General features: G+C 53.1%; 2 protein-coding genes across 9 annotated transcripts; one reads left to right on the top strand and one right to left on the bottom strand.

Annotated features, from left to right (window-relative positions):
- The first annotated feature begins 15,624 nt into the window (after nucleotides 1-15,624).
- On the top strand, nucleotides 15,625-30,686 carry RTN4RL2 (reticulon 4 receptor like 2). Of its 2 annotated transcripts, none has more exons than XM_036325842.1 (3): nucleotides 15,625-16,004; nucleotides 20,821-21,302; nucleotides 29,323-30,686. In XM_036325842.1, exons 1-3 carry the CDS (start codon nucleotides 15,974-15,976, stop codon nucleotides 30,070-30,072), a joined length of 1,263 nt encoding a protein of 420 aa, XP_036181735.1. In that variant the 5' UTR covers nucleotides 15,625-15,973; the 3' UTR covers nucleotides 30,073-30,686. The 2 variants fall into 2 exon arrangements, with proteins under 2 accessions (XP_036181735.1, XP_036181734.1); XM_036325841.1 differs by having other exon boundaries at nucleotides 29,293-30,686.
- A 6,491-nt stretch (nucleotides 30,687-37,177) lies between these two features.
- On the bottom strand, nucleotides 37,178-61,178 carry SLC43A1 (solute carrier family 43 member 1). 7 transcript variants are annotated; one of them, XM_036325836.1, is made up of 16 exons: nucleotides 61,016-61,151; nucleotides 60,714-60,790; nucleotides 59,554-59,720; nucleotides 50,645-50,822; nucleotides 50,481-50,536; nucleotides 50,280-50,356; nucleotides 47,620-47,712; nucleotides 45,853-45,986; nucleotides 44,786-44,952; nucleotides 43,571-43,717; nucleotides 43,443-43,478; nucleotides 43,086-43,224; nucleotides 40,840-40,981; nucleotides 40,492-40,565; nucleotides 38,808-38,931; nucleotides 37,178-37,851 (listed from the first exon to the last, which is right to left on the bottom strand). In XM_036325836.1, exons 3-16 carry the CDS (start codon nucleotides 59,705-59,707, stop codon nucleotides 37,705-37,707), a joined length of 1,668 nt encoding a protein of 555 aa, XP_036181729.1. In that variant the 5' UTR covers nucleotides 59,708-59,720; nucleotides 60,714-60,790; nucleotides 61,016-61,151; the 3' UTR covers nucleotides 37,178-37,704. The 7 variants fall into 7 exon arrangements, with proteins under 7 accessions (XP_036181729.1, XP_036181733.1, XP_036181727.1 ...); XM_036325840.1 differs by lacking the exon at nucleotides 60,714-60,790 and having other exon boundaries at nucleotides 61,016-61,178; XM_036325834.1 differs by lacking the exons at nucleotides 60,714-60,790; nucleotides 61,016-61,151 and having other exon boundaries at nucleotides 59,554-59,922.
- Nucleotides 61,179-69,622: the final 8,444 nt, after the last annotated feature.

Below are 69,622 nucleotides of genomic sequence, written 5' to 3'. Positions count from 1 at the left end.
GGAAGGATACTTTTGGGAAAGGAAATCAATACCAGAAGGTTCTTTGTTCAGTACAAAGTCAGAGTGAAGGGAGTTGATGGATTGACACTTAGATGAAGTCTGACACATCTGTCTAAAGCCTCCTACCTACCAATGGGCCAAAATACCCAAGGCAGGGAGCCATAGAGGTGTCTTCTTCTCTGGTTAATGCTGGATTTTTCTGGATCCTACAAAGATCCTATCTTTCAGGCTTCATCTATCATGATCGTGGCTGGCTTTTTTGTTTGCTTGTTTGTTTAGATTAATTTCTGCATATTTCATAAGACGGAAAGGCAATTTCCCAATGAGGCCCGTGGAAGAAGAATCACTATGTACTAGCTGTCCTGCCTGCCTGTGCAAAGCTTTCACTCCCATGCTCTCCTTTAATCCTCTAACTGCCTCGCGATGGCAATGGAGGAGTGGCAGGTGGAGAAAGCCAGGGAAGCCAGATGGCCTGGGTGTGAATCCCAGTAAGTCTGCGTCCCCTTCTCTAAACTGGAGATAACAATAGCACCCACCTCATCATTTGTCGAGAGAATTCAATGAGTTAATACACATACAGTGCTTAGAACAGTGGCTGGCATCTGGTAAGCACTCAATACTTGTTAGGGATCATTAATAATTCATTGTATAGATGAAAAAACTGAAGCCCACGAAAATGAAAAGGCAACTGGGATCATACAGCCAGGAAGTGGTGAAGATAGAATTCCAAGTCCAGCTGGCTTCCTTCAAGTGCCAAGGTCTTTCCCCGAACCAGTCCCTTATCCTGGATCGTTCATAAAAATCTGAAGGAGAGCTTGTTTAAAAATACAGCTGCCCAGCCCTGGCTGGTTTGGCTCAATGGATAGAGCGTTGGCCTGCAGACTGAAGGGTCCTGGGTTCCATTCCAGTCAAGGGCACATGCCTGGGTTGCGGGCTCAGTCCCCAGTAGGAGGTGTGCAGGAGGCAGCCAATCAATGAATCTTTCTCTTCATTGATGCTTCAATCTCTCTCTCCCTCTCCCTTCCTGTCTGAAATCAATAAAACTGTATTTTTAAAAAAATACAGCTACCCACTCCACCTCCCGGATGGGTAAAATTTTAAAGGATGAAAATAAGGCTGATTCAAGAGTTTTAGGGTTGCAAACCAGAAATGCAACTTATGCAATGCCCAGAGTGTTCTGAAGAAGAGAGAAACGCTGAGGGTTCTTATAGTAAAAAGTATATTCTTGAGAAGAATTGGTCTTGCATTCTTAGCCTCTGGGTTGGTCCAAGGTATTTACTCTAGATCAGGGTGGGGAACCATTTTTCTGCCAAAGGCCATTTGGATATTTATAACATCATTCAAGGTCCATACAAAATTATCAACTTAAAAATTAGCCTGCTATATTTAATTAACTCACTCCTAATGCCTTGGCAGGTCCAGACCAAATGATTTCATGGGCCTCACATGGCCTGAGGGCCGGACATTCCTCACCTCTGCTCTAGATGACCAGTGATCTGGATAATGGATGGCAGGCTGTCTGGGACATTGACTCAGGACTGGAGAGTTCAAAACTTTATGTTTCCAGGCTAATTAGAACAAGAATAGAACAAATTTTAAAAAATAATAATAGAATTGTTTCCTTGTGCCTCAACCTGCTTGATTTTTAGTAATTTAGCAGCTTGACTAGAATGACTCCATTTTATTTCTTCACTCTATTTCTCACAACACACTAAAGAGTATCTATATATATAAAAGGCTAAACAACTGTCCAACCGGTGGACTAGCTGGTAGGTATGATGCGCACTGACCACCAGGGGGCAGACACTCAACACAGGAGCTGCTGAGTGACAGCAACTTTGCAGAATGCCCTCTCGCACTCCAGGACACCTCAGGGGATGTCAAACTGCTGGTTTCGGCCTGATCCCCTCTGGCCAGGCTGAGAGACCCCACCAGCAGGAGGGACACCGCTCACTCCACAGACGCCCTTTGAGCCGCGGTGCTGCCCCAGGTGGGCCCCCCATGGAGGGACTGCCGGAGGTTGGCTCCAGGGCATGTCTGGCCCATCTCTCACCCAGTCCTGCCCCACAGGCCACCTTCTAATTAATTCCCTTTCAATGTGCACGAATCCGTGCACCAGGCCACTAGTGTGTGTGTGTGTGTGTGTGTGTGTGTGTGTGTGTAGTATAATTCTATTTGTGTGAAGTTTAAGAACAAAAAAGTGAGCCAATAGTGATAAAAATCAGATCAGTGGTTGATGACTGCCAGAAGGGGAGAAGTTGGTTAATTACCTCTAATGAGAAGAGGTAGGGTGGAGCCTTCAGGGAACTTGGAAGTGTTCTATGTCTTGATCTGAGTGGTAATTATACAGCTCTATTCACATGTGAAAACTCATTGGACTGTTCACACTTCAGGTTTGTGCTCTTTACTGCATGTATGATGTACCATCGTTTAAAATGGAATCAGCTTCCTGGGCCCCACCCCCAGACATATGTGATGACTCTGATGCAGTTCAAGGACCACTCTGGGGAGAACTCTGCCCTGCACCCCATTTCTCTGTATCTGTGTAGTCAGATCTTTCTGAATTCCTCCTAAAACTAACATTTTCAAAGAGAAAGAACACCCAACTTTAATCCTACTTCTCTGGGATTTGAAAAAGCAAATTCCTGGTCACACTGTCATCTTGGGCATGGGACTTTGACAAAGTTCCTTCCTAGGAATGGTGTCAGAGGTGTGTGAACCACCTCCGACGTGGAATCGCTCTTGGTTTCAGATGCCAAGTAGCTTTGTGGTTTTCTGCTTTCGTGGGCCGTTCCTTTGGGAACTGCTAGGAATTGGCGCTTCTTTGTTTTCATACTTTCCCACATTCCAAACACCACCCAGCTGCCCTCCCCTGTGTGAACAGGGCCAGTGCAGTTGCCCCATCGTGAGCGGCTGAGTCTTTTAAACTCTGTAGTCTCTCGCTCCCCAAGCGGAGGGGCATCTTCCCTGCGGAAAGTTCTTGAAGGTCATGAGGCTCCTGGACGCAAATGGCCTGAGTCTGCACAGCTCAACATGAGCACGGCTTTCTTTCCTCCCGTCTAGGACACAGACATACCTGTGGATGGGACGACGGCACCAATGTCCACTCGGAGACCCTGTTGCTCCATCTCCCCTCCCCAGCCAGTTTCCATCTTTCCTAGTGGAGCCTGGGCCATGGGCTGCCGCTTCCTGGTGAAGGAAAGGGAAGAGACCGGATAATCAGGCCCTGGTGTGTACACTGTTCTCTACAATTTGCCAAACAAAGCATGTCCCCAGGCCCTCCCTGACCGCCTGCGCCACCGGCCAGCAGGACTACAGGTGGAGTCCTTGGGGAAGCGCTAGGTTTCAGAGTCCTCGGGGAGAAGAAGCAGATACCTCCCCGGGGTAACAGCACAGATGCTATCAGCTGTTCATCAGCCCACATCTGATGCGTATCTGGGCTCAGATTCAGTGATTGGGCTCAGGCCCAACACCTGAGTAGGTGAGAGGCAGGGGTGGGGCGGTGATGCTCAGACTCCATTTTGCAGCTGGTGGCTTGAGTCTTCTGGAAGAGCTGACCAGGCTAAGTGTACTTTATCTGTAATCTCCCCCTGCCTCCCCGGTACAGTCGCACAAGTCAGCCACAGAACCTCTCTTCCGTCTACCCACGCCAGTCAGCCAGGCAGCCAGAGAGCCTGGCCTGAGGCAGGAAGGAGGCCTCACTCACCAGTCTTCCTCCAGCTCCCACTGCCCTCCGCCCACTGGGGCTGCTAGTTGTAGCTGCCCTGCCTCATCTTATAATGTGTGCACCTCAAAGTCAGGGATCATCAGAGTCCCCCCACATAGGGTCCATCTTTCTTTTTTTAATATAGATAGATAGATAGATAGATAGATGATTGATAGATAGATAGATAGATAGATAGATAGATAGATAGATAGATAGATTTCAGAGAGGAAGGGAGAGGGAGAGATAGAAACATCAATAATGAGAGTCATTGATTGGCTGCTCCCTGCACACTCCATACTGGGGATGGAGCCCGAAACCCAGGCATGTGCCTGCCGGAAGCCGGTCCACCCTTGCTGCTTGACGCAGTCGCTGCAGGGAAGAAACATCTGCACAGCTCATGTTTCAAGGGACCTGGCGTATATGACATATGTTAGCTCCCCCTCTTAGCACTATGTGTTTTAACCAGGACCACCTCCCCGAGAAAGGTTGTTTCCCCAGGTTAGGGGTTACCAGGACTAAGGAAGAGAATAAATCAGTAAATGCCCCTAGTGTTACAGAAATACCATGTACTACTTATGAAGAACTTGGACTAAGACTGTTGGCAATAAATTTGGGACTTGTTGGGCCCACATCCCCAGGGGTCTGCCCACCAGGGAAAGCACCAAAGCCTATACCCCTGGAGACCCTCTGATACAAGGCAGTGCCAGGGAAGGCAAGCAGCGAGGCTGGGAGGACATAACCTTTACTGGGTAGGATAATCTCCTTCAGTCACTTCCTTGTAGCTTATTAGTAGAGCAGTGACCTTGGAATAGCCCTTATAATGGAACACAGAGATTGTTTATAGGTCAACGCCCAATCACTGAGCCAAGCTGGCCGGGCTAGGGTCGGTCTTTAAACTTTATGAAGGTGCAAAGGAGAGACCTGTAATCAAACCTGGAAACAGAGAGCCACAAAGCAAGTGATGGGATTAGAGCAGTGGTTCTCAACCTTCTGGCCCTTTAAATACAGTTCCTCATGTTGTGACCCAACCATAAAATTATTTCCATTGCTACTTCATAACTGTAATGTTGCTACTGTTATAAATCGTAATGTAAATATCTGATATGCAGGATGGTCTTAGGCGACCCCTGTGAAAGGGTCGTTTGACCGCCAAAGGGGTCTCGGCCCACAGGTTGAGAACCGCTGGATTAGAGGCACGCTGACAAACGGGGTCCGAGAAGCAGGGCTGGCAGATCCAGGAAGGGCAACTGGAGGGAACTGGTCCCCACTGAGCTCTGTGCATGGTCTGGCCTAGACCTGGTCATGCTGACAAGTTGGGTCCACGCAGGGTATGGGATGTCTGCGGGGTTCCCTGTGAATGGGGACTGGGAGGGCCCAGAGCTATGAAGAATCCAGGTTGGTGTACAAGATTCTGGAGTTAAAATATCCTAAAGAAGATGGGAAATGCCTTAGCTGGTTTGGCTCAATGGATAGAGCGTCGGCCTGCGGACTGAAGGATCCCAGGTTCGATTCTAGTCAGGGGCACATGCCCAGGTTGCAGGCTTGATTCCCAGTGGGGGGCGTGCAGGGGGCAGCCGATCAATGATTATCTCTCGGCTCAGGGAAGCTCCTGAACTACATCTCAACCCCAAACTTGCTCTGAAGCCATCAGCAGCCACTGCTGGGAGAAAGGAGAGGTTAAAACCTTCCACTGAAAAGAGATTGGAAGAGGGTCCCGGGCCCTGCACGTGTGGTGGGAGAGGCCTCCGGGCCCTGGCAGCTCAACTCCTCCGTCTGGGCCCACCTGCAGCCTGAAGAGTCTGCATTCCTTAGGTGGGTCTTGCCTCAAGCAGGACATTCCTCTCTTTTTTAATTTTAAACTTTAAATTATTAAAGAGATAATACATGCACAGGTGCTTCGTTTCGTTTTAATTTTAAAAAAGTACAAAAGGTTACAGAGTAAAAAATAAGTTTCCCACGATCTGGGGCAGAACCTGAGGGGGCTGTTGTGGGCATGGAGGTGGGAGAATCTCTATTAGTCACTTTCCCAAGCCCCTCAAATTACCCTGAGACTCGAGTACAGTCTGCTGGCTGGACAAGCACTGGGGCAAGACCAGTCCTTGCCCTGTCATCTCAACCAGAGTCCTTCCAACGCACAATCTGGCAGCTCCTCTTACCTGTTCTGTTGATGCCTTTTCAGAGAGCCTCTATGCATGTTATCTGTATGGGTGTGTATGGTGATGTATATTTCATCCCACAGGGTTTTGACACAAATGGTTACATACTATCACATTATTCTGCCTTTTGCTTAGTTACTAGTAACTTAGTATCGTTGAGATTATTCCATATAAGAACATGCAGGACCTTCTTCATTCTTTCTGATGGCTGTGTATGGATGGGCTGAAATTTAAGTAACCAATCCCTTACTGACGATATTTAGGTTGTGTGTGCTACATCATACGCTACTACAAACAAGGCCGCATTGACCATCAATCTACACATGTCTTTGTGCACAGAGTAATTGCAGGATAATTCCCTAAAAAGTGAAGTGCGGGGTCAGTGAGCATGTGCATTTTAAAGTTAATAGCTGTTGTCAAATTGTCTTTAAAGGGGTCATACCACCCACCTGGCGTGGCTCAGTGGTTGAGCATCAAGCTATGAACCAAGTGGTTATAGTTTGATTCCTAGTCAGGACATATGCCTGGGCTATGGACTCGATTCCCGGGGCGGGGGGGGCAGGAGGCAGCAATCAATTATTCTCTTTCATCATTGATGTTTCTCTCACTCTCTCCTTTCCTCTCTGAAATCATAAAAATATATGTAAAAATAATAAAATAAAAGAATCTTACCGGTTAAGACCTCCACCCATAATAAATGAGTGCCTCTTCCCCCCACACCCTGGAGAAGCAAGAAATTCATAGGCCCACTTTGGGAGGAGGGTATGTCGGCCTGTTTTAGACCCCTCGTCTTTAACAAGACCAAGGGAGGACTACCGTGGTAAGAGAAGAACAGTGGGGTCAATCAGCTCTGTGACTTACCCACTGTGTGACTCCCGCAAATGGGCCTTGGTTTCCCAACATGTAAAGTAGAAATTAAAAATCATATCCATTTCATAGGGTCATTATAAGGAGTCAATAATAAAGCTTCAGTTATGCCTATAGATAAGAGTACTGGGTGTGTACTCAAAAATCTGTTAAAAGGTAAATGTCAGGTAAAGTGTCCTTACAACAGTAAAATAAAAAGAATTGTTTAATGTATATTCTTTGGCCCAGAGATGGGCCAATGGATGGGGAAAAAAGCCAATAAAGGTAATGTATATGTAAAGCTTCTAAGATAGTGCCTGGCACACAGTAGGAACTTAATAAATAGGAAATAATTATTATGGTGGGCAACCTTATGAACATGAGTGTCCTCTTTGTCTACTAATGGCTTTGATCTGGATTTGGCTCAGAAGTCTTGGGGAGGCACTGCGCCTGGGGACAGGAAGGACACAGGACTGAATGCACCCAGCTGGGAGGGGCTGGGAGAGCCCAGAGAGGGCTTCTAGCTGGGATGGGTTCAGGCCTCAGGAATGACTGTACCTGAATGCGCAGGGGGTGTAAGACTGGAACCAAAGGTTGGGGCATAAATGGTTCAAATTTTCCAAAAAGGAGTGTACAAGATGATCTTAGGTGATTTTTTATACTATTAATGTTTTTGTATTTTATCGTACTTTGGTAAATATTACACATTTAAGAGATAATTCCAAGGCAATTCTTGCTCAAGATGATGCTAGAGAAGGTATTCAAATGTTTAAAGAGTGCATTGATTTCAAGTTGAAGATTAAGTAAATCATAGCACATGGTGTGTGAGCCAAAGTTATCCCCGCAAATTGTGATGGTGACACATTAATAGCTGAAGTTCATTAAACAATGACACACAAAGCCATGGAAGTCAGCACAAGTTCTGGAGTCAGACAGCCTGCGGTTGAAGCCCGGCTCGGCCACTTACCGTGAACCGCTAGGCAGGTGGGCTAACCCAGAGGGATCTCAGATCCCTGATCTGTAAAATGAGTGTAATACTAGTTTTTACTCTCAGGGTTGTCATGAAGAGCCAATGAAATCACATACGTGACTCGCCTCACTGCCTGGAAGGTAATGAACACTTAACAAATGTAATCATGGTAATTATTACAGTGAACGTAGGCTAAAGAGTTTTGACTGTGTTCTACAAGCAGTGAAAGAGGTTTTGTTTTTATAGAACTCATTCGGTCATGAAAATAACACTTCAACAACATGAACAAGGAAGATCCTTAAACAACAAGGAGAATCAGCCGTTATTCTCCCAACTTTAAATAATTTTCATGTTTTGCATTTTCTCCCCCAGGCTTTGTCAACACGAGTACTTGCTGTTCATGGTTGTAACCACAGTGTGCGTGCAAATTTTGAGTTCCGCTTTTTCTCAACAAATGTGCTGTTACACACAGTTTCCATGCTTCGGCATATTCCTCATAATGTCATTTTTGTGGCTGCATTTTTGCTTTGGTTAGATTAGCCATCGTTTTCTTAACCATCTCGCTGCCTGGAGAAGGGCAGCAGGGTCACCCCCGTGGCCCACCTGGCGCTTTTTCATGTTGAATTTCCTTAAGATCAGTTCCTAAAAGTTAAATTAATAGGACAAAAGGTAAAATTTTCAAGGCTCTTATTACACTTCCCTAGATTCGTTTTTTGTTGTTGTTGTTAAATCCTCACTGGAGGATAGAGGGAAGGACAGAGCGAAATACCGATGTGCGAGAAACACGTCAATTGGTTGCAGCTGATGCTCTATCCACTGAGCCAAACCGGGTAGGGCCACTTTCCTAGATTCTTTTCCAGAGTTTAATGCATTGCTTCACTTTCTCATTTACATAGTGAATGGACAGGAGAAAACAATCCCTTTTCCCCAAAATTCTGTGGGCTGAAGCCACTGACTTTGCAAGGGAGAGCGAGTACCTGTGTGAGGGGCATGGTAAGAAGCAAGGTGAGGAGTCACAGCTCTAGTTCAGGGGCTATCCACCCTCCTGCCCACCCCACCGCCACTGTGCAATTCAGACCCCACTGGGGGACCAATCACAGAAGCCTGCTGACAGATTTCTCTGTCTCTCCGCCCATTTTCCTCAATTAATCTCAGAATTAATCTTCCCAAGGTGTAGCTTTGATCATGTGCCTTACAAGCCCCCAATGGCCAAATCTGGTTGACAAATGATTAGTACAGTGGGGCCTTGACTTACCAGTGTCCCGACTAACGAGTTTTTTGAGATACCAGCTGTCTCTCGGCCGATTTTTTGCATTGAGTTGATACAGTAATTTGAGTTAACGAGATCCTTAACGAGCTCGGTCTCAGAACAAATTAAACTTATAAGTCAAGGCCCCACTGTATCTATCAAACTAAAGGCTCACGCAAACCCATAAGGAAAGCCTTAAGACTTCAACAGGTAAACTGGTGAAAATTGTGGACAAGTACTTCCCCCAGCAGGGTGAGCAGAGAGTGAGCACATATGTAGAAAATGGTTCAACAGAAAACCAGGTGAAAGATGTGGACAATCACTTTGCCCAGGAGGCTAAGCAGAGAATCAATAAATACTTGGAAAATAGTTCTACCCATTAATGATAAAGGAGATGGAAATGAAAGCATGGGGGGGGGGCGTTTCATACTTACTGAATTAGCCAAATTTGCAAGCACCATCAGCCAGCGCTGACAAGGCTGGAGGGAGTCCCTTTACTGCTGCACTAGTTCTCCGCCCCTCCCACCTCCTTGGAGACATCCTCTTCTTGTAGTTAAGAAGAGCAGCACAAGTTTCTCTTGTGCCTACAGGATGTTGGTTGCCTTTAGCTCAAAATACTCTGCATTACACAGAGACACATCTTGGGGTGACTCATTCTGAATCCTTAAACCTCCTAAAATGGATCCCTAGACTAAAAGAGTCAAAGGCAATTCATTTAATAGGCGGCCCTAGGCAATGCTTCCCAATACTTCCCCACACCCACCCTCCAGACTTTCCCCATCTGCTGGACATCAACATGACCATAGCACCTTGCGCCGTGATTAGCATCTTCCTCTCTAGACCGGGAGTCCAGGAAGTCAGCAACTCTGGGCCAAGGCTGGGCAGGGTGCATGAAAAAACAAAGAGACTGTGGACCCTGTACTCAGTGAAGTCACAATCTAGGGAGAAAGGGAGGCTCTCTTCTTTTGGAAGGGAACTCAAGCAGATACAATGGGACCCAACTTTCTAACCCAGTGGTCGGCAAACTCATTAGTCAACAGAGCCAAATATCAACAGTACAACGATTGAAATTTCTTTTGAGAGCCAAATTTTTTAAACTTAAACTATATAGGTAGGTACATTGTTATTAACTTAATTAGGGTACTCCTAAGCTGGCCTTTGCTAAAAACGTCCTCAATCGGATTGAGGTACGTTCGCTGAGGTCGACCCCTTCCAACTCTCCCATCCACACTCGTCTTGTATACTTGTTTCGTCTATCTCCTTTCTGAAAACCAACTTCTGCGCATGGGCCACGAAGTTTCAATCGCACTGTACGTGCGCGCCCGCACGTGGTATTTTGTGGAAGAGCCACACTCAAGGGGCCAACGAGCTGCATGTGGCTCGAGAGCTGCGGTTTGCCGACCACTGTTCTAACCAATAGACAGACCTCCAGGGAGTCAACATTCTGACTTATGGCCAAGACTGTCATGGACTTTCATGAAAGAAGGAAATATGTACATAGACCTGGATTCAGAGCCTGGCTCTTCAGTCATGTCCCCTTTGATTAAGTCATCTGACGGGGGGTATTAATAGACCTTCCTCCACAGAGCTACTCTGGAGTGCAAATGGAGGTACTGGTACCAAGGGCTGAAAGGTATCTCCCCATCCCACCAGTCCACAAGGTACCCCTCACCTCCTACTACACCAGCATTGCTCCTTCGTATTCTTCAAAGACACCTGACCTTGAAAAGCTAGGTTCAGTTTTAGAGATCTGACTCCTTGGAGTTCTATACAGAAATACAGCCACCTCCTCTTATCTTAACAAGCACATCTCCATTCCAAACAACAAGGGGTCTCATGGACGTGCATGGGAGTATCCCACCCACATGTCCAAAGCTTCAGCCACACCCTTTGGCCAGGGTGCACACACTGGCAGAAAGGTAGATGGGAGAAGATGTCCACGCAGGTCCTGGAAGTAGACTTGGGCCATTTGAACAAGAGGTTCCCAGGTCCTGGCTGCCCAAAGTGTGGTCTAGAAGGGAATACAGGCTTCCAGAGGGCACACCCCTCGGTCTCAGGGACTTTTCACTCCATGGAGGGAACGTTGGCTGGAGGGGAACCAGAGCAAAACCCTCTAAAGCATGGGACCCAGGCCAAGACCCTGCTTATCCAAATCTAAGCACAGTATTACCTTCCTGAGTTTGTTTCTCCATCTGTAAAAGGGGGTTATTAATAGACCTTCCTCCACAGAGCTACTCTATTAAATGAGTCAGTACACATAAGCTCATGACATAAAGTAAGTGGTTAATAGAAGCCAGTTATATTATAAAGAATATAAATGGACAGAGGCTCTAGAAACCAAGCAGGAAGAAGAAAACATCTCTGACACCCTTGACCTTTAAACTAATCTAGTTTAGGCTTTCTTCCCTGTTTTAAAAAGAACCTGGAAAGGAGCCATGTCCCCATCTGGCTGGGCAAAGTAGGCTGAGGAACTCACTGTGGGAAGGGTGACAAGTGCAGGCCCAGCCCCCTCCCGCCAGAGTATGTGGCCACCGACAAGCTCAGGGGCAGGCCTGCTGGCCACTGGGAGGGCTGCGGAACCCAGAGAGGGGTCTAGGAGATCTCTAGAAATTCTGACCTTCCCCTGAAACTCTCATCACACCCTCAGAGCTGGGAATGAGATCCAGCAGAGACGCTCCACTTTCGGTAGTTTCCAGTTCCAGAGCTACAGAGAAACAAGGATGTCGCAAGGTCATGGCTCTGTGAGACTTTCCAGAGCATTCAGTTTAATGTTCCTTTCAATGATGGGGAGCCTAAAGCCCAGAGAGGAGAGAGGTCTGTCCCAGGTTACCGGGCCATTCAGAGCCAGAGTCCAGGCTAGAACTCAAGACTTCTACTTCAGGTGGAGATTGCTTTCATCACACTGAGCAGCCTGGTCTGAGCCAGGGGAAGGTGGAGAAGTGGAGGTTAACATGGGGTCAGACACACGGAGGGTAGGAGATTTTAACTAGGAACAGACTCCCTAACCCAGCTCTGCCACTCGCGACTATGAGTCCTCAGGTTATGACTGTGCTTTCTGCCCCTAGACTGCAACATCTATTTCTTGGGTGCTGTTAGACTGAAGGAAAAAATTAATGCTATTATTATTAGTGCTTATTGACACAGGGTCAGGTACTCTGTTAGGTTCTCTCCTGGTTTATCTCATTGAATCCTTAAGCAATCCTATGAGATAGTATTGCCTGCCTCCCATTTTCTGGATGAGAAAATTGGGCCTCAGAAGAGTTAAACACCTTGCCCAAGGTCATCTAGCTAGTGAGGGGCACAGCCAAACAGGAATCCATCGAAACCTGTGCTCTTGACTATTGAGCCACCTCCCTCCCCTCGTGCAGTAACTGCCAAGAGACCTACACAGGGAGGTTGCCAAATAGGTGGAGAAAAGGACCAGGGGAGTTCTGGGACTCACTCGGTGGGTTCCCCCAGATGGAAGAGAGGCCTAGGGTGTCACACAGAGTAGGGGGTGCTGTTAATAAGGGGAAACTCAGAGGGAGTGGACACTCCTCTAGTTTGTGCCAATATCCTGCTTCTTCTACATGACTTCCCTTTCCACTGTTCTCCACACAGCAGGTCATCCCCCTTCTCAGGGAAAATCTATCCATCAGCCATTTCTGAAGATCCTTGGCCTCCTGTGGGGCTGCAGATCCATCGATAGCCACCAGAGGGCGGGCCAGCTCTATGGCCAAGTCTAAGGACCTAGTACTCCCCAGGGTCCAGCCAAGTGTCCAGCCAGGGCTGCGCCTAGTTGCGCTTTGGCACAGCCCTCCATTACACTTTGCCATCGGCTTTCTCCCTCAGTTCTCAAAACATCTAGTTGCAGAAGTTCAACTCACCTGGAAACAAGGTGTCTGGTTCCACAGGAATAAAGATCTTATGAGTCACCACCCAAAAGGCAATGGCCACAGGCACCACCACAGTCTCTGGTCAGAACTCCGTTTTACTAAGCACTTTCTCACACCTGAGTGACTGGAGATTTATCAAAGCCTCATGAGTGAGTAGCATGTTCACACCGAACAGATGAGGAAACGGAGGCACCAGGAAGGGGAGTGACTGGCTTAGGGTCACCTGGAGACCTCCGGTCTTCGCACTCCAGGGAAAGCTGGTTCCAATTCCCTGCCTGTCTGGAGGTGGGGAGGGGGGGCTGCAAAAGTGGGTAGGGAGAGGAACAAGGGGTCCAATGTTCTACCAGGACGACCAAATGCATTCGGTATTTCCTGTGGACAGACCAGCCAGCGACCCACCCACCACCACCATCCCTCCCCGCCTGTACACTGAGCACCTGCGGAGGACCCCAAGGTGGATGACAGCAGTCTCCTGCCCTCAAAAAGCTGGCGGTCTCGTGCGAGGAAAGTGGTGAGTCAGCAGATAGTTACAGGAAACCGACGCCTGTATGAAGGGATATGAGCAGAGGGGTTCATACACGTCAGGAGCATACCCAAGATGGGGGTGTTCCCTGGGGCTCCAAGGCCTGAAGAAGAGACCTAGAGCCAAGGACTCCAGGCAGGTGCACCCCTTTCCCTGAAGCTCACCCCGGAATGGGGGCTCCCCTCCCAGCTTCGGATGCCTGCTTGTGTTGGGAACCCGGGGTCCCCCCCACACACCCCTCCCAGAAGAGCGCGGGCCCCGGGAGCCGATGACAGCACACCTGAGTCAGCCCGCCGCCCACCCACCCCTGAGCGTCTGTCTACGCATCTTGTGATATTTCGCTCCCCGGGAGCCAGCCCCACTGAGCTCCGGAGGCAGCTCGGCAAACAAACCCAACGACAGATTGTGCCGCGGCTCATTCCGGGGAAGGACGCCAAATCCCACCCTGCTACCCCCAACACTCCCTCCCTGCCTCCCCCTCCAGGGCCTCCTCCCCGGGGCGCGGGCCCTCCCCCGCTGGGTGGGTCCGGGGAAATGCGGGCCCCGTTTCATCTAGAGATGGGAGGGGGAGCGGAGCCCCACAGACGCCCCTTTCCGCTCCTACAGACCCGATGGAGACAAGTGGGAGAGGCAATCAGGTGCCCAGAGGGCCTGGTAGCCCAGGAAGAGCAGAGGATGGGACCAGCAGGGGGCGCCCGAGCTCAAGGTGCAAGTGGGCCGGGAGCCCGCTAATGAAATGAGGTGGGAAAGGTGATCGAGGCAGCGAATGAGGCACACCAGGCCCAGAGATGGAGACACGGGAGCCACAAGGACCAGAGGGAAGCGACAGAGACACGGAGAGACACGAGAGAGACAGAAGATAGCGAGTGCATAAAGGGAGGAAATGGCAGGGAGGGCGGGCAGAACGGAGAGACGGAGACCATAAACTATGAATAAGGGGGCGGGGGGGGGGAGAAAAATCGAATGAGAACGAGGGAAGAATGAGACTGTGGATGGAACAGAGAATGAATGGAAAACTAGACCAGCATTTATACAGCGCCGACTGTTTGCCAAGCGCTGCGTAGAACTGAGACAGGAGAGGAGGAGCCAGAGAGAGGCGGCGGGGCGAGGGGTTCCTTTTATTTGCTCCCGGGAGGGGCCGTCGGGGTTCCCGCGCTTCCGTGGGCGCGGCGGGGCTGCACGCAGATAGCTCTGGCGCTGGCCTTCCTAGCCACTCCAGGTGCCCCCAACTCAGGGCCGCGCCTGTTGGCCACGGTCCCCGAAGCGACTCTCTCAAAGCCCCCGCGCCTGTCCGCACCGGGATGGCCTCCAAGGGCCGGATGCCGGGCCCGCTGGGCCGGGTCAGGGCCAGGATGTTTGGCATCGCCGCCTTTGTCAGGAAACGGCCGGCTGGCATCTCCCCGAACGCTGCCACGAGGGGCGCGAGGGGCCCGCATGAGATCAGAACGCACCTCTCCTTAAAGGAAAGAAGCAACCCGCGTGGAGCCGTCGCTCCACTCCCCACCCTTGAGCCCTCCCCTGACCGCGCGCGGGAGATGGGATATCCCGTTTAGGACACAGCAAACATACACATACAAATGCGCCTCCATGCGCACCCAAATTTGCACCCGCTCGCAAATGCATCAGACACGCGGACACATGTACCCTGGCCACCCATCTCCAAGCTCGCTCGGCCAAACTCACACAGCCTCACGTGTCCCACCAGCACGGACACGCGTGGGCACCAATGGCTCGCCCGCTGGCACACTCCCGTGCTCCGCTCTTCCCTGGGCCCACAGGAAAGGCAGCGTGTGCGCACTCAGAGTCACACCTGCACAGGCGTCCTTGAGCGCGCGTGCACGCGCCTATGCACAAACTTGCCTGCACTATTGTTACATAGTCTCACGCTCGGGGCTGGGAGTCCAGGAAAGGAAGGGGAAAGCGGAGCTTGGAGCGCTCCCAGGGGAGAGAAATGTTAAGGTCTGAGCCGTGGCACCAGGGACGCCACGAGGAGGCGGGGAGGGTGACCCAGGAGCCCACCTCCTCCGGAAAACTTGGGAGGGGGGGAACTGAACAAGTCCATGAGGTTCCACACACTAATGCGCCCCCACCCTCACCCCCCGGGATTTTTCTGGAAGCGAGGCGCCGCGAAGGCTATGGAACATAGTCCTGCGTGTCCCTCAAGGAGGGGCGGGGTCCGGGATGGAGGGGACTAGAGAGCCGCTCCCGCCTCCTAGTGGCCAGGAAAGGGTTACGTCGGCGAGCTAGGAAGCGAGGGAGGAGCCAGCGAGTGCGGGAAGGAGTGGGGGTGGTTGGGAAAAGCATCCTCGCTATCCCCACTCTCCCTCGGCTCGCAGCCGGGGCGCACGGACTGACCGACTCGCGCGCCGCCTGCGCCGCTGGGGAGCACCCTCACCGGGCTTCGACGGCTAGCTCCAGCCCTCCCCGCCCCGTCGCGCCCGCCCCGTCCCGTCGGGGCCGATGGCTCCTCCCGAGGCCCGCAGCCCGGGGGGCGCAGGGTAGAGCGCCGCGGCCCGGCCTCACTGCCCGGGGACTCCCGGGCCCCCGGAGCCCCGCGGAGTCCCCGCTGTCCGTCTGGCGGGCTCAGGGAGCGAGTGGGAGAGCCCCCCACCACCACCGCCGCCCCCTCTCCGCAGCGTCGAGACAAGATGCTGCCCGGGCTCGGGCGCCTGCTGCAAGGTAGGGATCCCTGCCCGCCGGAGGGCGGAGGAGGTACAGGGGAGGGGAGCCGGGCGCCCCTGCCCACAGGGCTGAGGTGGGGCAGTGGCCGGGTGTGGGGGTAGCCTGGCGAGGGGACAGCCTTAGCCCGGCCCCGCCCCCAGGGCTGCCGGCCGGAGAAGCGCACTCGATCGGAGCCTGCGGGGACGTGTGGGGAGCCGGTGACCGTGGAGGGACGCAGGGGCCAGGCGGGCCGGCCCGGAGGGGGGAGGGAGGCTCAGGTTCCGCTGTCCCGGCTCCACCTGCTCCCGGGGACGCGGAGGACTCGGGCCGGCTGGGGAAGCGCCGACTCAGCGACTCCTGTGCCCGGTGCCTCAGCACTTTCCAGTCACCTGAGAGGACAAGGGCTGTGGGCAGGGGGCTGCCTGTGAGCACAGGGGCGCAGGGGGAAATCCGAATGCGCCCCCGGTAGGACAGATGGTGGGCGCTGGGAATATATAGTTCCACGAATTGATTGACAGCCCAGGGTGTGGGCCAGAGACTGGGGGTGGGGTGGGGAAGGGGTGGGTGGGGAGGCGGATGGAAGGGGGTCGTCACGACGGGAGAAAGTGGTTAGGGAAGGAGGGAGGCTGGGAGGAGGAGGAGGAGGAGGAGGAGGAGGAGGAGGAGGAGGAGGAGGAGGAGGAGGAATAGAGGTTAGAAGGGACAAGCGTGGAGGGAAGCGGGACCCAGGTTAGGACCGAGGAAGAAGGAAGGAGAAGGTAGACCAGGTTAGGGAAGGGGGTGAACAGAAAACTAGGGACAAGCACCCAGAATCTGGGGACAGGGTCATGGGAAAGAGTCGGGGACCCTGGACACTGCAAGGAGAGGGGAGTGGGAAGACCAGAAACCAGAGGAGGACGGGGATGGTGGATAGAGACGAGTCCCAGGCACCGGGGAAGAGGACCGAGGATGAGCGCTGGGGTTGGGGATGGGTAACCATGGATGAGAGAGGGCTGGGAGTGGATGCCAGGGTGGGGATGGGGGCCGGAAAGGAAGGAAGGGGAGGAGGAAGAGAAAGGGGTGGAAGGGAGGGACGGGGTGGGGGTGGGGGGTGTTGCCAGGGATGAGACAAAGAGGCTTCTGGTAACCACTTCCACGTGGGAAGCCCTCCATTCCCAGAGCGCCTGCCCCTCACATCCCTTCTTTCAGGGAGTGGTCGGGGGCTCGGAGCTCAGGGCTTTGAGGGGTGGCCGTGGGGGAAGGGGGGGGACATTTGCATGGAGTGGCAGCCTCAGAGGGTGGGCACCCTGGCTGGCTCCACGCTGCCGTTTATATCTCGGGACCTCACGTCGGATCCTGCCGCCGCCGCGGTGACTGCTTATTTTGGGGTGTCACATTCTGGCAGAGTGAGAAGCGGTTTGCAGCAGCCTAAAACTCCCAGGCAGCGTCAGTGCCTCCCCAGGCCCCTGCGTCACCGGCACTGCCGCCACCTCCATCCCGCTCCTGGCTCCCACCTCCCGGTCCCTGTCCCCAGGCCCCAGCCTCTTCCCAGCCTTTTCTGCGTGGAGCTGTTGCTTCTCATCTGGGACCCTGGGTACCTCCTTCAGAGTCAGAGGCCTTGACTTCCCAGGCCACTCATTCTGCACCGGCCTCTCTGCCCTGTGGGTTGGTGCCCTGGCTCCTGCCTCTACCCGGGGTCCATCTGTTTCCTTTCACTGGAGCCTCTGAACCCAAGGGAGGCTCCAGGGGTGAGCACTGTGTTTCTGAGCCTTGGTTCTCCGGGTGATGGCCCAGATTCCTTGACAGTGGTCCCTCAATGAATGGATACTTCTTGGCTCTGGGCACCTCAGCCTTCTGGAATCGATACCATGTTCTGGCCTCTCTCCATCCCTCCTCTGGTCAGTTCTGGCCCTATCTCCTGGGCACTGGTCATCTCTCCTTGACTCCCAACAGCCTCGCCGCTAGAGCTGCCCTGACCTGGAGCCCAGGAGAGGAAGGTTGCAGAGAGAGCCTGATTCCCTCTTTGCCTCGACCCTGAACAGCCCAACAGACCCAGCGTCAGGGCTGGCCCAGCCCTGTGCACCTGGGCGCAACTTTAGTCCTCCCTTTCTCTCAAGGGCCACGTCTCTCGCACTCAGAGCAGTTTCCTTGGGTGATGTGAGGTCTCCCTTTGGACGTGCGCTTGTCCATCCCGGGTCCCGCCTATACCAGCTGCGTGGCCTGAGGCAACTCATTCCATGTTTCTGAGCCTCCCCCCTATCTTCTGCAGACTGGGGCCATTGTATGGATCTCGCAGGACTTATGTTGTATTCTATGTGCATAAAGACATGTACAAATAGTGTCTGGCACACAGTAGGTGCTTAGTAACAGATGGTTTCTGCCTGTCCCTGCTCTACACTCCCCTGCAACATTAGCCATTACCTGCAGACTTTAGAATAAAGGAGAAAAGAGAGGAAGGGGTGAGCAGAGAGGGTGGGGACACCTAGAAGGGGCTTTCCTCAGCCCATAGAGGAGGGGGGAGATGACATGAGGCTCCGAGAAAGGAATTGGAGGCGGACACCAGAGATTCGGTCAGAAACTGAGCCTTCCCCTCTCTAGCCTTCAATGGTGTTGCCTGGGCAGTAAGAGCTTTGCTCTGATGGCCGCTGAGGTGCCCCCTTCCAGCTCTGATGCCCTGTGCATCTTGCCCCAGTCTTTGCCAGGGATTCGCAAACTGAGGGCTGGGAGTGGGACTGTGGTCCTGGAGAGAGAGGAGGCCACAGGCCTGGAGAGAAGGACTGAGGGGGAAGAGCCCTGAGAAGCAGGGTTGGGGAGGGGACCATGGTGAGAAGGAAAAGGGCAGGGACAGGAGAGCAGAGGAGGAAGAGAAAGGCACAGCTCCCCAGCTCCCTGCCCACCCCCCTCAGTCCAGGAGCACTCCAGCCAGGCCTGGGGGCAGAGAAACCAGTGCCTCCCACCTCCCCCTCCTCCTGGCCTCCAGTGAGAGCTGCAGCCTGAATTATGGATGAGGCTCCTTGGGTTACAGCTGCTTTGCATGGCGGCAATGGCCAGAAATGGCAACAGAGTCACTGTTACGCAGCTGCTGTCATGGAGGGGCCCTGCTCAGGCTTGGGGAGGTGGGCCTTAATGGGAGAGACATGGGGACCCAGGGGAGGGGTGGGGAGAGAAGGGAGGAGCCCCTTATGTGGGCAAGGGGTGGCCAGGGAGCTGTGGGGAGAGGGATGCTGGCTCCCCCAAGCTGCTGAGCTCAGCCTCCAGCTGGGAGAGCCCCTGGTGCCACACCGTGGCCCCTGACTCTGCAGCGCTCCAGATTGCACATCCTTCCCTCGGTCTCTCCTGGGCCCTAGAGGCCGGGGGAGAGCAGTCCTCCCTAGGGCTGGCGGCCTTCAGGGCCCACACTCTTGGGAGCTTGTGGATAAGGGGTAGGGTTAAAGGGTCAGAGCAGGATTTGGCTTTCTCTGGTGTCAAGTCCTTGGGGAAGCGAGCTCAGAGGGTGACTCTGCCAGGAAGGGAAGTGCCCTGGCCAAGCATGAGGAGATTCCTTTCTGGTCCTTGCCCTGCCAACCACTTTGCTGTGTGACCTTGGGCAAGTCGCTTGCCCTCTCTGAACCCCAGTTGTGACTAAAGTAGAACAAGAGCTTGAACCAGATGGACTGGAGAACCTTCCCAGCTCTGGCATCTCCCGTGCTAGCCCCAAATCTCAGCCCTGCTGAAACCCACTGAGGTTCCCTACCCGCTCCCACATCCCACCCCTGCCAGGTTCTGATGAGGGGTGAGAGACATGCTCCTCCACCCCACGTGGCTCTGAAACACTCGGGAGAAAGTGATCGTGAACTGCCGCACGGGGGAGGGGTGCGAAGGGCCGAGAAACGCGGAGGTGGTGTGAACGAATAGCGCAGCAGCGCTGTGTCACTGAATATTACATCACACCCAGCCTACACACGCATGGGGCCGGCACTCGGCACTCACACACGCGTGGGGACAGCCAGCACATGCAGGGAGGATCGGGGATGCTCATGGTGAGGCCCCAAATTGAGGAGCTGGAGCGCCACATCGGCATGGGGTTCCCCACCCCTGCCTGTGTGTCCCCCATGGGAGGAAGTTCACGGGACATCCATAATGTCTACGCCACTCAAGCACGCTGGCTGTGCAGCTCTGCGTGTAGTGTGCACTGGGCTCAGACATAGACATTCACGCACAGCGCCAGGCATCACGTACAGTCATGCACCCCTCGGTCTTCCCCAGGGTCTCTGAACCCCAGGAAATAGGTCCTGGGTCCAAGGCCCACTCTTCCTCCCCTCGGCCTTTGATTCGCAAGAGATCTCAATTTAGCCCCAACCGGTCTCAAATGGGGGCGATTTTGCTCCCCAGGAGACATTTGGTAATGTCTGGAGACATTTTGGTTGTCATAATCAGGGGGAAGGTGTTACTGGCATCAAGTGGGTAGAGGACAGGGATGCTGCTAAACACCCTAAATAGGACACCGTATAGGACTGTCCCCCACAACAAAGAGCGATCGGCTCAACTTTCCATACGAAGGTTCTGAGGCCTGACAGTCAAACCCACCGTAGTGACAACAAGAACGGAAAAGACCACCACTCTGAAACAGCCTGCAGCATAGCAGTGCTTTCCACGGTGTCCTCCAGGCATTTCTTTCTTTATTTTTATTTTTTTAATATACCAGGGGTCTCAAAAAGTGGAAGTGGCCGGGGCCTCTTGCAATTAGGTTGTTTGTGCCCAGAACCCTCCCACCCAGGAGCCAGGCTCCTGGCCATTAGGGGTGGGTGGGCAGGCCCCTGGCGGGCACTCCTGCCCTTGCAGCCTGCCCAGAAAGGCCTGCCCCCTGTCCCCACAGGTCCCGCCTCAGCCTGCCTCCTGCTGCTGCTCCTGGCCCTGCCCCCAGCGGCCCCCAGCTGCCCCATGCTCTGTACCTGCTACTCGTCCCCGCCCACCGTGAGCTGCCAGGCCAACAACTTCTCCTCCGTGCCGCTGTCCCTGCCGCCCAGCACCCAGCGCCTCTTCCTCCAGAACAACCTCATCCGCACGCTGCGGCCGGGCACCTTCGGGCCCAACCTGCTCACGCTGTGGCTCTTCTCCAACAACCTCTCCACCATCTACCCGGGCACCTTCCGTCACCTGCAGGCCCTGGAGGAGCTGGACCTCGGTGACAACCGGCACCTGCGCTCCCTGGAGCCCGACACCTTCCAGGGCCTGGAGCGGCTGCAGTCGCTGCACCTGTACCGCTGCCAGCTCAGCAGCCTGCCCGCCAACATCTTCCGCGGCCTGGTCAGCCTGCAGTACCTCTACCTCCAGGAGAACAGCCTGCTCCACCTCCAGGTGAGCCACCCACCCGTGCGCAGGCCCCTGCACACACTCCCCTGCTTTCCCCTCACCCCTCTGCCCCTGTGTGTGTCCCTCCGCTCTCCCCGGCCCGCCCTTCCTGCCTCAGCATCTCAGCACCCTCTCCATGTCTGCCCCTTTTCTAAGTGTGTCCCTCGCACTTTCTCCAGGGGCTTTTCTCCCTTTGGTCTGTCTGTCCGTCTGTCCGTCTATGCCTGTTTGGTTCCCTTGCTGCCCCTCTCTCTCACTCCCTTATCCTCCACCCCCCCCCCCCCACTGTGTGTCCCCTTCTGCCTCTGCCTATCTTGCCTGTCTACCCCTCTCTGCCTCTCTCACTGACTTGCCTTCCCCATCTGTCCTCTGGTCTTCTGTCTGTCTCCATTCACACGCCCACTCCACACGCACCCCACGTCTGGTTGGTGTGCGTGTCTCTCTGTGATCTCTCCTTTTCCCCTCGTTTGCCTTCGGGGGCTCTGTCTCTCCCCAGGCGCCAGGCCTGAAGGCCTCTGTGGCTGCTTTCTCCCCACCCCACCTCCTCCCACTGCCGCTGGTGTCCCAGAGAAGGCCCCCCTCTCTCCAGCACACTGGCTAATGGGACAAGGGGAAACCCTACCCTTTCTAGATCCCCATCCCCAACCTGCTGTCTCACTGAAAGGGAAGAAGGAAAAAAAAAAAGGGTAAAGAGCTGTTAAGTAGCTGGAAGATGGATGCTCTGAAAACGGAAGGAATAACAGTAATTGCTATTTATTGTTATTATTATTGATCTAAATATTGTTTATTGTTGTTATTAAGCTGACTGTCTGACAGTCAAACCCTCCCATTCTATTTCCCCAGGAAGCAATAACACACCCTCCAAACCACCCTCCCTGGGCTCCACAGCCTCAGGCTGGAAGGGGGCTGGAATATCCAAACCCTCCCTCCCCCCACATAGATGGAAGGCATGCCTCCTCCCAGCGGGCTGGTGCCGATTTGAAAATCAGGTCAGGGTTTATGCTGATAAAGATAGTAACAATGGCAATAATAACTTAACAAACATGCACTGTGCACCCACTATGTGTAAGGTGCTGAGAATACAGCAGTTAACAAAACAAACAAAACCCCCTGCCTTCGCTGAGATAGCACTCTAGGTGGTGGAGAGAGACAGAAGTGAAATACGGTAGCCCCCCTCTTACCTATGGGAGATCCGGTCCAAGACCCCAGGGATGCCTGAAATCTCTGACAGTACGGAACCTTGTATGTACTATGTACATACACACCTATGATACAATTAGTTTATAAAATAGGCACAAAAAGATATAAACAATAATAACTAGCCCTGGCCGGTTTGGCTCAGTGGATAGAGCATCGGCCTAGGAACTGAAGGGTCCCGAGTTCGATTCTGGTCAAGGGCACATGCCCAGGTATCAGGCTCCATCCCCGGTAGGGGGCTTACAGGAGGCAGCCAATCCATGATTCTCTCTCATCATGGATGTTTCTATCTCTCTCTCTCCCTCTTCCTTCCTCTCTGAGATCAATAAAAATATATTTTTAAAAAATAATACTAATAATAAAATAGAACAAGTATAACAACATACTGTAATAAAAGTTACGTGGATGGCTTTGAGGCCATAATTAAGTGAAACAGGGGGACTTAAACACAGGCACTGTGGGATCACGACACTTGATCTGACAACCGAGGCGGCTACTCCTAGTAAGTGTCTAACAGGCAGGTAGCATATGCAGCATGGAGACGCTGGGCAAAGGGATAACACATCTGGGTGGGATGGCTTCGAGATTTCTCCACGCTAAATAGACCAGCACGCAATTTAAAACTTATCAATTGTTTATTTCTGGAATTTCCTATTTAATATTTTTGGACCATGGTTAACTGCAGGTAACTGAAACCATGGAAAGCAAAACCGTGAAGGGGAGTGGGGGACTGCTGTCCATAGTACGCTGGAAAAAGATGTCGTGTTATTATGATTGCACCAATAATGATGGTAGTACCCACTACCACTTAGTGGACACACTATGCGAAGGCCTTTATGGGAATTGGGCGCTATGCTAAGGCCTTTATAGGTATCAACTCTGCCACTTACAAGTGTGTGACATTTTTCAATCCCCCTGAGCCTCAGTTTTTCCATTTGTAAATTAGGGGTAGCACCAGCCCATCTCCTAGGGATTTCATAAGTGTAAGTGCATGAATAATTTGTAGAGCGCTTGGAATAGTGCTTGGCATGCGATACGCACTATATAAATGCTTGTTAAAATACTATTTTAAAAGAGGCAAGCCTCATTTAACATTGATCTCAGTGAAATAGCCCATCTTGGACTTCATCTTGAAGATTTGGGTCAACGTCAAGGGTGATGCCCAGGCCATGGGTGGATCCTAGAAAACTCCCTCTTTTCTTTCCTTCCCAAATTTGCCTTGCACCTCACAGTGTCCAAAGCACGCTCAGCCACCTCACCTCATTTCCACAGCCCTGTCAGGAGATGCTTACACCTCCCCACAGATGAGGAAACTGAAGCCCAGGGTCCCAAGAGTTTGTAGATATAAGGCCTCTTCACATGAAGTCTCTTAAACCATTGCCGATATGACTGGGGGCTCCCATGTTCTCAGCAGCACGTTTAACCTCACAAAAGCCTGGCAGTAGAGACAGTTAGGGACAGTAGGGACACGAAATGAAGTTCCTGAGGCCACCGAACCAGGCAGAGCTGGTGGTACTAGAACCTGCGTGGGCTGATGACATTTCAGGCCATTTTCATCACTCAGAACTCTCCACTAGGGTCTGTCTGAGTGGAGGGGGGTGGTACCCTGAAGTACAGCAGCATGAGCTCATTTTTGAAGGCTCTCGCCTTGGAGTCTACCAGATGTAGGTTCAGATCCTGGCTCCTATATGACTTTGGACAAATTATTAAGGATCTTCCCATCTCCATGTCCTCATCTGTAACATGGCCACCTTAATAGGGTTAGCACAGGGCCACACTCAGGTACTGCCACTGACACCTGACCTCCTCAGCATTTATCAGTGGCTCACAGTGAGACAGCTAGGGTCAGAGGGCCTGAGTTGGAATCCCTGCTCTGTTGTTTCCTGACTTTTTTAACTTAAGGCATGATGCCTCTCCTCTCTGAACCTCAGTGTCCTCATCTTTAAAGTGGAAATAATAAAAGTCATCCTTTCCACAAAGAACGGCTGTGCAGAGTAAATGAGTTGTGTAGATACAGCACACAGTTCAGTGCTGAATAAACCCTGTCATTAGAACCTGATCCGCCACTGACTCCGAAATGGGAAGTTGGTTCTATACACCCCTGGCATGAATGGCATGGCATCTTCACACCAGGCCCTTTATAGAGAAAGGAAGGGAGGGAGGAAGGGAGGGAGGGAGAGAGGAAGGAAGGAAGGAAGGAAGGAAGGAAGGAAGGAAGGAAGGAAGGAAGGAAGGAAGGAGGAGGGAGGGAGGGAGGGAGGGAGGGAGGGAGGGAGGGAGGGAGGGTCAGCCTCTGCCTGTGAACTGCCTGGAGGAACTAGGCTGGGAGATACCACCGGTGGGGGAGGAAACATGGGCTGGGGTGATGTCCACAGAATGCAGGTGTGCCCCAAGATAGGGCTGGGCCTCCCCAAGAGGGAAGCTTTGGAGGAGGCAAGAGGACCACAGCTTTTAATGATGAGGAAGGTGGAAATGGAAATGGGGTGGGCTGGAGGTTCTCACAGACTGTCTTCTGTGTGCCAGGTACTGTGCCAGGTGAGTTCATTCATCAACAGATGTGTATTGAGTACCTACTGCATGCCAGGCAGTGTTCTGGGTGCCAGGGACTCAGGGGGGAACAAAAACAATCTCTCTGCTCTCCTGGAGTGTATTTCCTACTCGAAAGGAACCAGAACCTTTCACTCATTACAGCAGCCTGCATGGTGCATAAGAGCAGCCATTGTACTCAGGCACATCTGAGCCTGAATGGCAGCCCCACCTCCAGTTTGCTCTGTGGCTTTGGGCAAGTTACTTCACCACTCTAAGCCTGAATGGCCCCCTCTGTAACACGGGGGAAATGCCCTGTGCCTCCGGGGTTTATTGGGAGGGCTCGAGGAGATGCTACTTGAAGAGGGCTCAGCAGTGTCTCATTCAGAGTAAGTGTAACGGACAACTAGTGGGTCCAGGCCACCTGTCACTACGTGAGCCAATTAAGCAGACAGGGTTGAATCGTTTAGGAGCATTTATTCCAATAATGCTGGCAGTATGGGAGAGCAGCAGGTCATCCACAAAAATCTGCGCTCCCCTCCCCACAAGCCATCTGCTTATATTGGGTAGAAGGGCAAAGATTATGTGGGAAGGTAGGAATTACAGGCATGGGAAAGTAGGCACGGGATAATGGTTACAGGTTACAGGCCATGTGGGCTTGGACAGGGGGCTAAGGGGATTGTAAAGGGCAGGCACCTCCAGGACTAGATTGTTCCAGCCATGAGGTTGTAGGCAGCTCTTGGGAGAGGAGGATGGACTTCATCCCAATGTTAATTCCCATGTCCCAGGGTGTACAACTGTCAGCCAGGTGAGAATGTGCTTTCTCTAATCAGAACAGAACAATCACGGTTAACAGAGCATGATTAATATTTCTCATAATTATAGCTAGTCCCCAATATTCTATTTCTGCCCCTAACATAAGCATCATTTCCCCCCATTTAACAGCTGAGGACACTGAGGCTCAATGAAATAAGGCATCAGCCCAATTCAGCCTAGAATTGGCCCAGGTCTGTCTGACTCAAGTGTAGCCGTTCAGAACCCTGTCTCCAGAGTTCGTGTCCACATTCTACTACATGTTAGCTGTTGAAACCTAGGCTTGCCCTCTCCCAGCTTCCCTTTCCTAATCTCTGAAAGGGGAGATAATAACATCTGCTTCATAGGGTTGTGATGATCAGGTTGCTACAGGAGACGTGTGTAGCGCAGAGCTTGGCCCATAGTGAAAGCTCAGTAAGTCATCTGCTTGCCTATGCTGACGCAGACCATGACAATGACACCAGGCATAGGTTCATGATCTCTGTGAGGGGGGGAGGGGGGGCTGGCACAGAGGAGGCACTCAATACAGCTTTGTTGAATGAATGAGGTACATTCCAGGATTCACTCACTCATAAATATCAGATGAGGATGGATCTTAATGATCAACTATCTCAAGTCCCTTGTTTCGCAGATAAAAAAAAAAAAAAAAAAAACTGAGACTCAGAGAGGTTCCTGGAGCTGCCCAAGGTCACACAGCTCAGCCACTGGTGCCAAAGACTGGAGCTTGGGAGGGGTGGAAGGAGGCAAGGTTAAGAACAGGATGCTGTCCAGAGAAGAGGGCAGGGATGCTGCGTTGAGATTCCATATGGATGTGAAGAGCTGTAAACTGGCTGGGGGAGGTGAGGGAAATGTGGTTTTGGAAATGGAAGAAGATGACTTTAGCAGCCACTCTCAGCCCAGAGGGAGGGAGCGATAGGGAGGGTAGTGGGGGAGGGCGAGGGCTGTGAAAGTCAAGAGCTTATTAATGCACAGAGAAGGTTTTAACAGTGGAGAGAGGACTGGATTTGAGAGCTGCAGCTCAGGAAGTGGCAGCGGGATTTGGCAACAGCTTGGATGGGGGGAGGGGAAATGGACCCCCAAGCTGAGGTTCAGGGAGGAAAGGGGCAGAACTTTTGCAGAGGGAAAAGGGGGAAGGAGAGGAGGGTAGAATCAAGGAATTTTGTAGCCCAAAAATCGGGGCTGTGGGCCAAAGGCGCCTGAATTCCCTAGGGGCTCTGAACCTTTGATCTTCTCTTCCTGACCCTCCCAAGCCAAACTCCATTACCTGTGCTTCCTCAACCCCACCCCCCCACTAATCCTCTCACAGGTATCTCTGAGCGTGTCCCACTCTTAATGACACCCATAAAAAAGAGAGACCCTGGCTAGGTGTTTGAATAGAAGGGACTCAGAGCCCACTCTCAGAGTGGACCAGAAAGAGGACAAGGGTACCAAGCTAAATTGGGCCACAGAGGTCCAGGGAGCCCGCTAGAGACCTGAGCTGAGCATGGGGGAGGCACAGGGAGTGGAGAATGCTGGTGTCAGAGGCAGCCGAGAAGGTTGAGGGGGACGGATCTCAATGTGGCCAAGAGGAGGGTTCTTGGCAGGCTCAGTTCCTGTAGCGGAGAGGGCGGAAGCCAGATGGGAGGGGGCGAGAACACGCAGGAGCACAGGAAGGTGGAGGCTGTGGGTGTGGGCGGGGAGTCAATGCCCTGCCCCCACCTGAGAGCCTTTGACCAGACTCCTGGGTGGGGTAGGGGGGTCATCCCCCCAGACAGGGAAGGGTGGGAGAGCCACAGTCGGGAAACAGGTCCCCCAGGGTGCGCTGGCTTGAGCATAGAGGATGCCTGTGTCCCTAAGAACCAGACCTCCTGGGCCCGCTGACCACAGGGATGTCCTGCATCACTGAGGCAGGGCCTCAGTCCTGGGGCTCTGGTCCCCTCTGGCAAACTCTCCATCTCTCTGGGCCTCAGTGCTCTTCTCTGTAAAAAGTGGGCTGGGCTGGTGGACCCTGGAGCTGATCATCACCTTAGTGAGCTGGTTAAAATGCAGAATCCAGTCCCTGGGCCCTCCCACCCATGGAGCATAGCCACTCCCCCACGCCCACACCCCCCTTCATTCTGAACCACAGTCCAAGATGATCATGGCCTGATTTGGGCACTGCCCAGCCCCAGACAAGTGGGACAGCCCTTCTAAGGGGGCAGTGACGTAGGACATCAGGCAGCAGCCTTCTTTCCCCTCCCTGGCTGCCTTTGGGGGTGGGGGAGAGCTGACACCTTGGTCCCCTTAATATCTTAGCCTAATAGCAGGACTCTTGGACCCCGGAGAGCTCCTCAGTTATCTGAGCCTCTATTGTAATAGCCATCATTTGTCGAGGGTGGTGGAGGTCCCTACCAGGTCCTTACAGCATGATCTCATCTACCCTTCCCCCAGCCTCTGAGTACTCTCCAAGTTATACAGACTGAGGAAACAAGAGGCTGTAAGAGGCTAAATAACTTGCCCAAAGTAACGCAGCTGGGAAGAGGGCAAGATGAATGGGCACCAGGGGCTGTGACTCCTGAGCCTGTGGGCTTCATCATTGGACTGGATACCAGTGTGCCAGGCACTGTGCCCAGCACTTCGCCATCTGATCTTTATGGATCATCTTCTTTAATCCTCAGAACAAGCCCATGAGGAGGCACACTCATCGCCATTTCATCGATGAGGCAACAGGCTTAGAGAGATTACTGGCTTGGCCAAGTTAAAGATAATGGCCAACTCCTCGAATGCCTCCCACATGGAAACCTTGTTCTAAGCACCTTAACACGTGCTGCTTCATTTAATCTCCACATCTTACAGATAAAGAAACAGAGGCATAGGGATACTGTGACTTGCCCAAGGTGGCACAGCCAGCTATGATAGATCCAGGGTTTGACGTCAGGAGGTCAGGCTCCTCTGTCTGCACAGTGAACAAGTGTCTTCTTCTCCGAGTGTGGTCCCCGGACCAGCAGAGGCAGCACCTCCTGGGAACTTGTAGACAGGCAGATTCTCGGGCCCCACCTGCTACATCACAAACTCTGAGGACAGCGCTTCGGGATCCCCGGGGATTCTGATGGTCCCTAAAGTTTAAGGACCACTGGCCTCAATTACATCACCTTTTCCACAGTAACTTCTAACTATGTTAGAGGAGGCAGGATTCAAACCCAGGACTCCAAAAGGAAAAGCCAAGTTGGCCCTAGCTGGTTTGGCTCAGTGGATAGATAGACCATCTGCCTGCAAACTGAAGGGTCCAGAGTTCTCTTCCAGTCAAGGGCACACGCCCCCGGGTTGCGGACTCCAGCCCCAGTAGGGGGCGTGCAGGAGACAGCCGATCAATGATCGTCTCTTATCATTGATGTTTCTATCTCTCCCTTTCTCTCTGAAGTCAATCAATGTATATTTAAAAAGCAAAAGAAACGTCAAATTGTTTCCCACAGCGTTCCCCTTCCTTCCCCACCTGTCTCAGGACCTCTCTCTTCTCCACCTCTTCTCCCAGGATGACCTGTTCGCGGACCTGGCCAACCTGAGCCACCTCTTCCTGCACGGGAACCGCCTGCGGCTGCTGACGGAGCACGTGTTCCGCGGCCTGGGCGGCCTGGACCGGCTGCTGCTGCACGGGAACCGGCTGCAGGGCGTGCACCGCGCGGCCTTCCGCGGCCTCAGCCGCCTCACCATCCTCTACCTGTTCAACAACAGCCTGGCCTCGCTGCCCGGCGAGGCGCTGGCCGACCTGCCGGCGCTCGAGTTCCTGCGGCTCAACGCCAACCCCTGGGCGTGCGACTGCCGCGCGCGGCCGCTCTGGGCCTGGTTCCAGCGCGCGCGCGTGTCCAGCTCCGACGTGACCTGCGCCACGCCCCCGGAGCGCCAGGGCCGGGACCTGCGCGCGCTCCGCGAGGCCGACTTCCAGACCTGCCCGCCCGCGGCGCCCACGCGGCCCGGCAGCCGCGCCCGCGGCAACAGCTCCTCCAACCACCTGTACGGGGTGGCCGAGGCCGGGGCGCCCCCCGCCGACCCCTCCACCCTCTATCGAGACCTGCCCGCCGAAGACCCGCGGGGGCGCCCGGGCGGGGACGCGCCCACCGAGGACGACTACTGGGGCGGCTACGGGGGCGAGGACCAGCGCGGGGAGCAGACGTGCCCGGGCGCGGCCTGCCAGGCGGCCCCGGACTCCCGCGGCCCCGCGCTCTCGGCCGGGCTCCCCACCCCTCTGCTTTGCGTCCTGCTCCTGGCGCCCCACCACCTCTGACTGCGGTGCTGGGACTGCAGAGGCCGGGCTGGCCCCCAGCCCCCAGCCCCCAGCCCCCAGCTGCAGCTCGGGCCCAATCCCCGCCCCTGGCCTTGCTGCCTCCCTCTCCCCTCCCTGCTCCGCCCTCCCCTGGGACCCGGCCGCCTCTCCCTGCCTCCTGGGATGCTGGCTTAAGACTATCCCAAGGGGCTGTGTGTCTGGTGGCTCAGTCCCATTCTCCCCAACTCTGGCCATGAACTCGGTCCCATCCCACGGTGGGGTGGGGCATCCCAGGCCGGCGCTGACCCTTCTCGCAATGCCCACCGCGGACTGGGACTCGAGAGGAACTTTGTGTGCAGTGCATCTTCCACCAGCAGAGCCTTCAGAAGCTCCGGAAGGGAGCCCACCCAGGAGCCCTGCGGAGGGATGCCCCGGGGGGCCAGGCTGACCCTGGGCCCCTGCTTCTCTAGCCCCTCTCAGTCTCCCGACACGGGAGGAGTACTTTTCTCCTACGTCTACCCGGGACACTTTTTAGGGTGCCTGGAGAGATCTTTCCTCTCCACCGTGGCCCCTGTGTGGTGAAGATCAACAGAAGTTGTTTGGGGGGGAAATTTATTAAAAATTCTATTATTTTATCTCCTCTGTAAGGTTTGTTGGCTCGGGACCTCAAAAGTGGGAGAAGGGCAAGGAACCACCAGGATTTCAGGGCCAGGAGGATTAGAGAAAGGGGGGCCCATTGTGCCCTTGAAGAGCTTCTTGCTCCCCCTGGGAGAAGAGGCTGCGCCTGAGGAACAGGGGTGTGGCCTGGAGTCCCAGGCAGGCCAAGATGGGGGCTGACAGCACCTCCACTCCTCTTTGTCCAGGAGAAGTGGCTCCAGCCGACCCTGACTTGTGTGGTGCCCAGGGAGCTAAGCCTGGGCAAGGCCTCCAGCCTGGCTGGCTCCCTCCCAGTTCCCACCTTCTTGCAAGGAGGAATCATAGCCATCCATGGTCACAGCCAGCCCAAACACGACTTAGAGCAAGTCCGAAAAAGACACCTCTTCTGCAGGGGAATCCAGCCCCACACCAGACCACACACTCAGCAAGCAGAGCCTCAGGCTGGATTTCAGCTCCCACGTGCCCTCCGCTGAGTGCCCGTGCACAGTGCACAGTCTGCACACCGGTACACAGCCCTGCAGCCAGCCCGTCCCTGGCTCCTGCGATGGACCACGTCAGAGAACCAGTTCTCCAGGTTAGAGGAGAAACCAAGGGGCTGGGTGACCAGAGAGACAAGAATCCTATGTTGGGGTGCCTTGCTGGCTTGAAGCATGCTCAGAAGCTTCATCTGCCCATGTGGGGAGGAGAGACTGGAGTAAGGGAAGAGCCTGGGCTAAGAAGGACCTACGATGGAGGTTAGGCATGTTAGGGGTGAGGCTCATCAGACAGAAGCATGAGGAGATGTCCGATGGTTTAAATTTAGGGTTAAGAATCTAACTTGGGAGGTGGGAATGGAAAGAGGGGACCTGGATGCCAGGGTTCATGGAGGATGAATGCTGAGATTATGTGACTCTGGCCAGGCAAGTCAGAAGGAAGATGAAATGAGATGAGGTAGCAGAAACAGGAAGGGCTCAACATCTAAGGCCTGAGGCAGGTGGACTTTGGGAAAAGGTGTGGGGGTAATGAGAGCAACCAGCTAGTCAGGAAGCAGGGGGTCTCTGAGGCTGGGGTGTCACAGGGGCCTGTGTCAGGCTGGCTTTGCAGAGGCTAATGTTGGGGGGGAGGAGGACACAGCCAGGCAAGAGCTCTGATGGGGGAGGGGCTGCCGGGGCCTGGGCAGGGGGAGGGAGGATGCTGGTAAATCAGCAGCAGGCTGTCCAGGTCACGGAATTATCGTTGTGAAATATTCATGGGCCTTCGGTCCAGATGCTATTTCAGAACAGTGAGAGCAAGAGGAGTGTGTGAGCCTCAGGAAGAAGCCTACAGCGATGCCACTTTCCCCCACCCTCACCCCCACCAGCCCAGACAGACCCACGGACGCCCATCACGTGCACTCCCACGCTCGCACGCTCTCTCACACACATTCCCACAGAGCCGAGCTACAGAGCACGTGCAGGCATGCCAACACCCACGGGTCCCACAAAGGGCAGATGCACCCCCAACACTGACATGCACACAGCCACTCACACAGGACCCCACACAGAGCCACCCACAGAGATCTCACACACACACCGACCCCCAGCCTCTCCAAACCTCCCAGATTCACTACTTTCATACACCCTGAAATGGGAGGGACTATAACGGCCACCCAGTCCAGTGCTCTGATGGGGAAACTGAGGCCCAGAGAGAAGGGACTTGTCCAAGACTCCCCAGCATAAAAGAAACAAAACTCATTCACCTCCCCCATTCTGTGGGTGTACCCACATTCTGTGTTCTCCTGCCTTCCTGACACCCAGCCTAAATGTAGTTATCTCCTCCCCTCTCTAATCTCTTACATCTACTCACCCGGTCCCTCTCCAGCCCCAGTCCATCCCTTCCTTTCCATTCTCCCTGCCACCTCCCTGCTTCATCTCATTACCTCATGCCTAGAAATGCAGGAGAAAATAGCACCAACCTCCTCTCCAGTTTTCCTACATTCAGTCTCTCTCTCCCTCCCACCAGCCTGCCATGGTGGCCAGATTCAGGCTCGCTGAAAGGTGCATTAGGTCCCTGTGTCACTCAGGAACCTACAATGACTCCCTATTACCTACAGGTTAAAGGTAAAACACCTTAGCAAAGCATCCAGGATCCTTCGGAGTCTGGTACCAACAGCCTTTCTAGTTTTGTCTCAGGGCCATGTCCCAAACCTCCACTCCAACTAGAATGATTGCATACTTGATGTTGGCCATCAGTTATAATGCACTTGAAGCCTATAACTGACCTTGAACTCCCCATTAGGTCCCTCAATCTTCCCCAAACTAGGAACCCTCTCTCACTCTCCTCAGGTGCCGACTCCAAAGCCCTTCCCCAAGGCCAATGCTGCATCTCTCTAACCTTATCAATAGGGATTCTTTTACTGTCCTTCAGAGCTGCAGGCTCAGGCTCAGGCTCAGGCTCAGGCTCAGGCTGCCTCCAGGCAGGTGGCTGCCTCCTACTGGCCACTTGGTAATCACAGCCAGGCTTCAGTATCCTGAACTGAGAGTGAGCATCCGTCTGTCCGGGGAGAGGAATAAAAGGCCGCCAGATGACCAGGTTTATAAGCCCTTAAGCCTCTCAGGTTCTTACACTGGGAGTGGGAGCAGGGTTCTGCGCGCTGCTTTCTGAGCTGCTGGCTCCTGAGTTTAGCTCCGTAATCCATAAGAGAACCCCCCTCCTGTGGAATACAAAGACTTGGGGCTCCCAGGACCCTGCTGAAGGGAAATTCGCCCACCAGGCTCTGAGAGGCCACAATGCCAGGGACAGTCCAGGTGGCAGGCCCAAGGTCCAGCAGGGGTCAAGTTTCCACATGAATTTTTAATGCTTCCAGCCAGACCTGTCAGATGTTCCGAAACCTGAGCATCTCCTTTCATCTCTGGACATGATGCCCTTCCCAATCCATTGCCCCTGGGGGAGAGGCAGGGAGGGCAGGTCTGGGACAGCTACCCAGCAGCCTCTGGAGACATGATTCTGGGCAAGCAAAAGGGTGAATAACCTAGTTATTCTTCCGCTTACTGTGTGACCTTGGGGGAGTTACTTAACCACTCTGAACATCCCTTGTGTTTTCTGTTTTCTTTTTCTTCTTTATAATTTGTAACCTGGGAGCAATAGTGCCTGTCTAAATTGGGCAGCTGTGTTAAGTCAGTGCATAGCCCATGGAAAGGTGACCTACATGTTCGCTGTTATTATCTTTCCTCCTGCCTCCCTCCTTCTGTTTTTTTCCAACCCCATGGTGCCTCTACCTCTTTCCTTTGGAGGTGGGGACTTGGGTTGGCTCTGCCATCCCCTGCTAAGATCCAAACTGCCCACCGCAGGACCCTTTGGCCTTGCTAGAAACTTTGGGTGAGGAGGAGGAAGGGAAGAGACGTGAGGCTCGGCTCGGGGAGAGAGAGGAAGATGGAGAAGCAGAGCCGAGGGGAGGGAAGCAGGCAGCAGACAGTGGAAGGGTAAGACCCTGCTCAGAGAAACAAGAGCTAGGAGCAGACTCTTTCTCTCTCCTCCTCTTCTCCCTCCTCCTCATCCCTCCCTTCCCTCCTTCCTGGCAACTTCTCCACACCTGGTCCTATCCTCCTGGGAGCAGAGATGGCCACCCTGAGTAGGGGTGAGGTCAGGAGCATGGAGGAAGGCCTGGGAGGCGGCAGGGCTGTTGAAGGGAGTATGCCCAGGGTTCCAGCCCACGGGTTCCCTGCACCATGTTTCTAGGGGCTTTGACATCACACCTGGGTCGGAAGCTGCTGAATGCAGATTCCTGAGTCCCTCGGACCTGCCGAATCGGATCTCTAAGGGGCCCTGGAATCTGCATTCCAACACTCGGGGTGGGTGACGAAGCAGTCTAAAGGTTGAGAAACATTTCCTTCAATGTGGGTGGTCGGTGGGGGTGCGGGTGTAGACAGCAGAAAGCAAAGGAAGAAATGTTAGGTCCCGCCCCCTCCACGCAGACTTGATGGGAGTTACAGACAAGACTCCTGCTTGGAGAGGGTGATGCCAGCGATGGGGAGCAGAGGACACGGAGGCAGAGGAGGAACGGGGGACTCGGAGAAGGTGACACCCAGAGTACGCAGCCGCGGAGGAAACAGACTTGTGGGGGACCCCCTCTAACCCCCGCCCCTCCTGACGATCTGAGAGACTGAACTTCTGGTCTGGGATGCGGAGACCCTGCAAGAGGAGTGCCAGGGAGGACACCTCCCAACTCCAAGGACCAGCGCCCCGGCAGAGGGGCGATGCGCACGGATACGGGGTACACACCCGCCACTCTCCGGCCGGAGCCCTCCACCCTCCGCTCGGAGCTGGCTCGGGTCCCGCGCCGGCTGACCTCCCGCCCCCTCCCCACACCCCCTCCCCGCTCATCTGCATAAAGTTCCAATTAGCACTCCTTCCGACAGCTACTTAAGCTCCCCGAACACGCTCCGAGCTCCGGAGCCCTCTTCCCGCCGCCCCCTCGCCCCCGGAGTGCGGCCCCGTTAACCGCACAACATGGGCAGCTCCCAGAGGCCTCGACCCCGCGGCCTGGCCAGCGCCGGGTTGGGGGGGAGGAGGGGCTCGGGGAGTCGGGGGCGCCCCCGGGGCGGGCGATGGCGCGGCAGGTTCTGTCGCAGGCCAGAGGCCGAGGCGCTCCGGAGAAAGACAGGCGCTGCCCCTCCCTCTTTCTGGGAAGAGTTGGGGAGGGGGCCTCTCCTGGGAGACTCGGGGCGTCGAAATTCTTGGTTCCTCATCCGCCGGCCCCCGCACCCCTCCTCCTCCCGCCACGTACCCTCTCCCCTCCCCAGCCATCTGTTCCACTCGGCAGCGCAGCGACAAACACGGCTCCCGCTCGCTTCCGCCCCTGCCCAGCCCCCTCCCCAAGCTCCCCACCCGGTTGGGGGAGTGAGACGACACCCTCCCCCAGGAGGCCGAGGTTTCTGCGGGCACCGCCCACCCGGCCCCGCGCCCCAGCCCGGCAGGGGCCCGCGCCCAGATCCCCTCCCTCGGTCTCCAGGGTCGGAGGGGCTGGAGGTCCCGCTGGAAAAGGTGGGGACCGGGTAGGGCGTGGGGAGATCTCGAAGGAGGACCGAGCAAGCCAGGGTAGGGGCTGAAGGTCAAGACCCAGGGGACAGACTCCTGGGCAGCGCGCGCGCGGGCAAGGGCGCAGGTTCCCTTCCCGGCGCGCCTCCCCCGGCCACCCCTCCCCACGAACCCGCTCCTCGTCCCAGCCGCAGCCACGCAGCGCCGCCTGCTGGGCACACCGCGTACCCCGCGCACACGCTGGGCTCCGTGGCCGCCCTTACCCGGAATCCGTGGGATCCCACTGCCATTCAGCACAGCGACCAACCTCCACCAGCCAACCAACACCAAAGCTCAGAAATCAAGGGGCGGACAGAAAGTGCAGTGACACCGGACAGGCACTCTGGCAACCCACCCAGCCCGTTGGTGGGTGCCATTCTGATTGGGTACTTTGCCAAAAGGGCAGTGCCAGAATCCAGGAGACTGGGCTCGGATCTGCTATGTGGCTTTGCCAAGTCTCCAGACCTCTCTGGACGTATTTTCTCATCTATAAAATGGGTGGGTGAGTCTTTTGTATTAACGTCCAAAGAGAGTTTAAGACGCAGGGCCGGCTTATCTGTCTGTAGTACTGCCTTCTCAGCGCTAACATTGGGTGGTTTTCCAAGCTTTTTTTTTTTTGAGGGGGGAAGGTGGGTAGGGCCTTTGAGGTCACTGTCAGCCCTAAGGACAGCTGAGAGCTGGGCTGAGGAGCCTGGCCTTCCTTCTGCCCCTGGCTGCCCTGTGGTTGGGCCTCCGCAGCCAAACCTGCCCAGGTTCCAAGCTCAGCTCCACCGCCACCAGCTGTGTCCTCTGGCCTTGTGCCCTGAACTTTCAGCGTGGCGCTAAGGACCGCTGGGCTGCAGTTAGGATGAAATGAGATACCTGTGCAGATCAACAAACCATCGTGCCCCTTCCTGCCCCCTCCCTCATTCTGTGACTTACTCTAGCTTCTAGGATTTATGTCCTAGGGACCCAAACAGGTATAGCAGGGGGATAAATAAATATATCTTCCTGGAATATCAAAGATGGTGTCCTCCCTTGATGCAGGTAATTTTAAAGCCTCGCTTTAATGGTAAAAGTAAATATCAATATAGTATAATGTGAAGCTCAAAATTTGCATGACGTTTTAGGAGACTATTAAAAAGGCACTTTCAACAGGCCCCCAGGAATGGTTTGGTAGGAAAGTTTGAGAGTCATCCATTCTTTCTAAAGCATCCTGCCCTGACCCCCTATGGAAAAAGGCTAGCCTCCCAGATGTACCCCAAACCCAGGAAGCGGGGGCAGGAGCAGAGAGAGAAGGGTCTGAATCCAGACTCTAAGGACAGGGCCTGGGCGAGGTCAGCCAGCTAGCCAGAGGTGGACAGGCTGGCACTTCAGGTGTCCTACTTCATGCCCAGCCAAACCTGGGTGAGGTGATGGGTGGGGGTGGGGGAAGACACAGGCACACACCAGCCAGTCTCTCACTTCCCTTTTTATTTCCTCTGAGATCTGCAAAAAGCAGCACCAGGGAGGGAACCCGCCCTCCAGCCCCTGGAAGGGCCTTACCCCCCATACCCGATCCAGGACACAGCCAGCACCTCAGGCCCCTTTCCCCTAGGGGAAGGTTGGTTCACAAACACCACACACATGTGCACATGTACACACTTCACACTACATGTACACTCTGGGTATGACACAGCTGGGACTTGGGGGATCAGCCCCCAGGAGGCCCCAGGAGGACGGAGGCCCAGAGAAAGGGGAGCCCCACACCCGGATCTCCCTCAGTCCAGGAGGAAGAGGCCCCATCCTTCTAGCGCAGGGCCTGTCTTCAGTCAAGGGCACATTGCTTGGGGGGATTTTTTTTTTTTCCTTTTAGCAAGTCCCTACAAAAATAGAACTTCTCCTGGTATTTATAAATCCACGGCCCCTGGCTCTGCAGGTAGAAAAGCCACATGAGGCATTCCCTTTGGTTGCTCATCTGGTCGGTCCGTTGTCTGCGGAGGTCTACGCAGTCACCTCGGAGTTGCTCAGCGCCTTCAGTGGGCCCTCCCAGTCAGTGGTGTGCACCTTCTGCAGCCGGGCTCGATAGTAGAAGAGGTAGGAAGGTAACAGGAATCCCAGGAGTGAGAAGAGCAGGAGGCCCAGGTTCACCTTGAGGGCAAAGAGAGAGCGTCAGGCAGGTTCCCGCTCTCCCTCTCTCCTCCAACAGGGAGGAGGAGGCCAGGATGACACGTATAGCTAGACCTTACTGTGTTCCATCACTGTTCCAACATGCCTCGTTTTGTGGTCAGTGGCCTTGCAAAGTGGCAGAGCCTGGTTTGAACCCTGGCTGACACCAGCGCCCACACTGGGGACACGGACAGGGGTCACTGGGGTGGTGAGAAGAGCCTCCCGGGGCAGTTAAAGGAGCTGGGCAGATGGAAGGGTCAGCGGCCCAGCACAGCGGCCTCACACGGGCTTGGACTCCACTCGCTCTGCATCCCGCTCTGCATTGCTCCGGGCTCTAAGTGCCTCCCTCTCAGCACCCTCCCTTCCGGCAAAGACGAAGTGATAAAGCACACGGTGTGCTTAGCGCCTAGAGAGCGCCCTGTGAATGGTAGTTGTCATGTCATCGTCTTTGTGGGAGAAGGGTTTATGGGAGTGAGTGGTGCACGGGGCAGGGAGATCAGCTTCCGGGGGGCACATGTCGGTTTGATGTAAGGAAAAGCCTTCCCAACAGTCCCAGTGGTGCTGCCGCGTGCAGGACTGGTCACTGAGGGACCCCCTTTGTCGGGGCTGCTGGAGAGGGTCCCTGCCTTGGGTGACCTGGGTGGGATCCGTTCTGGGCCATTTCACATGTCACCAGGGAGCTTATTAAAAACAGACTCCTGGGCCCAGGCCAAGAGCTGCTGATTCAGCAGGCGGGGGAATTTGTGTTCTTAACACTCTGCGAGGGGTTCTGACGGGCAGCCAGCTTGGGAACCCCCAGATTACAGACTTCCAAGGCACCTCCTGGCTGCGATGAGAAGAGGGAAGGATTCTATCACATACCAGCTCCCCACCCCCAGCTCCTGGGCTGCACCCAGGAAGGGGGGTCCTGCTCCCTCCACATCTCCCCCAGTTCTCACCCAGAAGGGGTTTCCTTTCAAGGGTCCCACCATGGCCATGAAGAGCGGCTGCTGGAGCAGGGCAAACACGGCACTGATGAGGGACTGCAGGCCTGTCAGCGTCCCAAAGTGGTTGGACGGGAACCTGTCGGGGAGAGGGGGCCAAGTGTGAAGGGCGTGTGGCCCTCTCCTGCCCAGCGCCCCGCCTGTCCCCTTCCCCAGACACCGCCCTCTGTTCGCCAGGCAGGGCAGAGCTTAAGAGTTCAGGGTCTTTTCGTGTGCTCTCCGGTCCCTGGCCCAGAGGGTGTATATGCCATGACTTCAGGGCCCCCAAACTGGTTTCTGACACCTCCTCCTTATGTAATTAACTCAACCTCTCTGAGTCTCACTTCCTCCCCTACACACAGGGCTAACCCTAGCCTCACGGAGCTGTTCATTTATGCTTTTAGCAAATGTTTATTGAGCTCCTACTGTGTGCCAGGTGCCAGGCTAGGTACGTGGATATTCAGCCATGAACCGAACCGACAAAGATTCCTGGAGGTGGCATTCTGGTGGGGCGGGTGGCAGTCACCCACTAAGCGAGATAAAGGCCTCATGTGCTAGCCGGTGATAAGAGCCAAGGGGAGAAGGTAAGCAGAGATGGGGAGGGTGTCGGAGGTTGCAGTTGCAGATAGGATGGCCAAGGGAGGTGCCACGGAGCACAGCGAGGTGAGACCTGGAGAAAGTGAGACAGCTGTGAGCCTTGGGGTTTATGAGGCAACAGGGTTGATGAGGCCATAGATCGAGGGCAAGGAAGAGGGCAGAGAGGTCCCTGTACCAGGTCTTGTGGGGCCTTTTAAAGCCTTTGGCGTTTTCTCTGAGTGAGACAAGACGGGAAGCCATGGAGTGCCACGAAGAGACTTATGTCCTAACAGGTGTCTCCAGTGCTTGCGTTATAAATAGCCCGAGGGGCGGCGAGGGCAGCCAGGACGGGGTGCGGGGGGGGGACGGTCAGAAGGGTTGGCTATGCCGCAGGCAGGATGGTGGCCAGATTGGACGTGGGGGGAGAAAAGATGAAGAATCAAGAGCGACCCCACAGGTTTAACTTGAGCCAATGCAGGGGACGGAGCTGAGATGGCTGTCGTGAGGTTTCAGGTTAGGGGGTGCGGTCAAGTGTCCCCCAATGTGTCCGCCACCAGCACATACTCAATAACGGTCATGATTTCATCACCGCTACTGTAATATCCTATGTTCCTGCATCGCATACACAGGGAGAGTCACCCGGCAGCGCCGGGCAGTGGGAGTCAGAAGAGAAAGAAGGGAACAGGCCATTCAACAGGAAGCAGGGAAATTATAAGGCAAACAAGACTTCGGTCTGGAAGTTTCTACAGGGCTGACATGGGGAGAGAGGCCACTTGGGGGGCCATTTCAGAGAGCAGACGCAGGACCTACGTGTCACCCAACCAAGTATTGCAGGTTCCTCTAAGGGAGACTTCCTGACGGGGGACTTGTCCTGCAGTGGGGTGGGCTGTGTCTGAGGTAGTGAGCCCCCCGTCACTACAGGAGCTCGAGCATCCACCCTCCTCGGACATGTCAGCGTTCCAGGGAGGCTGGGAGGGCTGGAAGGGGTGCCTTCAGGGGTGTCTGGGGCCCCTTGCTCTCGGCTCTGGGACCCTCTGCTTATGGGGGGAAGTTCAGCAAGGCAGGTGGGACCAGGTTGACTCACACCGCCGCGTAGAGGCCGCCGCAGGCCGAGTGGTAGAAACCTCGAACGATGGTGTGCAGGACAAAGGTCATGAACTGAAACCAAAAGGGAGAGGAACGCGGTTTAAGGGCTCGATGCAGGATGAAGGGTGGGTGCTGGGAACAGGGAAACGGAGCCTCGCAGAGCCCGCCTACCCATGCCGACCCTCTCTGCGACCCAACCTGCTAGAAACACTCCCCAGAAACCCAGGCAATAGATCCAGAGGAGGACAGCCACGTTTCCTGGACAGCAGGCACCAAGGGAACGGTCCAGCACGGTCCCTTCGGAGGAGCCTGAGAGGCAGGGAGAGTGGGAGACGGAGGCAGGTACCTGGAGGTGTAAGTTGTTGATGAGGCAGGTGATGCCAAAAGCCACCAGCAGAAAGTTGGTCAGGGTGAAGGCGTTGATGGCGTTGGTGAGCTTCTGGATCTTGCGGTAGCGCGGTCTGACGGACTTGGTGGCAATCCCGTCCCTACCGAGAACAGGGTCACTGGCCGCTGCCGCCACTGCCTCTACCTCCCCGCAGCTCCCTGCTGCTCAGCCTGGCCCCGGCCCCTTCTGCTGTGGCTCCCCACCAACTACACCAGCATCACCGGGACCTCCTAAAATGCAGACCCCAGGGCCTCAGTCCAGACCTCAGACTCTCGGGAATGAGGCCCAGGAATCTGCATTCGTACAGGGACCCCACGTATTTCACATGCACACTGACGGCTGAGACCCGAGGATGGGAAGGAAGGCGGAGGATGGGGAGCTCTCACACCGCCTCTCATCAGGAAAGTGTCTCTGCCCACCAGCCTGGACAAGCGGCCTGCCCAGCAGGCCCCGCTCTGCACAGGGTCAGGGCTCCAAGGCCAGCCCAGGGGAGAGGGCAGGAGGCTGGGATGAGGGCAGGCTGGCATCGGTCCTAGACAGAAGGGCCCTGCTAATGGGCCCTGGCCCTCAGGGGCAGAGGGCAGAGGAGGAAGGCTGGTGCCAGGGCCAGGGGCACCGCTGGTGGGAAGGGAAGCCACTGATTGCTCCTTAGCTACCTTCTCTCTCTGTCTCCCTCTCCCGACCTCACAGGAGACTATTGACTTAACACAAAGAGAACAGCAGTCGGACGTTGGACCCAGCGGCGGTCTCCGGCCAACAAGTGGCCCCGGTGACGCCCGCCTCCTGTATCCACACCCTATACAGTCCTTCCACACTGCACAGTTACTCTGTGTGACCAACAGAACATGATGGGAGTGACGGTGTGGTTCTGAGATTATGCTACAGACACTGCAGCTTCTATCTTGGTCTCCCCCTTAGACCTTGCTCTGGGCAGCCAGCTGCCCCGTCCTGAGCAGCCCCGTGAAGAGGCCCAAGTGGGAAGGACCAAACCTCCTGCCAACAGCACGTGAGGAAGTGCAGGAGCAGATTCTCCACCCCAGTCAGCACTTTGAGGACTACAGCCTGGCCGACAGCTTGACCGAAAGCTTATGAGAAAGGCCGCTACGGTCCGAATGTCCATGTCCCCCTCACCCCCCAATCCACATGTTGAAATCCTGGTGCCCAAGGTGATGGTGTGAGGAGGTGAGGCCTTTGGGAGGTGATTAGGTCCTGAGGGCAGAGACCTCATCTTAGGATTAGTGCCCCCAGAAAAGAGGCCCCACAGAGCTCCCTAGTTCCTCTGCCACGTGAGGACTCAGCGAGAAGTCTGTGACCCAGAAGAGGGGCCACACTCGGCCATGCTGGCACCCTGGTCTCAGCCTTCCAGCCTCCAGAGCTGAGAAATAAGTTCTGGTTTTGATAAGCTGCCCAGCCTGTGGGACTTTGTCATAGCAGCCCAAACAGACTCAGACTCTGAGAACCACTCAGCTAAATCATCCCTAGATTCCTGACTCTCAGAAACTATATGAGATTGTTGTTCAAAGAAGCCAAGGTTGGGGGTAATTTGTTATACAGCAATAGGTAACTAATGCACCCCCTCTACCTCAAGCTAGCCTTAAAAAGTATACCCTTGCCCTAGCTGGTTTGGCTCGGTGGATGGAGCGTCGGCCTGCAGACTCAGGGGTCCCAGGTTCGATTCCGGTCAAGGGCATGTACCTTGGTTGCAGGCACATCCCCAGTAGGGAGTGTGCAGGAGGCAGCTGATCGATGTTTCTCTCTCAATGATGTTTCTAACTCTCTATCCCTCTCCCTTCCTCTCTGTAAAAAAATCAATAAAAAAAATTTTTTTTAAAGTATACCCTTTATAACATAGGTTCTGGAGCCTGCTACCAAAAGCTGTGTGATCTTGGGTAAGTTACTTAACCTTTCCGTGTCTTAGCTTCCTCATCTGTGAAATGAGGATAATGTACCTAGCTCAGAGAGCTGTTGCAGGATTAAATAAAACGATGCGAGGTGCCTAGTGCACAGTCGGCTCTCGCTGTGAGCTATATTTATCAAGCAGGCCGTGTCCCCTCTTAGCCTCAGTTTCCTCATCTATAAAATGGGAAGGTACCTCTGCTCTCTCAGGGCTCCTGGGAGAATGAAATAAGATGCCGGATGTGAAAGCACATAGGAAATGGAAGCACCATCTGACTACTTGCTGTCACCCTCCCTGTGCTGGTCACCTGGCATCGTCAAGGGCCATGCCCTCAGTGGGGGTGTCCACACAGTCCTTGATCCGCCAGTCCATGAGGTAGCCAATGAGAGGGCAGGTGAGTAGACACAGCAGCTGCATGGCCCCAAAGACGATGGAGTAGAACCCAACTGGGTAGGACGGGAAGGAAGCGGGGTCAGGCGCTGGCACAAGGGATGCCAGAAGCCCAGTGGGCACCAACCCCCACTTCCAGCAGAGAAGAGGGAGTGCCAACATAGCCCTCCTCTGGCCCCACATTCTTAGATCTGACAGGGTGTGTCCAGGTTCCCTGCCAGGTGGGCAGCAGTAGGGTGGGTGCAGGCCAGGGTCTCAACTTTTGTCCCCCTACCTGTCTCTTCTGCTCTTTGCTTCAGGGAGACGGTCTCTGTTGGAGGTAGCAGGGGGAGAAGCCAGAGTAAGAGGAGCTCAACCAGGGTGACCCTCCTGTGCCCCCCAGTGGGCTCAGCAGCACCTCACCATGCTTCTGGCCGCCGGTCACGATGAACTCCAGCATCTTGTTCATGGCGGCCATGTAGAAGATGACCCGCAGCTGGGTGATGCCCATGGTCAGGAGGCTCCACAGGAAAATGGGGGAGCAGAGGCTCTTGCGGAAGGGGACAGACTCTAGAGAGACAGCAGGGGGCGCCCCTGAGCCCCTGAGCTTCCATTTCCTTCAATGTCCCGGCCCATGCAGTTCTAGTGAAGGCTCTGACACTACGTGCCTTTGGATAGAAGCCAGTTTCTTCAAAAACAAGGATTCAGACTCACTGACCTCCAAGGTCTTGCCCAGCTCTGTAACTATCTCAACAGCACATTTTCAGCGACCTCTGGTGTAAAACCGTATGCTTGGTGTGTTAATTTCTCCAGCTACTATGCACTTACTAATCCAATTGTGCAACACCCCTACCCTTGCCACATATTACAGATGGGGAGACTGAGGCTCAGGGAAGCCAATGACTTGCCCGAGCTCATGGGGCAAGCCACACTCAGCTCACACCCGTAACTCGGCCATGGGAGAACCAGCAATGGGAATACCACCCCAGGAACTGCACAGCGTTCCGCCTTTTACAAAGGGCTTCCGTGTCCACAGCTTCATTCAATCCTCACAACTTCCCTGTGAGATGGGTGCGATTAGTGCTAGTTTAAGAGATGAGGAGAGTGAGAGCAGGGTTAAGGGATCTATCTAAGTCACGTGGCATGTAACGGGGGCGGGGGGGGGGAGGGGTTGAGCCGGACTCAAACCCTCATCTCCTCATTCCAAGGCTGGTGCTCCTGCCACTAACAGAGCCGACACCTTGGGAAGTGGTCCAGACAGAAGGCGGGTTGCGGCTCCTCCTGCGGCCAGCAGGGGGCGCGAGCCAGACAGGTGTTGGAGGGCCCAGCTCACCTGATGCAAGAAGCTCAGAGGTTGCAGGGAGCCCTGATGAAACCAGTTACCCCACAGGTAACTGTGGCCCCATCCTCTCTCCGTTGCCCCAGGAATCCAGCAGAGTACCCCCAGATCTGAACTTCCCAGAGTTCTCTGAGCCCTATTTCCACTCCCCCTAGCCTGTAGGTGGGGATTGCCCACCTACCTCATGTGGTGAGTGAGGACTGAAGAGGGGAGAGAGAAGCCCTTGGTGTGAGTGCTCACTAAGTGTGAGGACCCGCCTTCCCCAGTCCCCAAGGCTGTCGCCCTGACCAGATACTCACTCTCGCGAGGGTTTCCTGAGGTGCCACGAGTGTCCTGGGAGATGTTGTCCTCCTCCATGCTGGGGGCCCTCTGGCTCAGCCGCTGGCCCACATTGACCACATGGGTGTAGAAGCGGTCACCTGTCACTTTGTGATCCAGGACCAGCCCAGTGAGCTTGATCTTCTTCCTGCCGGCAGCCAGGCCGGAGCAAGTAGTAACCAGCCCCGCAGAGCCCACCCTCAACAGCCTGCCTCTAGGGGGCTGTCCCAGTCATCCCCGGGGTGCTGAGCACCCCTTTGCCCAGCACTAACATGCCCCCTGATGAGCTCCCTCAGAGGTGTGTAGGGCTCACATCTGAGTCCCTCGGAGCCTGGCCCAGGGACCAGCTCAGCACCCAATAAATGAAGGCTGAATGAGTCCTTTTCCACTGGGGTTGTTACCATGGAGGCAGCATTAAGAACTCAGACTGGAGTCAGAGAGCCTGGCTCACCCCCCTTTCAAAGGTATATAACCTTAGGAAAGTCACTTTGCTAACAGCAGAATCCACGGTCATTGGGCTGTTTGAGAATGGCATTCAGGCCAAGCCCAGTGCCTGGCATACAAGAGACGATAAAGACCAGGCACCCTCTGTGCTTGGTTGTGGAGCATCACACACACACACACACACACACACACACACACATCCCCTGGGGAACTGACAGGGAGTTGGGGAAAACTGGCATTCAGGCTGCCCCACAAAGGGTGGTATATTTGATTCCTTTCTATCCCCCTCCTGAGTCCCACCGGCTATTCCCGGGGTCCCTCCTACTCTGATCCTGTCCTCAAAACACAGAAAGGGTAATAACAATAGCAGTCCCCATGTTCTGACTGCCTGGTACGCGCCGGGTCTATTCCAAACACCTGTGGGTGTGCAGGGTCAGGCCCATGGTAAGAATGAGAAAGCAGAGCTCGGGGAACGCAGGCCGTTTGCAAACCCAGGTCTCTCTGACTTCTCCGCTCATTCTCCCCATCACACCACCACTCCCCTGGCCTTCCTCTGCAGGAGGGAGGTCCCCCTCCACCCCAGCACCCCCACAGAGCCACTCACGTGTAGCTGCCTTCCTCGGGAGAGGGAAAGGCTTCGGTGGGCCAGTTGAGGGCACAGTTCAGGAAGATGAGGCAGGCCAGGCCCGACCAGGTGAACATGATGGCCATGAAGGACACGCCAGCATCGTAGATCAGCTGTGGAGGGAGGAGCAGACCCGTGGGGAGGCCGCCGGGCTCCAGGCCCCCCTCTTCCAGCCCGAGGTGGAACCCGGGCCCCCAGGGCCTCAGAGGAGGTCTCTTCTAGCCCACTGCTTGTGTCCAATTTGCAGATAAGGAAGGCAAGGCCAGAAGTTAAGAGTCAGGCCCCAAAGTCACCCCTCCTCTTCCTTTCTCGCTCCTTCACCCTGGAGTAGGTGAAATAGTTCCCACAAGGTACTGAGGTTGCCGGCCACAGCTCAGAATGTCTTTGAAATCTCAATTATTATCTTTAAAAGTCACATTCATTTTGCCTATGACTCCATACGTGTTTGTTTTACACAAAAATGTGATCTCATTTTATGTACAAAAGAGGAGAATTAAGGCTCTAGGTTTACTAGGCCTAGCCATGTTTATCCTGCCCCTGCCTGGCCTGTTCCCTGGGGTGGGGGGTGGGGGGGAGAGACAAACCCAAGCTAACAAGCTTTATCTCACCTCTCACAGGTGCTGACGCTGAGGGGGAGGGAGGTGTGTGCAGTACTCTGCCCAAGGCCTCCTAACCCAGGACAAACAGGTTCTGAATAGACTGGGAAGCCAGGTATGTGAGATGGTGTCACTCCTCTGTCCTCTCAGCCACCCTCTGCCTGGGATGACCGATGTCCGCCCTCCCCTCAGGCTCCTGCTCAGAGCCCGGTGCTGCCCAGGAAAACGGCTCCTGCCAGGGGCTCCTTGGGCCTTGGGCTCTTTCTTCCCTGAAGGCAGCACAGAGCTTCAAAGGGCCAAGTCCCAAAGGAGTGGGGATCAGATCTGGCTCCTCCAACCCCACTGTCTGAGTTGGAAAGGGAGAAGCCCCACCTTCCATGCCTGCTGCTACCTGACCAACTGGCAGCCACCCCACCAAAGTACGTGCCTTAGGGGGTGCCGGGCAAGTGCCTTCTAAACTAACAAATTAACTGCTCCCCGTGGAATGTCAGGGGCTTACTGTGGCCCAGTTGAAAGGGTGCTTTGTTACCATTTGATATCAGAGGAAGAAACGAGGCCCCAAACTTGCCCAGAACTAAACTCGGGCCTCTGGCTCTAGGTCCACTCGCTGACCTATCTAGGGTCTGGCCTGGTATGGACTAGCTTTATGACCTTGAACCCAAGTCACCCAGCCTTTCCAGAGCAGGGGACGGAGATGTGGCTGGAAAGACTGGGTGAGGCCAGAGAACCAAAAGCCTCGAATGCATGGGAACAGGTTGGACTTGATTCATCAGGTGATGCAAAGTGTGTGAGTGAGTTCTCTATCTAAGATCCTTCTGTAAGGCAAGTGAATGACAGATGGGAGAGGGAAATGGCCAGAGGCAGGAGACTGAGAAAATCTGTTCTGGCCCAGGAGAGAGGGTGGAGGCCAGGACCAGGACAACAGTAAAGGAAAGGAGGGGAGCAGAGAAATCAGACCCACTGGTGGGCAACAGCACCTGGACTCTTCCCATGATGCCTCAGTGCTTTTCCCAGAGGTGGTGGGAACTGACTGGCAGGAACTGGGCCACCAGACACTAGCCACTACATAGATACCCAACCCCACCCAATTCTTACATCAAGGCAAAAAGAAAGCACAGTGGCCTCACTGTCCCCCCAGGCAGTTCCAAACCTTGATTCCTGGAAACGTGATGGCAGAAGAAGCGTAGGAGCCGATCATGAGGGCCATGATGGTGGAGCGCAGGTTCCCAAACATGTTGGGCAGCTGAGGGAGGAGGACAAGGCCAGTGAGCAGGGGAGACCCCGACGCCCGCCCAGGCCTCCCCTTTCCCAGCCCCGCCTGGGAAACTTGGAAGCATCCAGCCCAGTGTCCTCACAGTGAGCTCCAAGAACACTAGCCCCATGAGACGCCACAGACAAGTTACAAGGCAAATCAATGCTGGAAACTCCTCTACCCCCTCCTACAGACTCTCAAGGCACTTTAGAATCTGAAAGACTCCCAAAAGTGCCCTCGCAGAGAAATTTTGTCAATTTTAACCCCAGGGTTTCCCAAGTTCGTTGCTTATGGAGCCACTTTATCCTGTGATGCCTCTTAATAACCCATGAAATGAATGTTTAAGAAGCATTGATCTACTTTGTAAGGTATATAAATGTCAAATCACCACCCTAGCTGGTTTAACTCAGTAGATAGAGCACCGGCCTGCAGACTGAAGAGTCCCAGGTTTGATTCCGGTCAAGGGCATACAGCTCAGCTGCAGGCTCCTCCCCGGCCCGGGCCCTGGTCAGGGCTTGTGCAGGAGGCAACCAATGTTTTCCTCTTACATCAATATTTCTCTCTGTCTTTCCCTCTCTCTTCTACTCTCTCTAAAAATCAATGAAAAAAAATCCTCGAGTGAGGATTTAAAAAATAATATTGTACACCTGAAAGTAATGTATATCAACTGTAATTAGAAAATAAATTTTAAAAGAAAGAAAGAAACACTGATCTAGTGCAACTCCTTTGACAGATGAGAAAGTTGAGGCCCAGAGAGGGAAAGAAATGTGCTCAAGAGAAAAGAAATGTACAGAGCATGTGAGTGACTTTCTCCCTTGTCTGGCCATTCTAGTTCTATTTATTCCAGACCCCGTGGTTGGCTCTGTCACGAGATGGTGCCCCTTAACCTTCCCGGTGGCCCCAAATGCCCCAGTTCCTGCTGAACCTCAAATAGCTCTGGAAAGGCAGGTGAGCCAGGACAAGCCTGGGATAGGCTAGGAGGTGAGGGTGGGACGAAGGGAGGCCAGGTGTCAGGAGGTGGCTCTGACGTGCACAGAGCTTCCCCCAGTAGAGAATTAACTGATTGTGTGTTCTGCGCGCTGGCCGAAGCCAGGCCCTCAGGGTAGGGCAAGGCAAAGTCAAGCCGCCCTCTGTGTACACTCTGGCCCCGCCATCCTCCCGGGTCAGTAGATCCCACAGCTGGGAGGGCCTTGGAGGCTTAAACCCTCTCCAGCGGGGAAAACCAAAGCCCAGAGAGCTCTGGGAAGGAAGCCGGATAAACACAGGGAACCGAGTCCCCCACCAACTTCCAAGCAGCTATGGAAAGGGGACAGAGCCAGGTTTCCCTGGCACCTGTATCTGCCAGGCACGCTGCCAAGGCCACAGGGAAAGTGCCAGGAGCAGAACAGCCCGGCCTTTGACGCCGCCCCGCCACCCTGCCCCCAACTCAAGGGTCCCAGGGCGCTGTCTCCACCCTGCACCGCCGGCGCGAGGCCAGCTCCGCTAACCCCGGGCTGACGCCGGGCAGCACTGGATGTCCCCGCAGAGCTGTCCTGGCCCGAGCCGAGCTGCCGAGGCCTGGGGGCGGGGCCGGGGCGGGGCTGGCGCCGGGCCCTGCCACTGGCTGGGGCTCACTGGGCAGGGCCGGGAGGGGGTGGGGGTGCTGCGATCCGCGGGCAGAGCCCCCCAAGCCTGACCCCTAGGCGGGCGGGGACAGGGTCCAAGGGCAGGCCCCCCGCCACGCAGCCACGCCGGGCAGGGGAGAAGGGACTGCGGGCCCTGAGCCTAGATGCACGGCGGGGAGAAGGGGCCTGGGCGGCTGGGCGGGGACGAGCGATCTGCTTCCTTGGAGAGTTGTGCAATGTCCCAGGCTGGAATGAAGAAGGGCTGGGGGGAAACCGGCCAAAAACACCCAGTTTGGTGGTCAGGCAACCCTCATCCGAAACAAACAACCAGCTCCAGCCAGAGGCCGGCCCAGCCAGAAACCGCTTCCCCCACCCCACACGCAGGAGCCTTGAACCCTAGACTCACCCACAACACAAACATACACGCTTAAAGTCACACACACGCAAAGCACACACATGCATAAGAGATGGACCCGTGTGATAAAGCCATTTTTGTAGGTCAAGTGCCGTCAAGTGTTGACAGGTTCACACGGTTCAATCCAACACACGCACAAATACCTGTGCCTTCGCTTCGCATGCTCTCCCCGCAAACACACTGTCCCAAGCTGTCCCCTCCCTGTCACTATCACATTACCCACTTTTATTTTCTTTCTGGCACTTATGATTACAGATGTAATGTATTAGTTTACTTGTTTGGGGGTTGCCTGTTCCCCCAACCCCACAATGCAAGCTCCGGGAAGCTGAGGGAGTTCAGTTCTGTTTGTGCTGCAGCCCCAGTGCCTAGAACAGAGCTCAACAGACAGTGTGGGCTGGACAGACACACACACACACACACACACACACACACACACTCCATCTGCATCCACTGGCCCCTCTCCACTCTCACCTTCACTCACTCCTACCCCCACCCACTCCTGGGTGCCCTGCTGACAAGCCAGAGCCTGTCATACTCACCGTGAGTGAAGAGAACGTTAGGCAGATTCCACCAAAGCCATTCAGGGACAGCGCCAGGAATATCAATGGAGACAGAACTGGGGAAAGGCGAGGGGTGAATAAGGGCATTGGGGAGCTACCCAAGGGCAGAAGCTGGGTTAACATCCACCTACACCCCACTCATTCTTTTCTCGTGGGGGCACCAGAGGCCAGACCTCTCACCTTTGGTGTCCCGAGAGGCCAGGGCCATGAGGGTGCAGGATGCAGCAAAGCAGGTGCTGTGGAGATTGGGGTGGAGAGTGGGACTGTGAACACTGAGCCTCACCTTCCCCTGCAGCACCAGTCCCTGCCCTCGAGTTCCCCCAGGCCTGGCATGGCCACCTCACCTGCCAACCAGCCGTGTGGGCCGGGGGCCAAAGCGGTCCATGAAGATCCCCAGCGGCAGGGTGGTGGCGCTGAGCACGAAGGAGCCGATGGTGAAGCCCAGGTTGAGCATCTTTTCCTGGCTGTCACAGCTGGGCCACCGGAGCTGTGCATCCTGGGTGACGTTAGTGGTGTTCTTAGCTGAGGAGGGGAAGGGAGGGCTCAGCACGGAACAGCAGGAGCAGCTGGGTGCAGGAGAGGGCGGCCTGGGATCAGGGGTCCTGTGCTCAAATCCCATGCCTCTGATTCACTGCCAGTCACGTGATTTCGGGGGTGGCTTAGAGTCCTATCTACTCTGGTGGGGAAGGAGCCCCATACATGTCAGCAGCTAGTATCTTTACTCAAGGGGAGTCACACACCTAATCGGAGGCCTCTACTAGCTCACACACGATCACAGACATCAAAGTATTCACCAGGTTGTAAGATTCACTCAGTGTCTGAGCTTAGGGTGGGCAGACCCCCAACAGGAAGCACCTTCGAATCTGGGACAAAGTCAGTGAGTGATGCTTAGCTGAGGTAACAAGAATTCACTTAAAACCTGGATAAAACTTTCCCCATAAATGACATTCTGATAAAAATAATAATAATAATAATAGCTAATATTTATAGAACACTTTTATGTTGCAGGCATTGTTCTCGACAGTCACTGAATTAACTTACAACAGTCCCATGAGTCAGCTAATAAAGTATCTCTATTCTCCAGATGATAAAACTGAAGCACAGAATTAGGCCCATGGCACTGCCCTCCAACACCCTTTAGAAGTCCTCCAGGTAAACTGCCAACTTGGAGTTGTGACAAGTTCACGGAAAAGGCTTGTGGTGGGGGAAGGAGGGTGACTTCACTTCACTCAGTGCTCAGTGAGCCGTGAGGTGGCGGCTCCCCTGCCTTTCCGTTACCTAGGCATCATTGCCAAGGGCAAACTCAGGGTGCACCCGGAAGGCAGACAGCCCAGGGTCTGAATTCCCACCACCATCCTTCCCACCGTGCAGGCTTAGACAAGAAACCTCCTCTTTGTGCCTCAGGCTCCTTGCCTGTGAAAGGGAGCAGAGAATGCCAAACCCATGGGGGCTCCTTAGGAGATTCCGCTGGAGAAGGTGAAAGGCGGCATACGCCCAGGGCCTGGCCCAGAGAAGGTGCTCCTGAAATAGCTGATGAAGGGGAGACGATGCCCCCACCCTCAAGGGTCAGACGTGGCCAGCCACTTCTCTAGGTGCTGAGGATCCCACGGAGAATAAGACAGGAAGTGCTCAGCTCTCATGGGGCTTCTATTAGATAGTAAACAAGTAGACGCTGATTTAAAACGGCAGGTGCAGTGATAGGATGATGTGATTAGTGCCTGAACGCTGGGGGCGGGGATGGGGGAACACCTGCTCGCCACGGTGACAATGACCCGGATTTCAGGTATTTGAAGGGCTTGCAGGTGGCAGAAGGGTGAAGTGATCTATGTGATAACAAGGAAGAACATAAACTATGTTCAGATCATGAGTGCTGGCTGACCAGGCGCGAAGCACCTGGGACCATGGTGAGTTTCCCATCGGTGGATACCAGCTGCTGAGGAAGCTGGGGAGGGTGCTTAGGCCCCTGGAAGAAGCAGTTAGAGGCTTAGATCACACAGCCTGTGGGGTTCAGACGGGCCCCTTGATTTCTTGATCTTTACGATCACTGTTCATTTCTCCACCAGGTTTGTCTGTGCCCGTTTATTCAGTCTACACTCACTTATTGGACATCTACTGTATGCTGGGCACTCTACTGGGCCACTGGGTAAAGCAGGAAGAAATGCAAAGGTCATTTAGGCTAGAGGCTGCAAACAGGGGACCAGCAATGTCCCCCACACAAGTTTCACTTGGCCGGGAAATTTTAACTGGGTGCCAGTTTAAAATCAGGAGTTATTACATAAAAATCCAGAAGTCTGGCTTCTCTGTAAGAAGTCAGATCTGGCCACTGCTGGGGCCAGATGGGGGTCACCCCTCTTCACCAGAGCTTGCCCTCTCTAAGTCACCCAAGTCCTCGCTCACTTTTCGCTCTGACATTAGCCATCTTACCGCTGCCCCGATTTGCCAATTATTAACTGGTTGGCCTCTGTTGGCATTTGAGGTTGCAGCCCCTAAACTAGAAGCTGCCCCTGCTCCCAAGTCCTTGACAATCAAAAGACACATCTCTTACCAACGGTCCCACTAGCTCTACATTAATTAATAGCGGCTTTGCGTGAGGCTTTTTCTTGTAGTATCTCATTTAACCCTCACAACAATGATCCCCATTTTATAGAGGATGGGGCTCCGCGAAGCATAGCAGCTCACGGCCTCACAACTTCTTACAGGCAGGCTCAGGTTCAAAGTCAAGACAACCTCTGGAGCCAACGCCTCTCCACTGCACCTTTCTGTCCTGAAGAGGGTGGCTTAGCTACTGTCCCAAGCCAAAGCGCTGCTGCCAAGTAACTTCGTCTTCTTACTGGCAGAATCCCAGCCCCGTGGGTTGCTAATAGCTCCAGGTCAATTAATGCGTTCGTTTCTCCGGTTTATCCATCAGCATCCTGTGAGTTTGACTAACATAAGCTAGTTCCTGAGACCTGATCACTTGATGTGGCTGGAGAAAGCCAGACTTCTGAAGCAAGGGGGAAGCAGGCCAAGATGCAAAGACCTCTCAGACCTCTCCTCAGGTCAACAAAACAGAAGGTCTTTGAAATCCAACCCAACTTCCCCATTTCATAGACAAGTCAGGTGAGGCATGGGGAGTGGGACAGGGAAAACATACTCATTAAGTTAGTGCTGGAGTTGGCTTATTTTTTTTAATGTTTTAAATATATTTTTATTGATTTCAGAGAGGAAGAGAGAGATAGAAACATCAATGATGAGAGAGAATCATTGATCAGCTGCCTCCTGCACGCCCCCCACTGGGGATCAAGCCCGCAACCAGGTCATGTGCCCTTTCCTGGAATCGAACCTGAGGCCCTTCAGTCCTCAGGCCAACACTCTATCCACTGAGCCAAACCGGCTAGGGCTGGAGTTAGGCTTAGAAACCATGGAAAACAGTGTCTCCCCCGAGGTGGTATGCAGAGCAGGTGGGGTTTAAGGGGCACATGGAATGGGTTTTATGTTTCATAGTTATTAGCTATATGAATAACAAAACACACACATGTGTATTTATACATACAAATACACGCATGTATGTATAGGAACATATATGTGTGTATTAGAAACATGTGTACATATGAATATATTAGAAATGTGTATGAAGTGTATGTGCATGTAAGTAATATCAAACCCAAGATTCCAGGCACATTGCACTTTAAAGTGAGGCTACCTTTTTTAAGTGGGTTGATTTAAAAGGAAGTACTAAGTAAATAACAGCACCTCTGGCACACAGAAATGGTAAAATTGTGAAGGTGAACTACAAATGACCTGAAAAAAAAAGGGAAAACAGGATCAAGGTTAAATGTTCTGCCTCTGGAGTCAAGAGCGTGGCTGAATGCTGGCTCCTCTGGCTGTGCTGCCGAGACCAAGGCTCTGTTATCCCCCCGGCGAAATGGGGATCGTGGTGGCAGCACCTGAGGAAGCTGCACACACAAACAGGCACACAACGATCCCATCTTCTTTGTCTCCCCGACAGTGAGCACTTCCTCACTCCACTGCTTCACTTTCCTGCAGTTGACATAGTCACTTTCACCAACACTCCCAGAGGACTGGGCTCTACCTGGCTGTCTTGTCTATACCTGAACGCTGGAAGGAGGACTCTAAGCGGAAGGAGGTCGGGGACAGCCGTCTACACTATTTCCGTGAGGCCTAGGATAAAGGTTCCGGAGTCGGGTCCGGGGTTGAATCCTCACTATGCTCCTTATTAGCCGTGTGACCTCACACAAGTTACTTAGCATCTCTGAGCTTAGCTTTCTCTTCTATAAATGGGGTTAAGAATACATCACATCATCCACCTACATCACAGATCTGTTGTGAGGACTAATGATCTAGCTAGCAAATAGTAATTGCTTAATTAACTTAAGCCATTGTTTTATTTGGGCACTCATGTGGGATATACAGTAGTGTGTGATAAACTGAACTGTCCCTGTCTAATTCTGAGTCCTCTTTATTTTATTTTTTACTCTCACCTGAGGATATTTTTCCATTGATTTTTAGAGAGAGTGGGAGAGAGAGGGAAAGGCAGAGAGAAATATCAATGTGAGAGAAGCACATCAATTGGTTGCCTCCTGCATGCCCCCCGACCAGGGCCTGGGCCGGGGAGGAACCTGCAACCAAGGTCCATGCCCTTGACTGGAATCAAACCAGGGACCCTTCAGCCTGCAGGCCAACGCCGAGTCCTCTTTAGATGTGATGCCCTTCCAGGTGGGTCAGTCACCCACACAGGCGGTCCCTCAAGAGAGGGACAGCAGAAAGCACTGAGAAGACAGAGGGTGTGGCCAGGGAACCCCAAAGCCGACACTAATGAACGCCTCACATCATTGTACAGACTTAGAAGTGGAGATCCCGAGAGGGTAGGTGACGTGCCTAAGATCACACAGCAAATGCTGGCAAAGCTGGGTCCAGAACCCCCACCAGTTGTCTGAATTTTGAAATCTTGCTCTCATTTCATTTTCACAACAGCCCTGAAGTAAGGATTATTGTTCTGTTTTTATAGATGGAGTAACTGAGATAATAAGAAAGTTAAGTGCCAGCACCGGTTTGGCTCAGAGGATAGAGCGTCAGCCTGGGGAATCCCGGGTTCGATTCCGGTCAAGGGCATGTGCCTTGGTTGCGGGCACATCCCCAGTGGGAGGTGTGCAGGAGGCAGCTGATAGATGTTTCTAACTCTCTATCCCTCTCCCTTCCTCTCTGTGGAAAATCAATAAAATATATTTAAAAAAAAAAAAAGAAAGTTAAGTAACTGGCTCACATCAGCCGACCAGACCATAGCAGAGTTGGAAGTGATGCTGCCTGTCTGTTTCCACACACGATGGGGACACAGATTCCTGGGCTAATTCTATGTCCTTGGGACCCTGTAGAAAGGCTGAGGCCACAGTGAATGGGGCTTTAAGAAACAGAAAGCTGGCATTTTTCATAGGGTGGCATGAGTAGGCAGAATAGGGTAGAGCACTCCCAATCAGCCTGATAGCTCAAGGACTGAGGCTGGAGCCCCTTGAATGAATGAGAGGTGAGGCAGTGGTTCTCAACGTTCCTAATGCCACGACCCTTTAATACAGTTCCTCATGTTGTGGTGACCCTCAACCATAAAAAAATATTTTCGTTGCTATTTCATAACTAATTTTGCTGTTATGCATCGTAATGTAAATATCTGATATGCAGGATGTATTTTCATTGTTCGCACCCACAGGTTGAGAACCGCTGGGAGACATGTGCCCTGCTTTCCAAGAGTGGACAAATAAGGTCTGAGAACAGGAGAAGGGTTCACTTCGATCACCTCTAGTGATCCCAAACAACCAGCTCAGATGTAAACTCCTTCTGGGCAACTCAAAACACCAAGTGGATACCTCCCACCACATACAAAAGTTAACTCCGAATGGACCAAAAATCTAAATGTAAGAGTAAAACTAGAAAACTCTCAGGAGGAAATAGAGACATAAATCTTTGAGATCTTAGATCTGGCAATGGTTGCTGAAACATGACACCAAATGACAAATGGCAAAATAAAAAATACATAGATTGAGCTTCATCAAAATTGGAAAATTTTGGCCTCCAAAGGGCACCATGAAAATGTGAAAAGACAACGCACAGTGGGAGAAAAAAATGTACAAGTCATTATCCTATAAAGGACTTGTATCTGGAATATAAAGAACTCTTACAAGTCAATAATAAAAGGGCAAATAATACAATTAAAAATTGAATAGATGTTTCTCCAAAAAGGTATACCAATGCCTAAGAAACATATGAAAAGATCCCCAACATCCCCCGCCCCTTTATTTTTTTTTTATTTTTTTTTTGCTTTGTTCACTGCTTATTTAAATGGAAATCCTGGGGGGGATTTCCAACATCATTAGCCATCAAAAGATGCAAGTCAAAATCACAGGAGGTAACACTTTATGTCCAGTAGAATGGCTATAATAACAAAGATGAGTTAACAAGTGTTGTCTAGGCTGTGGAGAAACTGAAACCCTCATACAACACTGGTAGGCATATCAACTGGTGTAGATACTTTGGAAAACAGTCTAGCAGTTCCTCAAAAGGTTAAACATAGAGTCACCCTATGGCCCAGCAATGGCACTCCTAGGTATATACCTAAGGGGAAGAAAAGCATATGTCCACACAAAAACTTGTACACAAATAGGGTCATTGTGTATAAAAGCCAAGAAAGTGGAAACAACGCACATGACCATCAACTGATGAATGGGTAGAGCGTGGTAGATCCATACAATGGAGTATTAGTCACAATGGGAAGAAACCTAGTCCCGACCTGTGCTACCACTGAGATGAACCTTGAAGACATCATTCCAAGTGAAAAAAAGCCCGTCACTGAAGACCACATATTATAAGGTGCCATTTATATGAAATGTTCAGGATATGCCAATCTATTATTGCCATAGGCAGACCTATGACAGAAAGTAAATGAGCAACTGGGGGGTCGAGGGGGTTGAAGAGAGTGGGTACTGCTACTGGGCACAGGGTTACCTTCTGGTGTAAAGAAAATGTTTTAAAACTAATTGTGATGATGGTTGCACAACTCTGAATAGACTACAAACCATTCAATTGTATACTTTATTTTTGGTTGTTGTTTTTCTTTGCAGACATTAAGTACATTTATTCAACTGCAACTATTTCTTCAAAGACCATTTCTTTATTTTTAATAGGTTTTTTAAATTTTATTTTTCAAGTTTTCAATTACAGTTGACATACAATATTATACTAGTTTCAGGTGTACAACATAGTGATTAGACATTTATATTTTTTATGAAGTGATCAATCACATGATAAGTCTATTACCCCTATGACACCATAGTTATTACAATATTATTATTATTATTTGTTGTTGTTGTTAATCCTCATCCGAGGATATTTTTCCATTAATTTTTAGAGAGTGGAAGGGAAAGAGAGAGACAGAGAGAAACATCGATGTGAGAGAGACACATCGATTGGTTGCCTCCTGCACACATCCTGACCAGGGCCAGGGAACCTATAACCAAGGTACATGCCCTTGACCAGAATTGAAGCCAGGACCCTTCAGTCCGTGGGCCGACGCTTTATCCACTGAGCCAAACAGACTAGGGCTACAATATTATTGACTATATTCCCTGTGCTGTAATTTACATCCCCGTAACTGTTACTAAATTTTATTATTTAAATGGGTGGATTGTAAGGTATGTGGCATATCTTACTAAAGCTCTTGTCATTTTTTTTAAACTCAGGTGGAAGGATGGGCAGCAAAAGAGAAGCAGGAGTTTGGGGGTGATGGGAATCTTCTATTTTAAATATTGATTATGGTGATAGCTCCTGAAGTATACAAATTTGTCAAACCTCATCAAAATGTGTGACGTAAAGTAATCTTCAACAAAGTTGATTTCTAGGAAGAAGCTGCTGGATTGGCAGTGGCAGGCACCAAGGCCACAAGGACAAGTCCTCCCTACTCTCCAGGGTAAACAACTCTAAGGGGACCTGGGTTCCCCACCTGCATTTGCAAATGGGGTTTCCCAAAACCCTGCTAGCTCTCTGCCTGGTTCTCTCAGCCACCCTGAATGCCTATCGCTTCATCCCAAGCCTGCTCCTCCTGACTCGACTTGCCTCCCCAGGCCAGCTGCCAGCTCTAATCTCACCTCCTCCAGCACCAGCACCCTGTCATTGGGGCCATCCCTTGATGCCACCTGCTGCTTCCTTACAGATAACGGTGGCAGGGGCGGAGCAGCCTTTGGTGGAGCAGGTGCTGCCCAGAGCAGAGATCAAGACCCTTTCAGCGCTACCCCCAAGGCCTCAGCTTTCTCCCACAACCAAGGTAGGTGCCAGAGGGAGTTGATTTGAGGGGCCACGTAAAGTCAAGACACTAATATTTATCAAGCACCATTGACTCTCACAGCAACCCCATCGTCTCCTCATTTTGCGGACCAAGCAATTGAAGCTCAGTGTTTTAAGGAACTCACTGATGTCACCCACATGGTAAAAGTAGTAGAAACTGGAATTCAAACCCAAGCTGGTCTTCCTCCAGAAGCCTGTTCCACAATATGGAGGCTGGAGGAAGAATGAGAAGGGCCAAATCCCACACCCACCCAGGTGCTTAGGCTGAGCTTGTTGGCAGAGCTCTCCTCCTCAGAAAAGGAGGATGCTCTTTCAGCAGGCGGCCCAGAGCAGTTAAGGAATCTTAGAAAAGGAATGTCAGAATTCCCACTCCCTCACGGGGGTCACACAAAGTCAAGGTTATTTTAATGGAAAATAGGAGCCATCCACAATGCCTGGCCTAAAGGAAATAAGGCTTTTATTAACTTTGTAGAAAAGGGTGACGGAAGACCTCGGGACTCAAGGTCCTGAAAAAGGACTGCAGGCCCTTCCTAGTCAATTATTATGTAGGCTCTCCTGTGCCTTATTTAGCCAGTCAGAAATCCCTCACCACTTAGCTGTAGCATTTCCCCTTCTAGAAGTCTCCATCATGCTCTACACCTGGGGCTGCCAGAGGCTGAGGACGCTGCCAGTCAGTCCCAGGATGGGCATTCGGCATTCAGTGGAGACTGGATTAGATAAACTGGGTAGAGTGGGCAGAGTGCCGCCCATCCTCTAGTCTAGAAGAAGTTTGAAGAGGTCTAGGAGCGAGCTGTCCAACTTCCTGCCCAGTGCTCTGGTTTAAGCAACCCTGTTTTCTGTCCACTCAGCCGCCTGTCCTTCTCCAGTGTCCACCTCCCCCTCCGCTGCCCCTCTCCCCGCCAGACTAGCCCCTTCTTGGGCATACCTGGGCACAAGCTGGAATAGAAGCCCTCGTTCTTGAGCATGATCAGCAAGGAGCCCCAGCCCAGGAGCACGGCAGAGAAGAAGAGATTCTCCACCACGGCCGTGCAGGCCATCCACCAGCGCCTCCGGTACGCCTGCTGCAGCGTGGGGGCCATGCTGGCCGCGAGCCTGCACAGGAACAGAGCGCTGAGCGAAGGGCCTCCCATCGGCCCCTGGTAAGGGTCCTGCATCCTGGTGGCTCCTGAGACCCCTCGAGCCAGCCCCTGAGGGGGCCTTCATGGAGGCCCCATAGCTCCCTGGGCTTTCCAGAGGGTGCCGCGGAGCTGGCTCTGGGCGCGCTGGCAGTGCCAGGGGCGTACGCGGCACTGAGCTCCCGCCAGGCCGCTATCAGAGATGAGAAAGGTCCCGTCTGCGCGCACAGCTTGCTGGCGCGCCGCCAGGCTCTTCCACCCCAGAAGAGGACGCACTCCCAGGGACAAACCTGCACTTCCCCAAATCCCCAAAGGTCAGCAGGGGCAGAGCGCGCTCCGAAGCCACCAACGGCCAGCATCCGGCCTCCCGCGCCAGGAAGGACCCCCCAGAAGCAAGCGGGAGCAGGAAGGGGAAGTCTGAAGCTGGCCTAAGACACCCCCCTTCCTGTTGTCCCAAGAAGACCACTCCTCTCCTCTGGGGCTGGGCGACAGCTAGCCCTCCTCGACTTCGCAACAGGTCACCCGTGTCCCTACAGTTTCTCGGTCCCAGCCAACAGCTGCCACGTGGACCAAGACCCAGGGCGGGCACACTTGCGACCCCAGCGCCCTGGGCGCCCCTCACTCACTCCTTAGGGCACGGAGCACCTCGAGGTGCACCTCGGAACCCGCCCTCCAGCTCCTGCCCGGGGAGGGGGCTCAGGCTCCGGCAGGAAGTCCGGTGGCCGCTGACTTTATAAGGGCAGTGGCGGCTGCTGGGCAGGCGGGCGGGCGGGTGTGTTTACCAGAGGGAGAGAAGGAGCCCGAGCTCCCCCCGCCGAGGCGCGCGGCTGCCACCGCGGGAGGAGGTGGGACTCGGGTGGCGCGGGGCGGGGGACGGCCAGGGGATGAGACCATGGAAAGCTGCGAGGAGCGGGGCAGAGAGGGCAAGGGGGGTGGGGAGCACGAGTTGCCTCTCCGGGGATCTCATTACCCTCATCGGAGAAGTGGCACTTTTTGGATTCCCGCGCTCCTGCAGGTCTGTTCAACGCCCAGAGCGTCGCTCTAAGTCTAAACAGAGGAAGTGCGGCCAGTTGGGCCCAGAGGAAGAGGGGGCGGGAGGAGCAGGGTAAAGGGGAGGGAGAGACGCGCTTGAAGAGACGGGACAGGGCGCCGGGACCTAAGGGATCGGGTAACGGGTTTTTCTTGGAGAGCCTGGGAGTGTCGGTGGCAACCGGCCCGCACTCTCGGCGGACGGACTCGCGGCCGGGACCTAGAACCCCACCAGCTGCTCACCTCGGGTGGGAGGCAAATGCCCCTCCTGCAGCCTCGGACGCGTCTGGGAGCGCAGCGCCTCGGCGGCGCGCACACTCGCGGTGCCCGTGTCCCGCGGGCCCAGCCCGGAGCTGCACGGGCGCGCGGCACTTCCCTGCCCTCCGGGTCCCCGCGGTCTCGGAGGTTCAGCCCGACTGCTCGGTGTGCTCGCCTCTCGGAACAAGGAGCTGGGAACCCCCTGGACGACACAGGTCGGCGAAGCGAGGCGGGGAAGAAGTGGACCTGTGGGGTTGATACTTGTATTTATACCCCTTCGGGGCTGCACCCTGAGGTAGGGGCGGGGGCTCCCTTCCCTTCCCCTCCTCCTAGGTCGAATTTCACGCACACGTGACTCGTGCTCTGGTCCCCTGCACACACCCCAGCACCTAAAATTTCCACCGTCACCTCCTCCCCTCTTCCTTGTCCCCCCCACCCCCACCCCCCCAGGCCGATCCGGCAGCGCCCTCTCTATCCTTGATCAAAACAACCAGAGATTTGGCTGCAGCCGACAGATCGCGACTCAGGGCCCGCTTGGGTGGGGTTTTTAGCTGTGCAGTTGGGAGTAATGTTTTTCAAGAGACAGAATGACACAGGTTCCTTTGGAGTTAGATGGAGGTCTGAGTTTGGAGATTGGCCTGGGTTGCCTTGGGCAACTTGCTTTACCTCTCTGAGTCTCAGTTTCCTTCTCTGTAAGTTTGAATTATGACATAGTAGTACCTGCCTATATTTGGGGAAATGGCAGGTGGAATTGGGGGTTACCCGTATGGTAGAAAGCTCACTCAGCACAGTGCTTGGTACCTAGTAAGCATAATAAATTTTCATTGCTGTCACTATAATTTTTTTCAGAAGGCCTGATGATGGGATGCTTCCAGATACTTATTAACTGATAGATCACTAGTAAATTTCTCAACTTTCTGGGCCTGTTTCCTCATCTGTCAAAGGGAAGGTGTCACTACTTGGGCTGGGGTGTGGATTGATGAAATGGCAAAGGCAAATCAATAGTTACACAGTGTGTTGAAAGTAATATTGGTGGTAGTCACAAAGTTCTGTGGCCATGTGAGCAACTGTCTGGGAAGTTCCAAGAAGAAGTCAGACAAGAGGGCATCTCTGAACAGCTGAGCCACCAAGCCAAGAGAGGAACTAAGATTTGGTGAGTGGCTACTATACCCTGGGCACTTCCCAAACAAAAATTGTCATTAAGTCCTTAAAACATCATGTTCTCATTTACACCTCACAACTTTTCACAGATGGAGACTGGCGACTGGCAGGTGGGACGCCGTGGGTGCAGGCAGGATGCAAACTCAGACCGGTCTGGCTTTTAAGTGGTCCTTCTCCTCCAGGTCGGGAGGACCGCAAGAGCAAAGGCCTTGCAGCAGAAAAGGCACCAGTTCTCTCTGGCAAGAGCGCAGGGTCAGGCTCTCATGTTTTCACTTCTTAAAATTCACTACTGCTCCCAGAACTTCCAGATGAAGGTCAAGCTCCTTCGCTTAGCACAAGAGGCCCTAGAATAAGGGCTCTAACCCAATACAGTCATGGATCCCTTTGAGAACACAATAAAATACTATGTGTAGAGTCCCTAGGAAAATGCATGTGTGAACCTGAGCACACACACACATTTCCATTCAAATTTCAGGGTTATTGTGGACATTCCCCATGCTCCAAAGGTCTTTGGACCACCACCACCCTCCCCACTCCCTGCCCCAAGGCAGGGCCAATGGTTGGCCTTCCCCAACCCACATTTCAATGTTTCCCCCTGGCAGCTCCATGAGGGCAAGGGCCTGGTCTGTTGTGTTCACTGCTGTATCTCCAGCATCTAGAACAGCACTTGGCATCTAAGAAGCACTAGGTAAACACCTGCAGAATGAAGTGTGAAGCCATCTGGTTTCACACTCCATGCCTTTGCACCTGTTCCTTGTGGGGATGACAGAGTCCTTTCTTAATTTCTAAGGTTCTCATCCTTTACAACTCGCGTCTTTCTGGAATCTGTTTGATCTCTTAGACTGGCTTAGGGGCCGTTCCCACATACTCCCCCCCAATACTATTCTAACCTCTACTGAAGCCTTCACAGAGCTAGAACCATCAGTTCACTTGCCTGCCTCCCTCCCGGAGAGATATCTCTTGAATAAATCTCTTGGGGGCAGGAGCCACATTGTAGGTGGTTTGTAAACCTATCAGGGGACCTTCCATGTCACAAGCCCATGGTAAACATCTGTTGAATAAATAAAACGGAGTGGTGAGAAATGGAGCTGAAGAGGCAGGCTGAGGTCAGTTTAGAATGACATCTGCCAGGCCAAGGACTTCCAATGTTGTGAGATAGGTGACTGGCAAATCTTGGATTATGTTTTCTTTTGTCTTTGTGTTTAAGGAAGGGGATAATACGGTCAGGTTTGTGTGTTAAATGAATGGAGGAGGATACATTGGGAAGGAGGGAGACTCTGATCCCCTGGCACTCCCCATACTTCCAGTAGAACAGTGCTATCACATTGGATCTCCTGTGGCTCTGGCTCAAAGCTGCTTCACAGATGAGTGGACAGGAGAGCTGGCTCAGGAGTGACCAGGCAGGGTCCTGATCCTGGCTCTGCAGCTGACTAGTCCAGCAACTTGGCTCAAGGCACTTGCTTCCAGAGACCCACTCTTCAAGCCTGTTAAGTGCCAAAAATAATAGTAAATTGGGTTCCTGAACCTAATTCTACTGTTGGAGGGGGTCTCCCACACCAACAAACAATTCTCAGAAGCCAGCAGAGTGTCCAAGAATTCAACTCAATTCTGACATTATCTACCCAGAGATAACATCAGGTTCCACAAGTTAATGGTTTAGTCTTACAAGACTGCCCGAGGTCCAAACATACACATTTCAGAAGCCAGCCTAAGCCCGACTCTCTGTGCTTCTGACCAACTGGCTACAGATTGGCGGTTCCAACGACCCCCTGCAACTCGGAATGCCAATCACAAGTCCATGCTGTCGCGTATGCTTCTGCCTGACTGGCTAGGAATCAGAGGTTCCCACATCCCCCTCCTTGGGTTCAATTAATTTGCTGGAATGGTTCTCAGGATTTAGAGAAGTGTGTTACTTACTAGATCACTAGTTTATTGTAAAAGAATACAACTCAGGCCGAAACCGGTTTGGCTCAGTGGATAGAGCGTCGGCCTGCGGACTGAAGGGTCCCAGGTTCGATTCCGGTCAAGGGCATGTGCCTGGGTTGCGGGCATATCCCCAGTAGGAGATGTGCAGGAGGCAGCTGATCGATGTTTCTCTCTCATCGATGTTTCTAACTCTCTATCTCTCTCCCTTCCTCTCTGTAAAAAATCAATAAAATATATTTTTTAAAAAAAAAAAAAGAATACAACTCAAGAACAGCCAGATGGAAGAGATGCATAGAGTAAGGTACACGAGAAAGGGCCTGCCCTTTCCAGACCCACTTCTTTCCCCAAGTCTTCACCTCTTCACCACCCAGAAGCTCCTGAACCCCATCTTCTTGGGTTGTTATGGAGGCCTCATTACATAGAAATGATTAAATCACTGGGCATGGACCATTGATTCAACCTCCAGGCCCTCTGTGCTTCTGACCAACTGGCTCCCCTGGAGTGAGAGGCCAGAGAAGGAAGGAGGGTGGGACTGAAAATGCCAACCCTCTAATCACTTGATTGGTTCTCCTGGCAACCAGCCCCCATCCTTTGGTGCTTCTGAAATTCACTGCATTCACATAACAGGAGACATCTGTATCATTCTCAAAACTTAGGACATTCCAGTGGTTCGGGGAGCTGTGAGCCAGAAACTGTGGATGAAGACCAAAATATATGAGGAATATATTTGGTCACCTGAATGACCACACATATATTCCTTACATTATCTCAAGTAGTAGCCAGTTTACTATGTAAGAAATTATCTGCCCTAGCTGGTTTGGCTCACTGGAGAGAACGTCAGCCTGGGGACTGAAGGGTCCCAGGTTCGATTCCGGTCAAGGGCATGTACCTTGGTTGCAGGCACATCCCCAGTAGCGGGTGTGCAGGAGGCAGCTGATCGATGCTTCTTTCTCATCGATGTTTCTAACTCTCTATCCCTCTCCCTTCCTCTCTGTAAAAAATCAATAAAATTATCTATTCAGCCTAACAAATAGTTATTATATATCTTTGCATGAAGAATGTAAATAGAATGGCCACACTGCTTTGGAAAAGTTTGGTAGTTCCTCAGATAGTTAAACATAGAGCTACCATTCTGGCCCAGCAATTCCATTCCTAGGTATATATCAGAGAATGGTGAACATACATCAACACAAAAACTTAGACCCAAATCCTCATAGCCATGTAATTCATAATAGCCTAAAAGTGCAAACAACCCAGTCATACATCAACTGATGGATAAAAAATGTGTGCATGCTAATACACAATATCAGCTGGCCATAAAAATGAGTGGGGTACTGATACTTATTATAAGAAAGACAAACCTTGAAAACATTATGCTCAGTGAAAAAAGCCAGACACAAAAAAACATATATTGTATGATTGTACCACATGAAATGCCCAGAATAGGCAGGTATATTGAGCCAGAAATAGATTAGTGGTTGGCAGGAACTGGGAAAATGGGAAGTGATTGCTAATAGGTGTGGGGTTTCTTCTAAGGGCAATGAGAATGTTGTGCAATTGGATGGTGGTGATGGTTGTACAACTTTGTGAATATACTAAACTCTACTGAATTTTACACTTTGAAAGAGTGCTCATAATCCCACCATCCAGTCAGAATGATCTACTGGAAACCCAGTGTTGATCAGGCCACTCCCCTTTTAAGCTTCCCATGATGGTTGAGGAAATGTACAAACTCCCAACAACGCTTACCAGTATGTCCCGGTTCACCTACTGCCCCCAGCCTCCCTCTGGCCTCCCTCCTCTCTATGCTTTTGCCTTGGTGACCTCTTCTTGCCCATTAATACCCCATGTTCTCTCCCACCTGAAGTTCCTCCTGGGCAAGGAACATTCCCGTGCCCTGGCCTATCTAATCAATCTGATTTTGACTTAATGGTGACTTCCTTAGGGAAAGCTCCTTGCCTGACTCTAACAATATATCCCTTTGCTGTGTGACCTATGTAACATCCCAATTTCCCTTTGATGAAACTCATCATCAGATGTCTGTTTCCGTGATAAACTGTATACCCAGGGGCCAGGGACCTGTACCTACCTGCCTTACCGCTATCCTCCCACAAGTAACAGATCCCACCATCCACTGTGCCCCTTAGCTGACAAATTCCTACCCACCCTTCAAATCTCACTCATGCCCTGGCCTGTATAGCTCAGTTGGTTGGAGCGACATCCCCTGCACCAAGGGTTGCAGGTTTGATTTCCAGTCGGGGCATGTATGTCAGCCAATCAATGTTTCTCTCCACATCAATGTTTCTCTCTTCTTCTCTTTCTCTCTCTCTCTCTCTCTCTCTCTCTCTCTCTCTCTCTCTCTCTCTCTCTCTCTCAGATCACTGAAAGCATAGCCTCAATAACTTTCAGGGGGACAGTCTTCTCTGAGCCCCCAGATATGGGTGCACATTCCTTTACGTAGCCTCACAACTTGCCGGACATCTCTTGTAGCTCGTAGCACACTGTACACGCCACTGATTTTACCATTTCTCCCCTCCATAGACCTTCTATTTTGCTTGTTTCTCTTTGCCCCAGCACCTAAAACAATGCTCATCACAAGACTCCTCAGGGCAGACCACAAGAATTCTTATGAAAATCCCTAAAACTGCATGCAAAATTCCATGTGCATGTACATTTTTCTAAAAAAAAAAACAGTCCGTGGCTTTTGTTGGGGTTTCAAAAGTGTCTAAGACCCAAAGGAAGTTAAGAACTTCTCCGCAAAGCTGAGGGAGTTTGTCTTTCCTTCAAAACAGCACTGCCAGCACAGACTCCTATGTGAACCATCCCCATTAGAATAAGAGTTCCTAGAGGGCAAGGATCTTTATGTTGTGTTGATTAATGTTTCCCAAATGCCTGGAATGGTGCCTGGCCCATCCTCGGTATAGGTGTGGAATGACCATAGTCTCAGATAATTATAACAGCTGTGAGAACTGTACATGGATTGGATAGTTACTGCTGCATAGAAAATTACCCCAAAATGTAATCACTTAACATATATTATCTTAGTTTCTCTAGGTCGGGCATTGGGGTACAGCTTCAATGGATCCTCTGCTTCAGGGTTGCTCACAAGGCTGCAAAGAGAGAGAGAGGGAGGGAGAGGGAGAGACAGAACACACAAGATGGCCATTACAATCTTCTTAACCTGAGAAGTGGCATCCCATCACCTTTGCTGTGTTATTAGAAGCAAGTCTCTAGGTCTCGGGCACACCCAGGGGGATGAAATAGCAGCAGGCAGGATATTGAGAGCCATCTTAGAGACTGCCTACCACACATTTCCTCATATAGCATCCAGCTCATCTGAGCCCCAGAGCAGAAGGCGCAGACCAAATGCCTTCAGGTCAGGCAGACGATGACAGGAAGAAGAGAGCGGAGAGAGGTTTGGTGGACAGCCGAGCCTCTGCCCACCTCTGCCCGTCCTCCAGACACCGCTACCAAGCAGCAATGTGGGCTGACTTATCAGATCTTCTAAGTTTTCAAAAGAAACCAGAGTCCAGATTTTTGTGAGACATTTCCTGATTTTTAAAGCTGTGATAATCTAGCAAGAACACATCTATGGATGTTTTTGCCTCTTCTCTATGGCTCAAAGGGCCTAAGCCATTCTAATAGCCTTTGCATGTCTGTTCCATCTCCTGCACCCACCCACCCCTCACCCCCTGCACTCACTCACTGAGGGCAGGGGCCTAGCTAGCTCACTTTGGGCACTTTATGTACTTCTTTGTATGTTACGGGCCAACAATAAATATTGTTGAATGAAATGTGAAATTGCTGTCTCATTGGGAAGCACCTCCCGACCCCCAATCCCAGAGGACTGGTTAGAAGTAGGTGCTGCTCGCCCTAACCGGTTTGGTTCAGTGGATAGAGCATCAGCCTGTGGACTGAAGGGTCCCAGGTTCGATTCCGGCCAAGGCCATGTCCCTTGGTTGCAGGCACATCCCCAGTTGGGGGCGTGCAGGAGGCAGCTAATTGATGTTTCTCTCTCATCGATGTTCTGACTCTCTGTCCCTCTCCTTTTTTCTCTGTAAAAAAACAATAAAAAATATTAAAAAAAAGAAGAAGTAGGTGCTGCTGTCTGAATAAGTTGAAATCCTGGCTCTGCTACTCGCTTGCTGTGTGACTTTCAGCAAGTTATTAACTTTCCAGAGCCCTGGCTTCTTCATCTATAAAATGAGAATAGTGGTACCCGCTTCACAGTTACTTATAAGGATTAACTGTAATAAACATACTTATTAGCACACTATAGCAACTCAATAGCTGTTCTTACTCCCACCGTCCCCCTTCTTTCCTCCCTGGCTCCCTGGCCCAGCTCCCCTTAATCCAGCAGTTCTCAACCTGTGGGTCATGACCCCTTTGGCGGTCGAACAACCCTTTCACAGGGGTCGCCTAAGACCATCCTGCATTATCAAATATTTACATTACGATTCATAACAGTAGCAACATTACAGTTATGAAGTAGCAACGAAAATAATTTTATGGTTGGGTCACAACATGAGGAACTGTATTTAAAGGGCCAGAAGGTTGAGAACCACTGCCTTAATCCATTAAACCATCATCTACCACTATCCACCCTGGCGGCTAGAGGGAGCCTCTAAAATGAGAGATCTGCCATGTTCCCAGTCAGAGTTAGCATCCTTCAACAGTTTGCTGATCCCCTTAATAGGAGAAAATCCAAACTCTAACAGCTCACCAGGCTCTTCTGGACCTGCGTCTATCCAGCCTTCAATTCTCATCTCTCACCACAGCTCCCTGCACACTCGGCACTCCAGGCACACCCAGGCTTTGTTTCCTGAAACCTCCATACTTTCTGCCACTTCAAAGCAAGTGTTCTTCTCCCCACAACTACTACCACTTCAAAGCAAGTGCTCTTCTAGATGTCCCAGCTATGCGCTCAGAGAATTTGTGGCATTCCTTGCTAAACCTGAAGGCAGGTGCAATATCAATTTTCTTCACTCTCCACTCTTCCTAGCACAACGCCTGCATAGAATAGGCAAATAATGCATAATTGTAGAATTGTTCACAGCAGTGCCCATCCCGTGAGCTGACAGCGCCACCTGTTGACCCAATCTTGCACTTCAGCACCTAGAAAGGAGCCTTAGCTCTCTGCCCACCACTAGCACAGATGAACAATGGTTTTGAAGTTTTCCAGGGGTCTATCCAGTGTCCCCTCACACAAAACTTAGCAATTAAAAAAAAAAAAAAGAGCTAACATTATTGAGGCTAAATGCTTTAGTTACTAACATAATTTTTACAACCACTCAATGAGTTATACTTTCATTGCCATTTTGTGGATGGGGAAACAGGCACAGGGCAGTTCAATGCCTCATCCACATCACACTGCTAGGAAATGTCACCTCAGGCTGTCTGTCTTGAACCTGCACCTTTAGGCCTGAAACTCACTGCTTCTATTGTTTCCTTCACTCATGCCCAGTGACCTCCCAGACACTTCCATCTACAGGGAAGGCCCACTGT

This window comes from Myotis myotis, unplaced genomic scaffold (genome assembly GCF_014108235.1).
Source record: "Myotis myotis isolate mMyoMyo1 unplaced genomic scaffold, mMyoMyo1.p scaffold_m19_p_10, whole genome shotgun sequence".
Lineage (NCBI taxonomy): Eukaryota > Metazoa > Chordata > Mammalia > Chiroptera > Vespertilionidae > Myotis > Myotis myotis.
This window is presented reverse-complemented; position numbering and strand designations above follow the sequence as displayed.

Excerpts from the sequence above, each read along its gene's own strand:
- RTN4RL2 (XM_036325841.1), top strand. The coding sequence starts at position 15,974 with ATGCTGCCCGGGCTCGGGCGCCTGCTGCAAG. Across the intron at positions 16,005-20,820 it reads GCTCGGGCGCCTGCTGCAAG|GTCCCGCCTCAGCCTGCCTC; the intron begins GTAGGGATCCCT and ends CTGTCCCCACAG. Across the intron at positions 21,303-29,292 it reads ACAGCCTGCTCCACCTCCAG|GACCTCTCTCTTCTCCACCT; the intron begins GTGAGCCACCCA and ends CACCTGTCTCAG.
- SLC43A1 (XM_036325834.1), bottom strand. The coding sequence starts at position 59,782 with ATGCAGGACCCTTACCAGGGGCCGATGGGAGGCCCTTCGCTCAGCGCT. Across the intron at positions 43,479-43,570 it reads GACCGGCGGCCAGAAGCATG|AGACCGTCTCCCTGAAGCAA; the intron begins GTGAGGTGCTGC and ends TACCTCCAACAG. Across the intron at positions 40,566-40,839 it reads TCAACAACTTACACCTCCAG|TTCATGACCTTTGTCCTGCA; the intron begins GTACCTGCCTCC and ends TTTTGGTTTCAG.